We start from the raw sequence: 72089 nt of genomic DNA, 5'->3' as shown, positions 1-72089 counted from the left end.
GGTAATCAGAAGCCAGGTGTCCTTCCAGCACTATGCTTACACGTGCCCTTCCTCTGTTTCTCTGTCCTCTTTTCAGTCAGTCCCCACAAAGACATGCTCAGATGACTCCTAAGCTAGAGCTGCAACATCTCTGGAAAGTGAGAGAAACAGCAACAAAGAGAAGTGGAGCTGCAGATGAGGAAAGGACCTTTACCCTCATGCACACAACCCAGTCTATCAAATTTCAGCTGTTCCCTGAAGCTGCTACCAGAATGAGCACTGCGGGTAAGACAGTATGGAGAACACTCATGCACGATTCTTTTGGAGGAGCAGGTCTAAAATATGTACCAAAGGGCTTCGTGCTCTCAAGGCAAAGGTAATAGCCAGCTGGAGAATTTTAGAGTCAGATGGAGAATTTTAACAACAGAAATGTAGGTGCCTAGAGAGTTTAGACACCATCTGAGCAGAGATTTTAAGGATCTAAATTTTGTACCTAGAGTTAGATCCCCTTTGGAATCTAGTCTTAAATTCCTAGGGTGAAATAGAGGCCAACTGCTGCTGAAGTCTATGGGAATTTCACTATTGGCTTCAGCAACGCCGAGAGTGTTGGGACACTTATAAAGTATAAAGACAATGGGAACATTTATAAAGTATAAAGAATAATCTACTTGGCAAATGACATGCCATTTTCTCTAGCCCTGTGATCATAACCAATACATATGACATGAAATACAAATATTTAATATGGCAATTATAATTTCCAAAGAAAAAATTACAAAAGTATCCATTTTTTTCCTGCACTGAAAGTATGTGTTTTCTACCTTCTACATGTAAACCTACCTAAACTGCCTGTCAAGTATACTAAAAGTCCGGGGAATCAGTATCACAGTCAAATGCTGTAGATGGATGGTTTCATACTTTGTGGGAAAGATTTACTTTTCAAAGAAAAACTTTTAAAACTTCAGAGATATGGATGTATTCTCAGCTAACCAGATGCTGTATACTAACCATGTGCCAGTATTCTCTCAGTACTGGAAAAAAAATAGTTGAGACAACGTATTTGATGGATTTGTTTTGGGATTTTGTATGCATATGGAAATAATTTGTTTCTCTACTGCAAAGTATGTTTGATTGTTCAGTATCAACATGTAACTAGAAAAAGTAGCTACAGTGCTCCCAGTTGTGTAAAGCACAAGCTAAACAAAAACTGAAAAGCAGCTTCAGCATATCTCATGCTCATTAGCAGAATAAATGATGAAAAGATTAACTGATGACAGGTATGCAGATTTCTATAACTCAACAGTTCAATATAAAGAGTCTTGTTTAGTTCAGCTACATGGAAGGAAATTCTAAAAGACATGTGAGTCCACCTGCAAAAAAAGTGGGTTGGTGAGCATCAACAGGTTATAATAGAAAGTTCCGCTGAAGTGTTAACTATACCATGCAGTCCCTAAAGAAAGAAATATCTTGTTTGTGCGTTCTCACTACAGAAGAACACCAGTGTAAAAAGTTTGTTCCTTTCTGTTCTTGAAATTCCCAGATGTGAGCATCTCGGATGGAAATAGAGCCACATGTGGCACGTACCCTGTGCAGTCATGCATTGCAGGTGATACAGGATGCATTGAATTAATTATGTGCACACTGCAGAGATGCACATGCACATCCACTTAAATGTATTCCAGACTGGTTAGACTAGTTCATGTGCACATCAATTGTGCACGCAGGCTACTGCATGTTTGGCCATTCCAGAAAAATGGCCAAATTCTTTCTTCTTCACACAAACTTCATTTCCAAGCAGCTTGGATTTCCTTGGACATGTCATCTGATAGCCCTGATTTTTTTCTATTCATAATCGGATGATGATGAAAAGATTCTTATTTTACAGAATATATTCGTCATTCCAAAGCATGATTTTGTCATCCTGTTTTACCTTAATTGAGGTTGAAAGTTATAATTACTACATGATATGCTTGCTTTCTCTGACTGGTTACATGTAACTACTTTTCTGGTGTAAAGTTCAAATTCAAATTTACTTTACTTATTTTTATTGTTGCTGCAGCATAAGATCTGTTTTCCTGACAACTCTCTCAACAATAAACTTCAAAAGCAAATTACTTTAAGAATTCAGTAACCACCCAAAACTAATCACTGACTGGGTACCTTGTTCTTTTTCTTTATTCAAATGCATAATAATTATTTTTTTGCAATCAGAATATGCAATAATATTTCCTAAGGCTTGTTTTTTGTGAACCAAAGGACTTGTATATAGCTGCTTTATGCAACTTAAGATGTAATAATTTTGCAGATGTGAGGATATAGCCAAATTGAAAAGGAACCACTACATTTTGGGATACACTACAAACCCAAATGTTTAGGTTTGTACATAAGAAACAACTAGAAATGGGGCCAGACTGCCTCCTGGACTGGGGTCTGAATTAAAATCTCATCAAAAAACTTTGGTTGTACTTACCACAACAAATATTTTTAGGATTTAGGACTCGGATAGACTTAGTATTATTCCTACAGCTGTACTCCTGCCAGCAAAAAAAGTCAGGTTTAAATTTTCAAATATTTCACTTAAAAATAATGAAGATTCCAAGATCAGTATGCTTCCCAGCAGAACTTGGATAAAATCAGACACCTCCCTGTGCACCCACATATGCAAGTAAATGTTTCTGTATTTACAAGCTTTGAATCAGTATATAAAATATCCTACAAAAACTGGAGGTGGAAATGATCATCATAGAATGGCATCATGCTGGAAAAGCACAGCAACAATTTACACAGCTGGTAAATAAAACACCCGTCCCACCACCACCTTCGCTGTAGTCCTTTAATTTGGTACCCAAGCCTCTGGGGTGAGCACTGGGCTCATCCCAGGTGTGGCTGCTTCTGCTTCTCCCCTTCCCCTCCAGTTTCCCTGCCAGCCTGTGATGCAGCATTGGTGAGGAGGGGGATCAGATCCATATCCAGAGGGATGGGAGATGCTGCTCAGTTCACCTCCATTTGGTGGCTTTCCTGCTGACATGCCAGTGCTGGGTAAAGGGAGCTTCTCCTGCCTCAGCGCCTTCTGCAGCCTCAGAGAAAAACTTTACTGTACGATTTCCACAGAGCCTCTCCCATAAGACTACAGAGCCCCATGGCACTGAAACACAGTCCTAGCCCCACACAAACCTCATGTTCTCTGTTTATGACCGTTTTTCACTGCCTAACCAAGCAAGGCCAAAGCGTTCATGATGGTGACTCCTTTACCATGAACATACCCAAAGTGTTGTGCTGACCAACCGCTGGCAAGCCGGGAACCTGCCCCCGACAGCTTTTGCCCACAGAGTTTATTCAGTAACACTTTTATCCCTCAGTAATACCTTCTCTTCGAGAACTGTAAAGCGCTCTACAGCCACAACTAGATAGTGCTCCAAAACACCTCAAACAACATGTGTTAGGCCATTATCTGCTTTCCCAGTGGGGAAACTGACTCCAAAATGGACAAGGCCACATTTAGAAACATGGTGCCTAAACAGAAGCACTCCAGCCTTCATTTTCAGAAAAGCTGAGGCACCTACCAGCTCAGCTGAAGCAAACGCAGGCTGCCGTTCTGTTGGCTCCTGAGGACATCCAGCATTTCTCAAGGTGCTCAACAAAAGTGAATTTCTCAAAAATGAATGGGTACTTCTGGCTTTTCCAAGTCTGTGGCAGAGATTTGTATGTCTCTTAGTTAAAACAAGTCCTGAAAAGAGAGAAGAGTTCTACATCTCCCCCAAAATAAACTCTTAACAAACTACTGGCTTTAATAAATTTGGCACTCAAATCAGAGAAGACCCAAAACCATATCCGAGTCTTTTGCCATCCAGGGTCATAGTTCTCACCCTACAGAAAATGTGCTCCTGTGAGCCAAGCAGTTGGCATAAGAAAACTGACTGGCAGTCAAAGACATCTCAAAGCTGGTATTAAACAACTATGTAATTCAGAGAAGACATCAGTATTTTCATCAGACATTTTCCCAGGAGTCTGTTACTAAAAGGGAGACAGTGGGTGGGAAGAAAGCAGCAGAGTCTGGATGATGCCCTTCAAATTATAGTGTTCTCATGTAACATGTGGAGGATTATATGTCGTAGAGGGAAGACTTGTGATGGACTAAATGGACAAATATAACTCATTGCTTGGGACAAATGTTCTGGGAAGTAATTTTCTGATGACTTCGTTTCTTTTTTCTCAATGTTAAATCAGGGATTTGTATTAGAACACTTCTGCTTGGTTATGGAAGGCATCCATTGCCTCCCTCTCCTCTTTCCTCAAATCCAAGGGTGCCTGGGTGAGGAGTCCAGGGGCACAAATAATTGAAGGCAAGAAATGAATTTCAAAAACATACAAAGGTCTGCACTGAGGAAATCTGTATCTAGTGCAAGTAATTAATTATTCAGTCTTTTCTAATCAGTGTAAAGTAGGTTAGGACTGTCCCAACTAGCCTGAGACAGCAGCTAAATGAGAGACTGTACAGACAGATTGCCTTTCTGTTTCTACATTTTCCATCTGATAGTATGTTCAAAGCTATTTGGGGTGAAAAGGAAATTTTGTCATGCATTCTATGTACATATACACCCATCTCTGGTCACAATCATGTCTCACTAGCAACAGAGAAAATATGCTCTTAGTCTTGGAAGAAAAATATCTGCCTTTCCTTTCAGCAAATACATATCTGTTTGAAGTCCAGTAATTATTGTTACCCATTTTGACCACTTCTGAGAAGGGAAAATTAAAGAACTCCCATAAGATCCGAAGGATTACTTTGAAATTACCTTTTATTCAAATATTAAGCTAAATGTATTATTTTTATACAGACAGGTACCAACAGGAACAAGCTGCTTTGCCCACCCAGGATCCAAATGGACCGGATGAGGAGCAACTTCAAAACAGAAGTGATTTAGTTACATTTCTCAAGCTATGCTTTCTGCTTTAGTGGCTAGATACTTCATCACTCCAAATCAAGTATAAATCAGTGATGAGTCCAGCTCATTTGGAGGGTGGCTGATAGTTGTCTCTTTCCAGATCTGTCTATTTAAAAAAAAAAAAAAAAAGGAAAAAACCACCCTTATATTGAGCTTTACCTCTGAAAGAAGGTTTCACGTTAACCAGTAACACTTACAAGTATGCATTTGATATCCTAGGGTCACAGACAGCTCAGGCTGGAGGGAGTTGGGGAGGTCCCTGCTCCGTCCCTGCCGCAGCAGGCTCAGCGCTGAGGTTGGACCAGGCTGCTCAGGGCTGTGCCCCCTCGGGGCTGGGAACCCCCCAGGATGGAGCTGGCACAGCCTCCCCGGGCAGCCTGCCCCTCGGTCCAGCTGGCTCCCGGGGAGAAACTTTCTCCCTGTATCCACTTTGCACCTTTCTCATTTTAATTTATACGTTTATATATGTCCTTCTGTCATGTAGCACTGTGAGCAGCCTGGCTCTGTCTTCATAAAGTACAAACACGCTGTGCACTGTAGACCTCAAGGCACAATAAATTTACCTATGCTTATGTTGTCACTGGCAGGTTGGGTTAAATTACTTTTGGGGGTTACATCGTGAGCTGGCAGCTTCTTTAAACCATGGTGGTTTTTCTAGCCACAGTTCAAGCTGGCCATGTGTGTGCAGCTCTGAAAGTGCTTACTTTTGCATATGAGGGTTGTTCCCTTCATGTCAATGTGACTCTACACCGTGTGGGAAGTAAAACATATATGGAAATATTTGTATGGTCAGGCTGAGATAATGCAGAAGGATCTTGTGAGACTGAGGAAGCAATAAAACAGCAGAATAAATTCATGGATATACATGTAAAGTGATATGGGGAAAATAATCTTAACCTCATATATAAAATAATGGGCTTTGAGCTGACTGTTACCACTCAGGAGAAAGACCCTGGGATTATGTTCTATGAAAACAACTCCTTCCTAGCAATCAAAAAAGCAAACTGAAAGTTAGGAATTATTAGGAAAGGAGTAGAGAGCAAACATAGCTATGCAGCTGTATAAACTCATGGTGTGCCCGTGTCTTGAATACTGCCTTGCAGTTGTCATTTCAAAAAGCATATGGTAGAAGTGGCACAGGTTCAGAGAACGGTGACAGAGGTGGCTACGGGTATGGTATGGTTCCCATGAGGACAATGGCTGAGCAGAGTCAACTCTGCAGCCTGGAAAAGAGGTGGCTAGAGGGATGTTACGACCATGGTCCACCAGAATCATAAGTGGAGCAGGATCTGCAGTTCACCATCTCTTGTACTGAGGATCATCCAGGGAAGCTAATAGGAGCCAGTTTCGAAATCAGCAAAAGAAGGTGACTCGGTGCACAAGGAAGCAGATCTATGGAGCTCATTGTTCAGAGGTGACTTGGGGTAGGACTCAGAAGAAAGATCTGTTGGGAATAAAGAGAGAAACCACAACAGTCTCTGGAAATCTCCCAGCCTGAAACTAGTAGGAATCTGGGATTATACTCAGGAAAAATATCAAATACGCTCATCCTGTCCTTACTCTTTTGGGGGCATTTGTTTACAGTGACAGTTAGTAACAAGACATTGGGCTAGATCAGCCTTGCTCTGACAAAGTATGGCCTTTTCTGTGTTCTTTTCCAGGGTCATAGTGTGTTTGTACTGATGTTTTGATGCCATTATAAATTCAGTTTGTGACCATTATAAAGAAATAAACATTTACAAGAAAAATGAATGATAAAAGTTCTATAGCTTGAAAATCAGGACCAAGAAATTAAGAAAAATATTCTCATTGAAAGACTTTCTTTGTAAGCTAGTAAAGAAAGGTTTAACAAGAACCAGTGATGGCAGCTGAAGCCAGATTAGATGGACTCAATACAGGAGCAGTTAGGTAACATGCAATGGCCTGTGATACACAGAAGGTCAGGCTAGATGATCTAATGTCCCTTCTGGCCTAAATATCTCTGAGTATAGTACTCTGGCAGCCACACAAATGTTGAAAGCAAACTCCAACTCAGCATGTTTTCTGTCAGCCACACTATATCTAGATAGATTTTCATGCCAGGTTTTTTAAAACTTGTCCTGTTGATTTTATAACTGCACTTTATTCCTCTGCTTAAAGAAGATAGTACTGAAATTCTTGGACAACTTAGAGCTATGATAACCTGCAACCTTCAATTTGCATTTATTTGTGTAAATATTTGTTTTAGTTTCAATCAATGCAATATTTTCATTTTTGTCAGCTCCCTGGTATTTTTCTTGAGTGTAGCTGCTCCGAAAATACATTTTTTTCTCCCTCAGTGTAATTTTGATTTCCACATTTTTTCATTTTCACTAGAACTGTAAGACTAGTGAGTCACATATGGATTTCCTGATCAATCAAAGAATTACTCATTCCCCACAGAACGTTAAAAGCCTGGAAAGTTATTCTGGTGTAGTGTGCAGTGCCAGGATGGGGACCTAGGCTGGTTTAAAAAAGGGAAAAAGAAGAAACAATAATATGAATAAATTAAAAAAAAAATTTTGTAACCCAATCAGAAAAGAGAGGAATTATTTGATATTTCCCTGTCCTTTCCTGATTTAATACAGGTGATACCAGGAATTGCTATAAGGTTACTGGCTTCAGTCACTCTCCCGTACCCCCTTCCCACAGAACATCCAGAAATCTCTGCCTTCCTCTGTCCTTTGCGTGATATCTCTCTCTCTCTCTCTGAAACTAATGTTTAAAAATAATTTACATCACATGTAAAAAGACTTTCAAGTTTCCTTTGGAGTAGCCTATTAGTTCTAATCACCTCTGATTCATAATTTTGGGTGGCATTTACAGATTTCTACAAGTATATACAAAATCCATTGAAGATTCCATTAGTCCTGTCTAATAAAATCACATGCTTGAAATAAAACTGCTACTTTATCTAGCTCATAAACTCTCTGTTTGTCTACTTAGAAGACAAATTGTTAGTAGAAGTCAGTGAAACCAAAGGTTATATCTGAATCACTGGTACATCTTAAAAAGCTCATAATCTTATCATGAAGCATGTAAAAGGGCAAAGGTTAGCAGCAGTATCCTACTCTTTATACCATATGGATTTGTTTTCAGAGCAATTCTCTGAGACAAATTATTTATAAGCATTAGTCTGTGGTATCAGATTAATACATGCACTTATGAGTAGGTGGACATGATTGAACAATCGAACAGGATTTTTTCCCTACTAATTAGCAGGAATCTACCAAAGAACTAATGAATAATAATTTAGCAAAAACACGAATCTGTGTCCACCAATCAATTTATCATGCTGACTTAAAGAATACACTAATTTTTGCAATAGTGACACAATAAAATGCTTACTCTTCACCTCCTGTGGAAAAGAAAGTCTCAAAATCAATGCAATAGCACATGTGTGAAATGTGTTGAGAATGAGATAGCTGAGAGATTTAAAAATGTAGTTGCCATAAATGTAGTTATATCAAGTTATTCTTAGGTTTCAGGGAAGTGATGTTATTTCAGGTGGTAGTCAACAAATTCATAAGACATGAATAAAAACAGCTGTACATTTTGATAATGATAACCGAAAAACTTAAACTTCTAAAAACAACAGCCTTAAGTCAGACCCACAAATTGTAAAGACAGTATCCCAGAAACAAGTGCCTGAAAAGAACTGATGAATCAGCACATGGAGAGCTGAGCCTGAGCTTCGTACACAGTCTACAATAAAGGGCTAATGCAATCCTTGTATGCATGAAGAGGGAACCAGTCCCCCTGTGGTGGCAGACTATGGGATTATGGAAATGAATTTATCCCTTATACAGCACAGGCCCTATACATTTTAGAGCGATGCACGATGCGTGGGTGCACATTGTCGAAAAAATGGCAAAACAGTCGGGAGGGTAGAGGAAAGAACAACAAACCCAATTCAAAGACTGGAGAAAATGCTTTCATGTATACAGTTGGTGAGGGAGTAAGAAGTGAAGCTAGCACTATAATTTAGTGGAGGTATACATTTGGGAGAGGACAGACACAGATTTGGAGCCATAAGAAAATCACTGTTTAACATCTATAACAGGTATTAATTGGAAGGAGACCAACTTCTCCCTCAAATGAAAGACTGATTCCAGTGACCTGTATGGCTGTGCTCATATTACCTGACTGCCACAGAGTGCAAATGTAAATGGTTGCCTGTTCCATACAAAATTGTAAGAAGAAGGCTTTAGACATCCCAGTCCCAGAATACCCTCCAGTGTGTACAACATATGGTTTCAGTGTGGTAAGAACTAACTCTGAGCCACTGGAGTGGAAAAAATGATAACAGCAGATATAAGGCATGCATTGTGCAAAGCCTGATCCAGGAGGCATGGTCAGAAAATAAGCACCATGATAGGTGCTGCAACCAGGACAGGCATTCCTCAGCCTGGTTTCATCCCAGCTGTCTTTAGACACTTAATTCAGTTGCAAGACCAGTACATAGGAAGACTGCATCATCAGAAGAGCTTGCTTTTCCTCCAGTGACTGTGCAATCACTGCTGAAGACTGAGTGGCCCTTTATCTGAGCAGACCCTGACTCAGATCCCTCAGGTGGCAAAGAAACTTGAGTGATGCTAACAAAGGCAGTGACAGCTCTTATAACTACTAGAATTACAAGGCACCAGAGCAGGCACCTTGAATTTAAAGGTGAAAAGTATGAATTAGTTGGGCTGTAGGCACCTATGGGCATATGTGCACCATACATTTCAGCTCCGTGCAACAGTGACCCTGACTACTTCTGAGCAAAGCGCCTCTCATTCTCAGCTGGGTGCAGGGCACTGGCGAGGCACTAGCAAGGTGCCAGCAGCCCATCCATGATTTGGCACCGCTCTGAGCAGAGAGAGAGTAATCAGTGCTCCCACTTGGCGTGCATGATGAGCTGGAGCAGTCGCACAAACACAGCTGTCCTGCTGCTGATTACAGCTCCCAGTCTTCCTGGTCTGACTCAGGTACTTCCCGACACCACAGCAATACTCCAGCTGTGGGCCCACTACTCGTGGGTGATGGGACTGAGGAAGGCTCCTGTATGGAAATGCTTGTCATGCTCTTTGACACGTGCAGAAGATGAACAAGGAATAGTCACTAATTAAATTTTAGTATCCCGAGTGAAAGTACACTGGCTTCACAAAAACAGGGGAAGTGTATTCATATTTAAAGGTAAAATAGATAGCTAGCTTGGGTTGAAAAAACCAAGAAATTTCAGTATTTTTTAAATATTCAGAAAGTTGGGGTTTTTTGCTTAACAAGTGATATTAAGTCCAGTTATCTTCTTCAACCCAGCAAAAATCCACTGACTTTCACGGTAGCTTTGCCTATGAAGGAGCTGCAGGACCAGATCCATAAACATAAATTAAATTGCTGAGTCTGTTTCTTAGAGTTTGCAGTCATTAATTCCTTTAATTTTTCCTAGTTCAAGCCCAATAGGTAAATGACAGCAACACCTACCAATAACCATACTTAATAGTTGGTCATTGCTTTCATTAAAATTCCTTTTTTCTAAATTTTAGACTGCAGAAGGAACTTGGCATAAAATTCCTCAGCCTGGAAACAATTTTTATGTTTGCACATTTTCAAAGGGATCTCTTTGGCCTCTTTTAAGTCACAGAGGAAACATAAGAAACAGACAGCATTTAAGAAGGGACTTTTCTTCTTATTGTTGCCTTGATGCAACTCATGTGTGGATGGAAATCCTTTAAAGGGTGTATCAGTATATTCGTTAACAGACCTAAGATTCCCTCGTTTTTCACAGAGCACCTGCGTGTGTTTATAAGTGATGTACAGATATCAGTGAGGGGCCCAACCGGCAAAGTCTGAGTCTGGATTCGATCATCCTGAGAGCTCAGTGGTTTTGGATCGAGGGATTTAATCTGAGCCCATTTGTTGTAATGTATTTTAAAGGTGAAAGGGCTTTTCTTCTGCCAAGATGACAGTATAGGGCTGGAGGGATTTGCATTTCTCTTGCAGCTGTAGACATCACTAGCAAATATGGCCTCAATTCTGGAAGCGGCTTAGCTCGAATAGATCTCCACCGTGACATAGCGCTCCATTACAGCCAGTCTTCAGAGGCAGAGTAAGCCACGCCAGCTGCAGCATGAGGTCAGAGATGACCAGGAGAGTACACTGCAGTAACACCTCAGCATTGCCCTCCTGAATATCACTGCAGCACGAGCCTTCGGTATTAGTGCCCTCAGCATTGGGGGAAATGTTCGGCCTCCAGGCAGTTTTTCTGACATTTAAGGTTCTCGCTAGAGATTTGTGGTTTTTAAAAACTAGATTTTCAATAGGTGGGACAATAATCTGAGCCTCTGTGGTCATCAGCACCAAGAGCCTAGGCTGCGGGTCCTCCCCCACACCCAGAGCCTGTGCAGAAGGAGGGGTGGTCGCGGAGGAGATCAGAGGGGGACAAGGCAGGCTGTGCCAAGGGACAGGAGCACTCAATTAAAGTTTATCTTCAGGTGTCTTAACTGAGTACCTTATTAATCTCCTTAAAACTAATTTACCTACAGGCTAGTGCTGGAATTTCCAACTCCTGACATTCCCCTTCCCCAGGGATTGCTCCAGTGAATGAGCCCCCTGAATTTTTCATTGAATTCTCCCCTTCCTGGATACCTCTTTTCCTCAGCCTTTCCTTAGCAGAAGGCGGCTTTGATTAAGATCAGCACTTGACCTGAACCTTGCAAACTCGCTGCCTCTGAGTATCAGAAAGCTGGGTAAAGTGTGCTTGCACGTTGTGCTGATCAGCCAGGGAGGCTGACTGGGCAAAACCCACGTTCTCAGAAATATTTTCATACAAAAGCTTCAGAATGAAACTTGATGGTAAAGCCATCAACTTTCCATTATGAAGTAGCTGCAGTTCCACTATACAATTTCCTATTTACTGTTGGATTCCAAGTCTTCTTGTTTTACTATATTTTTCCCAAGAAAATTAGAAATTTATCACTTTTGAATGATGCTATAAAGTGAGCAGCTGTCCTGGAAAAAAAGTTGGGGTTTTTTTTTGTTATAGTTGATGAGGTAAGGGCTGATTCTCATGAAAGAAAAGCTTATTAGGGACTCATTACAATAAATAAGGTCTTTCAGTTCCAAAGATTATATTATCAGCAAAGTTATTGCATAGAAATCTATATCTACCTGTGTACAGACACATACACATTTACACACATGCATATACATGCACTTCAAAAACTGTACTTACTCATGTTTGCTTTTGAAAAATACATACTCTATGAAGGTAAATTCATATGTAACATTGATTGAAGTTTGCTTTCCTTGTATTTAAAATCCAGGAAGCATGTGATGCAACATCCTACAGTCTCTGTGCTACATCTGACTAGCTCACATTGAATACAAGCTCTGTTAAATCGAAAGGATTTCTGGTTTGTTTCAACTTGAAAGTGATTTAATATGAGGCCCAGAGAGAAAATCTGTCTCAGTAATCAAATTATAACAAGTAAGGATTAAAAGTATTAAGAAGTTTAAGCAATCTTTTAGCTGCCCTGTGTTCTTGAGGTCATTTGAAGCTGGCTGTGGGAATAAGTAAAATAAAATAACAAGAGGGAAAAAACAAAGTATTATAGAAGGGAATCAAAGAGCGTCCTTCAGGATTAGATTATGGTACAAGAAAGGGACTGTAACATTTTCCAGGATCCTTAATTCATTTTCCTTTGGGAAACATTTTAAAAAGCGTATTTTAATACCAATCTTTCTTTTCTTTCCTTCTAAACTGGATGTACTAACACTTAAAATTTTAATGTTTTTATCTTAAAAAAATGCAATAAATGCTGATAATGTCCACTAATTCACAAAATAAACAGCATTCCCCAAATATACAATTTTAGGGATTGGGCATATGGTATTAGTTGTTTATTATTTGTTGTATACACACATATATATAAAAACAAAAGAGCATATTCAGCCTAAATCAATAGTGGCAAATGCATTAATATCAAGTAACTTTATAGCAACTTATGCAAGTGCCTCAGTACAAAAGACAGTCATGTCTGCTTTCATAGGTCACTTTAACAACTTTTACAACGAGACAAACAGAACCAACTCACTACTAAGGTACTGGTGGCACCTCCAGCTTGATGCAGGAAAGCACTGAGGTGATGCTATAAGGAGATATACTTTTTTCTTTTCTCTAAACTTGTTTTTCTTTCAATGAGTAGCATCTTTCCCAACAGCTAAAATCACTTAATGTCCCTACAAACACCTGGTGTATCTTTTGAGGTGAGTCCCACTAACTTTTATTCCCTCAGCCTGCACCAGCAAAGCCAATTATGAAGTGGAAAAGGTGAGGACTTGCAACCACAATTAGTTTCCTCAAATTAATTTTGTTGGGAAAAAGTAGGAAACATTGAAAATTACTTTTACTTTATACTGATGTTCTGTTTCCAAGAAAATTTTTTAACCAACTCATCCTCATTTATCTATGTGGTAAGTCCTGACAAATGCATATGTATGGATAACTGTTGTACATGGCTGAGATTTACTTGAGAGCAACAGCTCAGGTCTAAACAATTCTGCTAAGAAAGCACCTTGTCCCCCATCACATCCACATACTGTCGTATGCTCTGTGGGAAACACAACCCACAAGGGACCAAGCAGACACCACCCCTCTGCTCAGAAGTTACAGCCTGGCTGCTGCCTAGTCATAGAATCATAGAATCATAGAATGGTTTGGGTTGGAAGGGACCTCAAAGATCATCTAGTTCCAGCCCCCCTGCCATGGGCAGGGACACCCTCCACTAGACCACATTGCCCAAAGCCCCATCCAACCTGGTCTTAAACACTTCCAGGGAGGGGGCAGCCACAACTTCTCTGGGCAACCTGTTCCAGTGCCTCACCACCCTCACAGTAAAGAATTTCTTTCTAACATCTAATCTAAATCGACCCTCCTTCAGCTTAAACCCATTACCCCTTGTCCTGTCACTACACTCCCTGATAAACAGTCCCTCTCCATCTTTCCTGTAGGCCCCTTCAGGTACTGGTAAGCTGCAATTAGATCTCCCCGGAGCCTTCTCTTCTCCAGGCTGAACAGCCCCAACTCTCTCAGCCTGTCCTCATAGGAGAGGTGCTCCAGCTCTCCGATTAGCTTCGTGGCCCTCCTCTGGACTCGCTCCAACAACTCCATGTCTCTCCTGTACTGGGGCCCCCAGAGCTGGACGCAGTACTCCAGGTGGGGTCTCACAAGAGCAGAGTAGAGGGGCAGGATCACCTCCCTCGACCTGCTGGTCACGCCTCTTTTGATGCAGCCCAGGACACGGTTGGCTTTCTGGGCTGCAAGCGCACACTGCGGGCTCATGTTGAGCTTCTCATCAATCAATTACCCCCCAAGTCCTTCTCCCCAGAGCTGCTTTCAATCCATTCCCTGCCCAGCCTATAGTCGTGCTTGGGATTGCGCTGACCCATGTGCAGGACCTTGCACTTGGCCTTGTTGAACTTCATGCGGTTCACACAGGCCCACCTCTCCAGCCTGTCAAGGCCCCTCTGGATGGCATCCCCTCCCTCCAGCGTGTCGACCACACCTGGTGTCATTGACAAACTTGCTGAGGGTGCACTCAATCCCATTGTCCGTGTTGCTGACAAAGATGTTAAACAGTGCCGGTCCCAGTACCGACCCCTGAGGAACACCACTCGTCACTGTTCTCCACTTGGACATTGAGCTGTTGATCACAACTCTTTGAATGCGACCATCCAGCCAATTCCTTATCCACCGAGTGGTCCATCCATCGAACCCATGTCTCCCCAAGGATGTCGTGTGGGACAGTGTCAAATGCCTTGCACAAGTCCAGGTAGATGACATCAGTTGTCCTTCCCTTATCCACCGACGCTGTAACCCCATCATAGAAGGCCACCAAGTTTGTCAGGCACAATTTGCCCCTATTGAAGCCGTGTTGGCTGTCACCAATCACCTCCTTGTTTTCCATGTGCCTGAGCGTAGTCTCCAGGAGGGTCTGCTCCATAATCTTGCCAGGCATGGAGGTGAGACTGACCGGCCTGTAGTTCCCTGGGTCTTCCTTTTTTCCCTTCTTAAAAATGGGGGTTATGTTCCCCCTCTTCCAGTCAGCGGGAGCTTCATCAGACTGCCAGTCACCATGCAGAGGGAGAGAAAAAGTAAGATCAGGGCACTGAGCATATTTATTTATATATAATTAAGGATTTTAATTAGGCTGTGATGAGGGAATTGTGGACATCTGATAATAATTAGGGTTTTTCTAGCAAAAGAAAACTTGTTTGCACAATTAAAAAAAAAAACCCAAAACCTAAATGAAGCAACATAAGCCAAAACACACAGTGCAAACAAGTTAGTGTCCAGGTTTGATTGCTAAGCCTTCAAAAAGCAGCTGCCAATATCCATTAGATGGTCTTTGCATCAGAAGTTCACTTCCCAGAGAAAACAGTGAGTTTGTACACTATTACGCATGTAGGTGTGTGGAGGATTTTTTTTAGAAAAAAGGGGGTGGGTGAAGCCTGTGTTGGGTTGAGTGACCCCCTCTGGATATGGCTAGAGTGTCAATGGTCTCCACAGAGTTAGCCACTTCACTGGTGGGCTGGCCAGGGAGTACGGAGAGCAAATCGTTTCCAAAGGTGGTAAGCTATGCTTTCTTGCTTTCCTTTTTTTTTTCCCCTGTAAACTGAGAATATAACTGACTTAGCTTCTGACACATAAATCCAGCGAGCCACTTTCTTCCACAGTGGCTTTAATTTCATTATCCATGTATTTTAAATCAAGCTGTTACTGTCTGGGCAACTTCATTAAGAAAGTCTCCAAGGCACGGGAGCTGAGGGACCTGGCACAGCTGTGACAGGCAAGCGCAGCTGGGTCCCGAGCCCCCCACACAGCTGCGGCAGAGGGTCCCACTCCCGTGGGCCAGAGAGCTGCAGTGCCAGCCGGACACGGTGAGGGACACGGGGAGAGCAGCTTCATGGCAAAACTTGAGGCAGGTGAGGGTGCTGGTCTCCAGGAATTTTATTCATGACCTAAAATTATGGTGTATATATAGCATTTATACATATATATACACACGCACACATTATATTTTTTTATATGTATACACATACATATGTGTACATATTATATTTTGGCCCAACTATGCTGTAACTTTGGTCATGTTTTTTGGACAAGATATTTGTGAAAGCAGTGACAATTTTTTCTTCAATACCTTTTGTCTTTTATACTCTTTCTGGTTTTGGGGACTCATAGTCCCAAAATCTGAAAATCATCCACCTGCACCAGACAGACCTTAATAAGTCATTTTTATTGAAACATTGGCCCGTATATTTCTCTGACTTGCAGAGATAAATGTGATTTACTTTTCTTCCAAAGATATGGTGTTGACTTTTTAAGTTTATTGTGCATGATTATGAAAATACTGTCACTTAATAAAAATGACATTTGTTTTTTACCTAAGCACTTTAGTTTTAGTAGCTGTGATGCTGATATGTTCCCGGTGTGGAAAACAAAGCTCAGCAGAGGCTGTTGTTAGTTTTTGAGTAAATACATACACAAAACTTTATGTGGATGTGTTCATCTAGAGCATTGAGAAGAGCTCACACCTACTTAGGTTGTATGTAACTGCCTGAATCTCACCTTGTTTTCTTATTGCTACCACCCTGGCTTTCCTTTCAGGAAGTCCTTGGTTGTGGAAGGACTTGGGTCCATGCCTGCTGGATTCAAGAAGCTGTCAGTGAAGGACACTTGATAAAGGTCTGATTGCAGTTCTTTATTTGGCAATGACTTCGGAGTAGTTTTTCATATGCTAAGGGAGCTGGCTCTTGAAAGCTCACTAGGAGATATGAAGCTCTCTCATTGGAGAGGGAATCTGCTAGGAAAAGCTTTTGATGAGATCTTTTAAAGGATGTAGAGGAGAGGAAACTATTTGACTTTTTAAACATACTTGGGGCATACCCTACAGATCTTCATTCAGGCGGTACCAGTGATTTCAGAGAAACTGCTTTGGAGAGCCAGGGGTTTGGTTTCCTCTAGTTACCCAGTGCACAGATAGCAAGGGAGAGAAACAAACTCTTATACTGTCTTCTTCTTGTCTGATTGCTAAGACTTTAGCTGTAGGATGAAAACAGACAGGACAGGATAGTAAAGACATCCAAGAAACCATGGGTAAATGGGTGCAGCGAGGGAAGTGCACCTCCTCAGAGGAATAATCTGCCTCTCGGTCAGAAGTAATATCTCAACAGTGACTTGGATCTAGTCAGCAGTAAAATAGATCCATAAAGCAGTAAGAAGGGTCCAGGTCATCCACGGATGAGAGGGTGTAGACACAGGGCATCTCCAGGAAGAGAACAGACAACAGATGGAGCAGTACTTCAACCATTGACCCGTAATAAGGACACAGCCATGACCAGAGCTACTGGTCACCAGCAATGATAAAGCCACTGAGCCCTAAACATGGGCTCTGGCTTAAGAGCTAAATAAGGAATCCATGTATGCTTTTAAAAACAGCAATATATTTGCCCACCATCAGGTTTCCTGACTGTTTTGTTTCAGGGCTAGTGGGCTAGTGCTTGTGAGGTCACATCTGCAAAACATTGCAAGTTAGCACAGAACTGGAATCCAAAGAAATTTAGTCTACTGAAAAGAGGATTTTCAAATGCTCTACAGTCTACCATCAGAAGAAAGAATACTCAAAAGATGTCTGCTAGAGACATTCAATTCCTTTTCTTTTTAATTCCAATAACTATCATGTCCTCTGCATCCCATCTCACCAGAGGAAGCTACAAACTGTGTACCCAGAGATTGTAACACACCTGTCACCACCTGCAATATGACTTCAACCGCAGATGTACGAAGTACTGCATTTTAAACTGAAGCATTTCTCTCAGTGGAGAAATCCTCTCCCAGCCTATGACTGTGACACACAAAGTTAAATTAAAATTAGGACAAAATCTGGGAGGATGATTTAAAATGAGAATCAAAAGGTTATAAAGCTAAATTCTTTTTCAGAGCCAGTGGTTGTCATAGTAACCACTTGTACAACTTTTTTTTCTTGGAAACCCAGAGTAAACACTTATTAAAGTGGGCCTCAGTGATACAGTAACTACATGAATTTATTACTATTTGCAGTCAGAGCTGGGTGAAGAAATCCAGGAGACACTATTTCAGAATTTGTTTTCCTTCTCAAATCAAAGGTCCAATGATACAAAGTCATTCAAGCAACCAAGGAGTGGGAGATGCATGTTTATTGTCTGTTTTGGCCCATCCCTGAGGCCATCCCAGGGGTCCTGCAGCTGCAGCCAAGCAACCAGCTTCATCTGGGTCAAACTCAAAGGCATGGATACTACACTTTAGGCTATCGTGTTGTGAAGAGTATGACATGATGTACAGCTGGCATGGCAAATTTTATTTAAAGAAACACAGTATTGAATTAGTCTCATTTTTCTGTAGTAATTAGGTTGTGTTTTTTGTTTGCAGCCAAGTGTACAAGTTAAGTGTCAACTGGAAAGAGCAACACATAATGCAAGCTGCCTGCTCTCCAGACTTTAGCTGTATGGGACAAACCAACATCCCATTACACAAGATAACATTGAAATTATACATAAAGTATTCCAAGGTGAATGGTTTGGGTATGTTAACCCATGCACTTGAACTGCTGTGGGCATCTACAATTCGAACTTTCAACATTTCAGGTGCTTTGGATCACCCTCCCCACCCCCAACAAAAAAAAAAAAAAAAAGAGTATGTACAGACTCAGGACCAATTTGTTCAATAAAGACACATGCAAATAGGAAATTCTTGATTTCATGTGAAAACACAGTCAAGTCATATGAAGTCCTAATTTACGTTTTAAAATTAAAAAGATGAAAAATCTTAACATCTTCTTTTAAAGTCTTTTTTTAAAAGATGAAAAAAATGAAAACTTTTTTAAATTTGGAAAATATGTCTGTAACATTCACCTTTTCTTTATTAATCAGCAGTACTTAATTATAACTTTGGATATAGACATTCTGCATCTACCTTAGACTGACATGGATAAAGGAATCAAAGGCAACTCTGATTAAACTGATTTGTAAAAGCAGGGGTCAAGTGTTGAAATCCTAGCCATATTTATTAGAAAAGTATTGCTAATGTAAACTATATATAAGTGACATCGGATCTACAAGAGACAGTATCCTCATTGCAAGTAACACAAAGTAGAACAGCTCTACCCTGAAAACATTGTAATGCATGCTAGGTCTAAGAGGTTTTGGACGTTTGACCTCATACCACTCTCCTCTTACTACTTATTTCTGTGATTTCTGCCTTTTCTTCAGCAAAATAGAGATGGACACAGCTTCACATCTAACTCGTAGCCAGAGCTACAAAGTTAGTGAAGGTAAGAAAAACTCCTATATGTTCAAGGTTTGCATTAGGAGAGTGAGATCTGAGCGCGTGTCCTCACAAAAACAGAGGAATGGTGTTGGAACCCCAGTCTTCCCACCACAAACTGATTTTTTTCTTCACTAGGCTGTGCATCAGACTTCTGCCTATGTGCCTTTATGTTCTCTCTTCAAAGCCTCTGTGCTGGGATGGTACTCAAAAAAAAAAAAAAATTGATGAAGACTGTCTCAGCTTCAGCATCCCCTAAAGGCTGGCTTGAGGGTTCTCCTGTGTCATAACAATTTGGGAATGCAGACTGTATTCCCTTAGGAGCTCAGTCAAGAGGCAACTGAATATTTTACAGTAGTGTAACCTAGTGGGAACTATTTTTGTGGGAGAGGGGAAAATGGAACATTGTGGACATAGTATCAACAATAACTTCATTTTCTGAAGACTGACTTTGGGAAGTGTTTTGTTTTCTCAACAACACCTACTAAACTAAGCCTCTCTGAGAGACATATAGAAAACACATTGGCTACATCTATACTACTAAATCAAATGAGCGTGGGACTGTTTTCTGTCACTGAGTCCAACTGGCATGGAGCAGCCTACATCCGTACTCCTAATTTCTCATCTTCCAAAACATGCTGGTGGCAGCCAAATTGCCTGTGATCTCTGAATGACCTTTGGCCTCTGGAAATCCTTACTGTACTCAGCAATTGTTTGGGATAGTGCTTGCTGGTTCAGGTCAAAACCATACTAGGAACCCTTCTAACAATTTAACATTTAATGACTGAGTTATCATGTCCAGCTACATTCCCAACACATTCTAATTTATTAATATAGATGCTGGCATTTTAAATCTTCTCCAAACAAGCACAGATGTGAGTTAGGAGTTAAGCAGACGGTCAGGACTGGGGTAGTTCTGGAAATATAGACAATTAAATTCAATTAAATTTTCAGTTTGCAAGACAGAAATTTGGATTTTGACATCCAGACCACCTAAGACTTCACCTAGGTATATGGTGCTAAAATGTCTTGATCTGACTCTATAATTTTAGTGTAGCAAATTGTGCTGGTTTTGGCTGGGGTAGAGTTAATGTTCTTCATAGTAGCTAGTACGGGGCTGTGTTTTGGATTTGTGCTGAAAACAGTGTTGATAACTCAGGGACATTTTGGTTACTGCTGAGCAGTGCTGACACAGAGCCAAGGCCTTTCCTGCTCCTCACCCCACCCCACCAGTGAGGGGCTGGGGGTGCACAAGGAGTTGGGAGGGGACACAGCCGGGACAGCTGACCCCACCTGACCAAAGGGATATCCCATACCGTATGGCGTCATGCTCAAATGTCATGTTTTCCGAATGACCAAAGGAAAGCTTCTAGGCTCACTTTGCTTTATACACAGCACAATTTCCCTCTCATGACACAAACAGCCATACAGATGTTTCTTAGCTGCATGAAACACAATATAAAATTTCTGCAGGAAACCAGAATTTGTTCTGGTTTTTCACTCTGCATAAATTTTTCTACACAGCTCTATTTAGGACAAAATTCTAGTTTAAAGTATCTATTTCCCATTTATTGCTGGCTTGTGATATTATCATCTATAACTCTTTGCACTATTCCTTTCACTATTTATTCAGCTTTTAAATGTCCAAAAAAAGAAACACTAAACTTGAGCCTGAATCATGATCTGCTAAAAAGGACTCCCAATAAAATTTGCTAGATTTCTGATGGACATGGGAATCTACTGTTGCAATACCCACTGAGGATTCAAAAGTGTAAAGCCTTAGGCGAGGTGGTGAATGTGTTATAAAAACAAAAGTAGCTGATGCATAAATATGTCATATTAATTTTTCAGTCTTGGGTTGAACAGCACAGGGAGTTCTTCTACGTACTGTGGGGAAGAATGATAATACCTAACACCTTCCTTTGGAGAACTACAGTGGAGAAAAGCTGGTCCCTTCTTACCGCAGCTCTTCTTAAGAGCATGCCTGGTTGCTTTGCTGATGGACACAGAAACTCTCCAGCTCAGTTCACTCACTCACTGACTTACTGGCCCTATGAAGTAGGTTGTGATGTTTACTATGCTGTGAGACTGTATAAACTCTGGGCTGCAAAATGCGTATTTTCCTGCATTTCTAAGGCTCGTGTATGCTCTAAAATGTGCTATACATACAAATAAAAGAGGCATGGGATTTTAAAGCAGATAAAAACATACTGGACTGGACAGGCCAAGTTCTTGTTGCGCAGAACCAGGGACCAAAAGACATCTTGGTGCCTGAAGCAGAAACAAACTAAGCCCAAGCATCTCCATCAACACACTGGAAAGTGACAGGGAAGGTGGGAAGGAGCTAAGTCACCCTGGATGGAGGGAATCAGTGAAAGAAAGGAAAAAGTTGAGATTAGCAGTCTCTCCTCTAAGTATATATCATAGTTACCTAAACCACAAGTGGAAGCTTCTATAGTTTGTTCCTCACCTTTTTCCGTTGCTGCAAACGGCAGTAGATTATGTACTTACTTAATTCAAAGGATAAACTTTACTGTTTCAGCATTCAGGGCAGAATAATAAAGAATAACTAGCATCTCTATTCCACTTAGAGAAAAGTCAGCATCCATACACTCTTTCGTACAGCTGAAGTAAAATCAACTTGTCAGGAGCTATGAGATAAACGAGACCTTAGAAAAGAATCCAGATCTTCAAATTAGAGCTAGTGAGGATTTTTTTTTTTTTTTGACAAGACAAATTTTATGTGCATACATTGAAACATGCTGCTTTAGTTAAATCTAAGTTTTCAGCAGAAACTTCACATTTGAACTAGTTTTTCAGTGGAAGAAAAAGATTCTCACCTGTTGAACAGTATTCCAAGTACGGATAAAGAAAGAGGTACACCTAACTTCAGAATAGCCAAAGCATTTGACAGTGTGCATGAAAGATCTAATTCATGTTCCTGATCAGAAGCAGGAAAAACTGAGTTTCTATCTCATGTGACTGTCTTAATTCCTGATCTAGTCTACCCTCTCTGTTCTCTTACTGTTCATGAACCGTTTCGAAAAGTTTCTGGATTTTTCTTGGGGTAGAAAAAGACCTTTTAATCTATATACTTTTTGCAAGATGGAAAACTCTTTTTCCTCCCCACCTCCACTTCTGATCTCTACTTTTGCACCTGCTACACTGAACATTGCTACAATTGTCTGGAAAGCAACTCTCGAGGCCACAGAGGCAAATCATTTCTGTGCCCAAGAGCTGATCAGTGCAGGAGAAAAAGTGCGTAATCAGGAAGATCGGTTACGACTCTTTGATTCTCCGCCAGCACGGGCCACAAAGGCAGCGTGCGTTAGAGCAGCCCTCAGGCTGGTCTAACCTACGGCAGATGACAATGGTCTTAAGGTGGCAAACTGCCAGCTGGAATTATATCTGGAGCATAGTAGCACTCCGGTCTCATCCCCTCCAGCGTCTTGGCATTATTCTTGTATAGGCTGGGACTGGTAAGATTCTGAGGCATGCCAATCTAACATCTACTAAAAACTCCTTTCTGCTGGGAAATTTTCATTTGGCCAGATACAACTGAATTCCTGAGGCACAGAGAGGCCAGCATATGGAACTGAATCCATCCCAGTGTCTTTTTGGTCTATCATCTTGTTAACTCATCAGTTAACAAGATCTTCTCAGCTTAAAAGAGCCCTGCTGCGGTGTCACATTGTGGTGATCCCACAACTTTATAGTACGCTTTGCACTAGAACTCAATGTCACTGACGCATCTCAAAGTGAGAGGTCACATCAAGAAGAGAATCAGCCAAGAAATCTGACAAAATGCAGCTTTCTTGGTGTTAATGGAGCCAAGATTCACAAAAAAGGCTGTTTCTGAAGACTAAGAGATAACAACACTGCTGGTGATAACCACCATCTCTTACACAATTGCTGCCATGGTTACAGAAAGGCCTGTGCAGAGAAAACGTAGCAGAAGAAAACAGGGTCTTAAATCAAGCTTTTATAAATATGTGTATGTGTGTGTGTGTGCAAGTTTATAAAATGACACTCCAAAAATCTTTTACCCAACTAATACCCCCCAAAAAAACTCGTTAAAATAATACATTTTCACAAACAAACAAACAAACAAAACCCAACCAACCAACCAAAAACCCCTTCTATTGCTAGCCAGTATAAATGGGCAGTTCAGGTACGAAGGCAGGAGGACTATAAACTAACAAAAATTAGCACACAGTTGCCAAGTCTTTTCCTTGAGAGGAGAAATACCTTTGATTACTGAGTTTATCTTCTATGCTTTCAGTAACAAGCATCAAAGCAACCACCTTGTCCAGGAGATGTAGCTGGAACAGCTCATCTGAACCCTATGGCTCTGCTTCCCTCACTGGCATGTTCTTCCTCAGGCAAACTGCTTATCACCCATGTGCTCCAGCATACTGCTGGAGACCACTTTTTTAATTTCCTAGACCAAAAACTTCATTTCAGAGTCCAGTTCTGGACTGTCAGTAGCACCTAATCACTCACCCATCACGAGAGTTTTAAAAGACCGCTTTGAAACTCATGGAAGTAAAGGTAAAATAATTCTTGTGATCTCTGTACATTTAGTTCAAAGGAATATTAGGCAACAATTTCTAGCTGGCTAAAATTAAGAAAATCCTAGACAGATGTCAGTTCAGGATAATTTTCCTGTGACCTGCAACTCAACACCTGCTTAATTTCCTTAAGCATAAACCTTTGCTTTCATGGTAAACATAACAAACACACAAACCACTTTACCCATCTTGCAGGTGGAGGACAAAAGGGTTGGTAACTGGAAATGGCAGCAAACGTAGCTTCTGCTGTATTTATATCCCTTCTCACTGCACTTCTCAAAAACACCTGCTCATTGATCAAGGTTCTCCAGCAAGTTAAAGGAGAAACATAAGATCTTTCACAGAAAGGTGGATGAATTTCTGTGTAAAGTCCCCTCTAGGACACAGTGGTTTTGATGGCAAAACAAGCTAGTATTACCCTCTGCAGTATTATCTGTCTGCAATATGCGACATAATGTTAGGTGTTGAATTTAAAAGCCTACTCTTCTTTGTCATGAACTTATCTGTGGTTCTTATCACTGTGGCATTTGCTCCCTAAAATTCTAGACAAGAGTTTACTTTCATGCAACTGAGTCAGAGACACAGATGTAAAAGAAAACAAACCATCAGGTTTTGGTGTCAAAATTAAGACATCCATGGCCAAATTTTTTAACATATTAAGCATGGTATAACATATGTTAAAAGCACAGGGATCAGAAATTTCAATGGCACATATGAGGACTCAACTTTTCTGCAAATCAGAGCTTATGCTCTCCAGTCAAACATAGAGAAAATGAGTCATGCATATGCAGTAACTACATGCAAAGGACTGGGGATAAATAACATTTCCACCATCTTATCCCTTTGTAGCAGATGAAAAAACAGAATCCAATTCTTTATTGCATCAGACAAAGACCTTAATAATGCAAATGTGCTTTTGGTTTTGGCAGCCCTTTCCAATTTCTGCAAAGATTGGGCCTTTTAGACAATCACTACTCAAGCCTGATTCATTTCCAGAGCAGTTCCACTCAATGCACTGAACTGGCAGCGATCTTGTGGAAACAGGACTACAGACTGAGGTAAATTAAGGTTATCGTGAGCCATATGGAAGAATAATGGATTAGAGTTCCACAGGAATATAATGGTATGCCTTTTTTTGTAATAGGTTGCCTTTACAATCTTAGTATGTTTTGGGGGGGGGTTGGTTTGGGATTGGTTTTGTTTTGCATTTGTTTCTCTTAAAGCTTGGGAAATCTGAAAAAAAAAACCAAAAAACCAAACCAAAAACCCAACCCTCATCTCCTCATAAAAGCTCATATGGGCTTTACAGCAGAGCTGGCATCTTTGGTTGCTTGGCAAAAATCTCTGCTACCTGAAGTAACTGGAAGTGGATGAAGTAACTGGGAAAAATAGCAGGCTGCTATATTCCGTGTGAATCAGCCTCTAGCCATGAATGAGATATTTGCTTTCAGCAAACATCCTTGAACTTTACTAAGTGCTAGACCTGCATGGAGAGCATTCACATCACCTAGCCTTGGGCAGCAGGTTGCTCACTGGTCAATGAAGGGAGATAGGCCCAGAGGTTTATTCAAAAATAGGAAAAGGCCTCGAGATCATCTAGCTTGTTCCTTGTCCTAAGACAAGAAAAGTCATTACTTATGCCTAGTAAGATAGATAATCTAACCTGTTCTTGTAAGCTGCTAATTCTGTGAAAACTTCACAACCTTCCAAGGCAACCTGTCAGTTCATTATTCTTAGCGTTAAAAGGTTTTCCTAATCCTTACCTGTATCATTGTCACTCCAATTCAAGTCTTTTTTTTAACCATCATTTTGGTCCTACCGACAGTGGATATAGGTGAAGGACTTTCAGAGAGTGATTCAGAGCAAGAGTCTAAGAACAGAGAGTTTAGAGAGATCTGCTTTGCAATATGGCCAGCTCAGATCAATGCCTAGCCAGAGAGATAGATCTAATCAGTTGGATTAGGCTGTTGGCAGTTGGACCAGATGATGGTTGTAGGTTCCTTCCAACTCAAACTAAACTATTCTATTCTATCCTATTCTAATTATTTTTAAACAGTATTTCCCTTTAGGATAGCACTGGTTGCTTGTCATGGCAAGAATGAGAATAAACTATTTTTTTCAACACTGAAATATATGAAACCCATGGCCTGAAAACTGAAAACTAAAGAGCACAGGGAAGTGGAAAAGGAAAGAAAAGCCAGTGGCACACAATGTTTTAATTAATAATAGATTGCTGGAACTGGGAAATCATGAGAAAAGTCAATATCCTTTACCTCATAATAAAAGTGGTTTTAAAACCTTTTAATATTATTAAACTAACAGTTTCAAATGCTTTAAAATTCTATTCCCCACTAGGCTGGAGATGTGAAAACTCACAGAGGAGTCTCTTTCAATAGCGGGCTGGCTGATGTGACAAAGAGCGTGACTCTCTTTTAATTCTTGAGTTGTTTTTAGTTGGTTTTTCTTTAATGGAAATCACAGGTAATGAGACGCATATAGCCTTGGGGGGAATTTACTCACTCCAGCAGGAGTACTTTCTTGTTTGACTGAAATATACTAACTGTGGCCAAAATGGTCTCAATACATACCGCAAAAGTTGAAAAAATTTAATGAATAATGGCATGCTGGGACCACCACCTCATAGGGTTTTGAGGAAAATCTTGGTGGTCTTCTCACTTTGGCACAGGAGATTCAGGGCCGTATCTTTGGAGAGGCTGCACGCTATTTAACACAAAGCCCAGGAAGGGAACAAAAGGTGGTGCCATCTAACTGTGGTAGCAGTGTAAAATCCAAGTCTCTGAAGGCCTTCCGTGCCAAATCAATAAAATGCTATTATACCTTTAATCTCATTGTCAAAAAATAATTAAAGTTTCTTTAGATACCCAAAGCACTTGCAGTAACCATAGTTTTCCTAACATTCATATCTCACCCTCATCATCAGTTCCCCCCACACTAAAAAAGTTAACAGTGTATTTATTTTGATGATGTTTTCTAAGGCCAAGTCTTCCTTCATTTAGCTTTTCTTGCGGGAAAAAAAATGAGATCATATCACTAGAGGCAGCTTTTGGTAAGTTTAAGCCTTGCTCTGATCTCATTTTTTACACAGTGGCTGTCCTGTATGATGTCTAGACTGTTAAGTGATGTTTAGACTGTTAAGCGGTCCAAATACTGCTAAAATTCATGAGGGCTGTCCACTTCTGTTATGAAGAGAGACAAAGACCTTTATATCTGTATTCCAAAAGTCCCTTTTTCTACTCATAAAGTAACATTAATTTTTCAGAGATCACCTTTTCCTTTGGTTACCATTAGGAAACAAAAAGCATTTTACTGGGCAAAGGAGAAAAACATGCATTCAAGTAACAGTTGATGAATACACTACTAAAAATAAGTCTTCTGTTTGTTTTCAGTTGAGGACAATTTCGTGGTGTAGAAATACTTCTTAAAGTTTTCTCTTCTCACCAGGGAACTGATTTATTGACAACCAATTAGTGCTTCCAGATAAATCTCTTGTGTTTACAGCAATATTTCAGCCTCATTTATTTTTTAACTGTTTAGTTTTATGTTCCCATAGACTTGTGGAAATTAGTTATTGAAAAAGCTATTTCTTCAGTTTTTCCATCTGCAGGTCAGCGCCAGATTCTTCCTTATTTCATGGCTTAGAGAGCTTTGTTCAGGCTCTTTTTAAATATCCCAAAGGATGGGTATTCTACCACTTTTCTTGGAAAAATTTCTACAGCTTAATAGACTTCGTTATTAGCAAAAAATCCCATAAATCAGCCTAATTTTCCTATGCTACATTTAAATCTGTTATTTTTCTTAGATACAGTGTCCTGGACCACTCTGCACAATCCCGCTTCCTTCCTTTCTTTTTAACATCTTTCAAAATTCTTGGCTTATTTTTCTGCCCTAAAAACTGTTGTTACCTGTTTCTTAGGAGCAAACCCTTTTCTTGGCAGGAGACAACCAGGTAATGCTGGGTATATCCTATTTACACAACTTTTAACAGCAGCTAGATTTTTTATAAAGTTAGATGACATCGTCCAATATTACACTGTGGTAACTGGGTATAGGCAGACCCAAAAAATCACATCTACAGAATGCTTACCTAGCAAAATGTGCTTTATGTGTGTTTACTTCTGCTAAGATGCCCATGTTTGTTCAACCAGACTGTAAAAACTCTGATAAAAAAGCTGAGAGGTGCTACTTTTTCCTACTCTTCCTCTTGCGACCTTTCTCTGTGAAAGCACGAAAGTGAACATCAGGAAGAGGACAGCTAAGCACAACTTTGTTTCTGTTCATGATGCGCATTTGCAATGTTTGAATAGCCGCTGTCTAAAACCATCAGCAGTGCTGCCACTGAGCAGCTGGAGAGGTGGTTATGGAACATCAGGCAGGACCATGAAGACGCTATTTTTCCTCTCATCAGCAAAGGTAACACGTGACCAGAAAAGCAGATGAAACTATTCTCTCACCCCTAGAGATGGATATTGCAAGGTACATGTAAGCTCAGAGGAAAACAACTTTTATAGCATCTCTACTTTTTTGTGTACCTTCCAAGGCCAGCACAGCCTAACTCACAATAACTTAGCTTTGTCCAGTTTCAGTAGAAAATATAATTCTGTGTGAAATTTATCAATTTGAAAGAGTAAACAACAAAGTTGTCAGAAACCCCTGAAAGACAGGTCAGAGAAAGAGGTATAGGAAACATAGTCTTCAGCGGGAGTATAACAACCAAATACGCTCACTAGCTAATGAGAACAAATACATTTGAAAAGATCTCTAGTGAACTGACAAAATTTTAATAGGGAGGGGAAAAAAAAGATGAAGTCACAAGTTTATATGGTATAAATAATTTCTAAGAGTATCAAATTTCTATATGGATTTCCTATTCCACAAATCTTAAAATGTTTAGCCATGTTTTCTGAGAAAGCACTATTTTTTTTAGCTTTTCCACAGGTCAAAATTACTTTTTTCTGTCGTCTTGAGCTTGGAAAAAACTCCAAGACAAATGATGATACCAGCTCTTTTTGTCTTGCAAATGCTCTTTGAGCAAATGAGATAAATATGCTGCCAATAAGCATAATTGGGGAAAGTCTTGCGATAAGACTCCATAGAACATTATTGCATATTCATATAACTGGGACTCTACCCAACATTTATCATGATGTTTTTCCTATAAATCTCAAAATCCTCAAGTGAGGATGATGACTGTATACATACAGCATTTGTATGGAAAAACTGAGCAAGAAAGTACTATAATAATCTGGAAACAATTCCTCAATGTGCTGTTCCTTCCAATAACACCACTTGTCTACAGTACACTGTGGCAAAGATTGCAGATTATGACTCTATTAAACATTTGGCTTACTGTATAGTTTTAAAACAAGTAGTTCTCCGGGATTATAAAATAGTAGTACAAACTGGAGGTAATAGCGGACATAAAGTTTCCCTTGGTTAATCAAGTACTTGGCTACATGCTTTTTTGCTGGGATAGCAAACATTCATAGTTTATGAATTTATCCAAGGGTAGCTGCAGAGTTTGCAATGCATTTCTGCTGAGGAGATTAAATAGTCAGGCAGTTTAAGTGTTTAGATTCAGATCTTCCACAATACATGGGTGTCTGCATTCCTACTTACACACTTAACCTACATTTTGGCATTTTTGATGTTCTTCAGCTACTTAACTGCCACTTAATCCAGGGAGGATCTGAATTTCTGCTGGTCTGTATATGTGAAGATGAGCCACAGCTGGTGAGCAGCTTGAAGCCCCTGCCACGCTCCAAGTGCAACAGGAACTTGATCCCGGGCCGCCCAGTCCCAGCTGAGAGCCCTAACTGTTTGAGTAGGGGCCATTGAGGAGCAGATCTTTCTCAGTCTCTCCTGACAAATTTGTTCCATTTGTAGAAACAAATTGAATTCTGGTTCCACACTACTAATATACAAAGACAGTTTTCCTCATTTTTCACAGACAAGAAAATTACCTTTCTGCATGTCCAGCTACAAGAGAGGATAAAAATTCCCTGGAGCAAGATTCCCACCTCTATGATCTCCAACCTTCTCCTGGCAACTCAGGAAACTCCATGCTTGTTTCCTGATCACTTCCTTGGGTGCCTAACTGTACCACAACAATGATTAAAATGCCTGGACATCTAACCTGGGACTAAAACTTCCACAACATTCAATGTATTTAAGAGGTGGGTGGTGTTTCACTAAGCACTGTGTCACCTAGGTATCTTAAAGACTTGTTATAAACTTCTAAACCCATTAAATTCAAAGACAAAATCCTTTCAATATCTTTGAAAGCTCCAGTATCTGTGAAAGAGAGATGAGCAGCATGCCACTTAAATATTTAGTTTTAAAAGTAGTCTCTGAAAATGCATTCAAGAAAGACCAGTGGAGACCCGATGTGACTCACTGTGCAGATCACAACACTGCTTGGCATTTACCATCAGACACACATTCGCAAATTCCTTTGGTAAAAGTGGTGACAGTGACTGCACCTTTCACCATTTTCTGCTTTTGGCAGTGTCCTTTTGTCAAATCCCTTATTGTCAAGGGCAAACTGCGATCCTGTTGAATTTACTGACTGAACTCTTACAGCTCCAGAGCAGCGGACAAGAACTTCACTGGCTCAGGGTCAGTAGCATTGAATAAGCCACACGCAACGTCAAGCTTTCCTCTCCCTCGAAATCCAGGCCATAAAGCAATAGCCATAGGCTCTAAACATTTTTTTGTTTGTTTGTTTCTTACAGCTGTAAGCAACTTGCAGAGCACCTAAACTGGCTGGAAACACAAACAAGGGACCATTGCTGCTTTGAGACTAAAAAGTAGACTTCCCCAACATCCCAAAGGGATGTTTCTAGTAGTATTTGAGCAAGCTCTTGCACATGAATAGAAATGAGGACAATGGGTATATCACTGGCTGCTTTTTGCTCCCTCATCTTTTATGGAAACAATAGACCAGATTTTGTGTCTGAACATATTTTCATACAGTTTATCTTGGTTTATCCATCCAAGTTAAAAGAAAAAAAGGAATCAAATTTTAGGTTTGTGCTGGAGTCATGTGTTGACACGCCATGTCCACCTCATTTCTGTGGGGGGCAGTTGAGACCTATTCTTCTCTTGAAATCTATAGCTTGTAAGCATTTAAATGAATGATTAGCCAGAATTCTCAAGCAAAATAATTATTCGCCTTCCAAAACAGAGTTTGGTATCTTCGTAAATGGGTGCTTATAGCATTGCACTGTGAATAGTAATTTGGATATCTGAAGAGATGTCAATAATGCTATTACACAAAAGTTCACTATATACCTTTCATTCCTCTATTATTGCCATTTCATCTAATTTTACTCTGTTTCATTCTTCAGAATTTCTAAGTCACTCATGTTCAGTTCCTTCTTTAGTATTAGCAAAGAGAGTGTTACCAAATAGTTCTTTCTATCTGTGGTTATTGTTCAACTCTATTTACTCTCCTAGAAGTAGGTTCTAAACACTTGCACATAATTCTGCCAGCTCAGAAGGTTCTCATACAGAAATAACACATAAGTTCGACTTTCAGCAGAGTGTGCCCTCTTTTTAAACAATGGAAATTAACAGACAAAAAATATTTTAAGTGTGAAGACAAAAGATAAATTACTTTACACATTGCTTTAGGAATCAAACCCTTGAAAGGAAACTATAAGAATATCACGAAGATAATTTAGAAGAAAGTATAAATTAATATTTGATATGGACCACCTACTTGTTAGTCAGACAAATCATCTCCTCTGTCTTTCTTTTTTTTCCTTCTTTACAAGGTGAACTCTTTCTACAGGAAAGATAACTCAGTTTCAGTCCTGCTCCTATACTACCTTAAAACCAAAGTAGAAGAGTGGAGCCCTGCCTTCAGAGACTGCAGAGAAACAGACGTTCGTACTATTTTTTTGTAAGCAATCTGTACTTCTTTCCTTGGTCTCACCAAGACGATCATGAGTTATAACGCTATGACATGGGTTTAGCTCATTTGCACAGAGTATACATGTTCACCCCATGCTTCTCCACAGCTGGAGAACTGGATAGGATAGAAAGTCATAAACCTCAGTACTGAAACGGACTTAGCCTCTTGCAAAAAGCTGACAACTCTTAGCACTGCTCAGATCAGACAATTCAGACAGGATTTTCTTTATCTGTCCTTACGTGTGGGTGTGTATGGTGAGCAGTATATCACTACAAAGGCTAGAGACTTTTCAGCTACTACACAGTGATGCACGGTGCAACACTCAAACTATCTGTCCAAAAGATAACTCATGCACCAATATAAACAATATAAAATTAGCACAGGACTTCACTATGATTAATTTACTGTGCTTTTGCCACTATATATTCATAAGTTTCAGCAGCAGCGCTAGCTGAAGTAGCTCTTCTCCAGTTTCTTTCCTAACCCAACAAGTTCTTCTGATCCTTGCACTGCATAGAATACAGCAGATCAGATATCTGATCAGATTCAAAATAAATTTAAAAGAGGGAACTTCCCAAACAGGCATGAAACCTACGGTTTAGCAGAGCTCACACCTCTCCATGGCATTGCATTATCCCACCAGGATACTACCAGGCTTTCTCATTTGTCAGATGGCAGGGGGTGTTTTGGCCTCTGATGTAATCAAACTAGTAGATATGGCTACAAGAAACCATACTGGTTTTTGGGGATTTGGGTTTTTTTTTTTGGTTGTGGGTTTTTTGGGGGGTTTTTTTGACATGCCTACACCCTGAAGATTAGTAACTCAATTGAAGTGACCAGGTGCTTTGCAATTTTCAGTGGAACACTAAACAGAGAAATCTTGACTATTCAAATGATGCACAAAGCGATTTTTTAAAAGTGGTGTGTCTTTTGGGGTTTTCTGTTTGGTTTTTTTTTCTTTTTTCTCTTTTTTCCCTAGAAGTCCATGGAAGTCGTCATGTAGAAGAATTTCCCACATTTTATTCTTCATTGAAAAATAATTCATCAGCTAATCTTTACTGCACAGAAAACTGAATCCTATTTGGACCGGTTTGTTTTATGTTGTAGAAGGAAAAGGCTATCATTTTACTTTTCTAAAGAAAGCTATAACTAGATGAGTAAAATGTGTGGAGGAAAAAGCAGCTTAAATACTAGCATGCTGATGAAATGATATCATCAGGATGAAATGATTATGTGGTCTCCTTGAATAGGTGCGCACCCAGCCACCACGACTCTTGCCATTTCCTCAAATTGACCCAAAAGGCTCAGATTGTTATGTCTGTGCTAATCTGCATGATCCTCCCTTGCATGCTGACTTTGCAAGGACAGCTGTATTTCTGCAATCAGTTGAAATGCTTCTTTTGAAAATGTGGTTATTCAATACATGGTTTTTAATGAGGTATTAGTATAAGGGCTGTACTGTGTAGTCCCCCTAAGGATAAACTTACTCCAGATGAAAAGGATCATCTGGTTTAAAATGGTTAAAGTTGAATTTTTTTCTGATTTACTTTCAGCTAAGTATAACAGGAGATAAGATACTTACCCTTTTTAAAACAGGGCCTAATCCTGCAGTCTGCGCAGTCTGCACAGTCTGATTGAAAGAGTTACATTTAGCTGAAAAATACATATTTGGGAACTGTACCCAGAAATTCCAGAAAGGTGGGCTGAAAATTAGAACCGAAATGTTTGGAGATCTCTCACCCAATCAAGCCCCTACAAATCTTGGTGTTGACTCATACCATATCTATCAGCCCCACTAAAGTCTGGAATATGTGACTGAAAATATCAAGGTAAAGAATCTCCTCATAAGATTTCTGTTCAACAACACCAAAGTAACCTCATCATAATGGTATTACAACGTGCCTGTTTTTGTCATGAAGCAGAACTGATAATTTCAATCAAATGAAAAATAATGTTCAAGGGGAAAATAACCCTCTTATCCAACTTACTATTCTTATAATGAATGAAAAAAATGGTAAAAAATTGAAGCAGAGTTGCTTCTCATCACCTACTCTCTTCTCCACACTTTCTCCTCCCTCCCCTGAACTTATATAAAACCTATGGCATTAACTAACGCCAGCTTTCTCTTTTTGTGTTTTTTTGGTCCTAAACTCCCTTAGGAAAGACTCAGGACTGTGCTACTTTCTTCGACTGTATGTTTCTTTCCCTTGTATTAATAGTGCTGCCTCTGGAACCAAACGATAATTTTCATCCCTCTTTACTGGTTTCCATATCATCAATTCCTGAAATACATTTTCAAACTTTTACTATTTCCTTGACCATTCTCCCACTACAAAATATCTGAATACTTCTGCAAAGAGCAGATTTATATACCATAAAGAATGCAGTGTACAAGTGGCCCAATTATTTTCTTATGCCTCTTTGGCAGAAAGAGTTTGCATTGTATTTGAAAGGTAATGACTAGGGCATAAGCCAAAGCTTTCCCTTCTCTCTGGAAAACAAAACAAAACAAAACAAAACAAAACCAAAAACCAACAACAAACCCAAAACAAAACAAAAAAAAAACCCAAAAAACACCAAAACATGCACAGTGCATTGAAAAGGTACAGCTTGACCTTCTTCCTTCAGGAAAACGGCATTTGATTCGATTATGGAAGCTTTTCAGAGGTGGGAAGGTTAAAAGAATTGTTTCAGTCTGCTTTTATATGACCAGAGTTCCTGCTTCATATGTTTAAATAATTCTAAAAGGATAAAAATAATTATCTGAAAAAAACCTATAATGATAGTTATTTCCCAATATTTTATAATCTATTGCTTCTGTATGCCCCCCGAAAAGTAATGCCGATGTAACTTCTTTAGAAAAGGACACTACAGCATTTCTATTTGCTTCCAGCCATGCTTTTAATGCAGCCGCTCTTGCTATATCTAATATGTTTAGTTACAGTAGCCATGAAAACCTCAAAATGGGTATAAGGTTTTGCAGCTTCAGCATATTACAAGTTTAGCAGTCTCTGGGAATGATGAGCCATTTACTTAATCTTTATGATAGTACACAAAGTGCCAGAGTCTAACATCAGAAAATTCTTTTGTTGGGTCAAACATTGCTATTTTTATTAATGTTTTTAAACCCAAAGAAATTGAATAGCATATCACAATTTTGGTACAGCTTTAAGAATGGTAGATGATGGAATATTTTGCTTCACTGAAATACCTATGATTAAAAACTATGTTTCCTAATGGGTCTTTTGCCTGAGTAAGCCAGATCAGATTCAGAATTAATATTTATTTCTTTCTTGTACTTCCCAGCACCCCACAGAAGTCAAGACAACACACAAGCTTAAGTAAAGCACAAAAAGAAAGCTTTTCACAGGGGATTATCAGCTAAACTAATCTCTTCTAACTTGATATTGATCTCAATATCCAGCTCTGATGAAAAGCTTTCAGGAATTCTAGCAGAGCCCTAAAATTGAGACTTTTAGTAACACAAGATCCAGAGCTCAGCCCCAGCACTAAGAACATCCAGCAACCAATCCTTTGCCTATCTCAAAGAGAGAGAGAGAGAGAAAAAAAGAACCTTCATGTACTGAGATTTACTGAAAATGTATGGGGTTTAAGTTTAATTTCATTAAAACACTTTTGCAAGACATTTTGCTTTGCAATTATCTCCTTCCTCTATCTTTATAGAGAAAAAAGTAATGAAGTGAAAAGAATACAACAAGGAAATCCAATTATCTTGTGGCTCTGTAGCATTCGCTTTAAAAACAAGAATATTCACTCAACTCCAAATGGACTGTTAGCTAAAATATGAAAAACTCTGGATCAACAAACCTACCAGTCCACCTGGGATGAAATGGAAATCAAATGAGAGAAATTCAGGTTGACACAAAAATCTTCCTTTTGCTTTGGAACAATCTAACCCAATAAAACTGATGTTTGGAAGTATAGGATTATATGGCCTTTTAAAAGAGAGATTTAAATGTACCAAAACAATTTAGAGCAGGAAAATATTTTAATAAAGACAGAATCCATGAAAGTTTTGAAACTGGCTTCGTGCTACAAGCTACAGTGTAAATGTGAGATCAATCAAAATAGCAGAAAGGTAAATTGCATCACATTTACAGTAAGATGAAAGAAATTCATAACATAGCTTGGTCCATTGTAATTAATGCTTTGCTATGTCTAGACCATCCTTCCACCATTTCTTTTCTATATGCCATGCATATTTTACTTAAACAAATGTAGTCTAGACCCATCTTTAAAATGCTGTGTTTGGGAAAATCCCACTTAACACATCCAACAGCTGACTTAGGCACTTCTCTGTTTTAGGAGCTAAGGCTCGAAAGCACTGGCCTTTTAACCCAGTCTCTCAAAACATGTAGGACAAGCTCCTCATATTTCTTCTCACAACAGACAATGTTGTCAGTACTCGTGGTATCTAGAAAGTGGAAAAAATATGACTAAATTCTTTTTAACATAAACATTTAGATAACCAGGCGTTAATATGAAATATTTAACAGCAAGATCCTCCAAATGAATCAGAAAATACAATGCTGGATAACCTAACCAATCTGAAATTTAACATATGATTGAAACCTAGTGCGTTCACTCTAACAATCTGGTAAAAATGGGTCTGAGAGGAAATAAAGAGACTACGCTTTAGTCAGTTCATCTTTACAGAATCATAGGACTCCTCCAGATACTCTGGATATATAATGAAACAGAACCAGGACAGCAAGGAACTATATTTAATAGAGGGGACCTAAAATAAAATTCACCTGTACGTAACTGAAGACAAGGCAGCTTCCAGCACCTCTTACTGAAACCAAATTAGTTTTTCTTTTCTTGGCTTCAGAAGAGCAACTGTGCTTCCTCATAGCTAGCACAAGTCATATTCCTCAGAGGAAGGATGAGAAATAGGTTCCAACGGGACTCATCTAGACTGTATATTGCTTTAATTATGATTCAATTCAAAAGCATAGCCAAGTAACATATCTTGGCAAATTGAAGACGTTTTACTTACTGCAAAGGACTGTAAAACCTTCTGGCACTCAAAAAATTCACTCGTATCAGAAGATGAAAGGTTGGAAGTGCGGGAGTTGGGGTACAGTCAGTCATCCTTTCCACTGAGTTTGCAATGATTCTGACTTGGACACATTCCATATTTCCTTAATAACATTAAATAATAACATGGAAGAGCACTCTTCTCCTCATAAAAGGCCAGTCATCACAGTTAAAAATTTAGAAAAACCAAACCAATCTGGCCAAGACTTTTTGGAGAGGGAGCAGATATAATCTCTGCTGCTTCAGCTGAAAAGATAAGGAAGGAAAGGGGAACCACAAAGATTGTCCAGCCTAACGTTTCTGGGGTAAATAAAGGAAGTTTTGAACCTGTTCTACCATATTCTGGATGTCAGTTGAACTCGAACCACCACTCAGCAGTTGAGAATAGCTACAGCAACAGCAGCTCATACCTCAGCCTGTGCTAGGACCGTTGATGTGGGAAAGATGAGATGGCACAGATCAAGTTGTCCCCCCATGACCAGAACTTAACTCTTTTTATTGATGGAGTGACATACTAAGACCTGATTGAGCTAGAGAAACCGATCAAACATCTCTCACTTTGCTGTGTATAGCAGAGAGCCTTTGGGACTTAAGAACTGCATTTGAACTCCACTCTCGCTCTTTCAGCTCAGATGTTTACAGTTCTCAGCTATGAGAATGAAAACACAGGACTGGGACCTGAGGATGTATCTTGCCAGGACTGACATTTAGTGGGCTGGCTAGACATGTACGTCTTCTTATGCATACATGTAGAAGAGTACCCATACGCATATGTGTGTGTGTGTGTGTGTGTGTGTGTGAAAATTTCACTTTCTTTCCCATATAGATTACAATATTTATAGATTTTAAAATAATGTTCTGGAAGAACTCTTCAGCACTGTCTCTTGGTAGAAATAGTTCTCTAAATATTTTGCTCTTGAAAACGTAGAGTTAAAGATTGTCACACTGAAACCAAATTGGTTGAAAAGGTTATGCACTAAACCCTTATCAAATCATGGAAGTATGCTGCTGCAAAATTGGCTATATCAAATCCTAGGAAATTCCAAAGAAGTTTTTTCCCCTTGACATTAACTTAAGTAGCTTATTTTACATGGCTTTATGGTATGCTCTCATAAAATACAGCGAACATTTTAAAAATGCATTAATTTTGCTTTACATAAGAGAATCGTGTGATCTTGGACAAAATAATTGGTATAAAAATATTTAATAACACTTAAGTTTCTGATGATTTATGCTTTTTGAAGAATCCAGCAAAATAAGGAGAGGACCCAAGTGTATGTTTGTAGACTATGTCATTTTCAATTTATTAACAAGCAGGAAGCAAGAGAAAAAGGATTATATGTTCTCCTTCCCCCAGCTTCTTTCGGAAGGCAAACTCCCAAAATGGTTGGAAAACTTCCAGAAGAGGAGTCGAGTTTTGTGTCTCTCTGAATTTGGGATGAAGCAACTGGCAGGGCTCTGTGCCAAGAAGGTGTTGGCTGCCACCATGGCTGTACCCACTGTGGGCTTGGAAGAACAGGAAAGTGGTTCTGTTTATTTTTAGTTGTTTTCTTACTCCTTCTTCTTTTGAAGAAATTCTTATAAAAACGTTTATCTTGTCATCATGTGTAAATTATGTAGTATATTTTCAGTATTAGAGGGTTATGTCCACCCCACTGTGGGTTATATATCAAGATTCCTGCAGCTGTTCTGAAAAGTATTTTACTCTGAAGATACTCCAAAGTTCTGGTTGACTTGAGTTTGGAATAAGGATTTTGCCATTATATGCTTTATGAGAGGGAGACTGGTAAATGTCTGGACTTTGGAACTGACTTTGTGATATTTGGACCGCACATACACATCATGTGGTGAATTAGCATGTGGTGTTCTTATGCAAACAATAAAAACAAAACAAAGAAAGAATTAAAAGTGAATTTAAGAAAATGAGTTTCAGCATATGACTAAAACAATCCCATAATAGCAACAACTTTGTGGTAAAGGTACGTACTTGCCAAAAATATCTGCTAGTGTGGAAGCCTAGTATTCAAACCCCTCAATTTAGCAGCAGTACAGATGCTGTTACTTAGTTAACATGGAGTATCACAGAAAAATTAAGTGCAGTCTGGAGACTGCGCTTCAGAGCAAGATGCAGTAGTCAAACCTATGGGGGCAAAATCTTGCTCCTATTTTCAGCAGTATAGATCACTTTGTATGACTGGATTTACACCAGTCTAAATGGGGAAAAATTGGCCCAGAATGTACCTACGGGGTGTGTGGGGGGGGAAGTTAATCCTAAAAGGTAAAAATGATGGACCTAAAAAGTTCTTTATCTCAGCTAATTGAAAATTTCCCTTCAGCAACCACAATGCCCAATCGGCCGAGCCCCTAAGAAAATCTAATGTTTAAAGGCAGTGACAACTGCTCTTATTCCTGGAGACAACATACATAATTCTACATTCTTTAATAGAGATCTCTCAAATGTTAATGACCTGTTATTTACCTCAGTTGAACTAAGATTTGGATCCTACTGCAGAACAGATAACAGAGAAACAGAGAAAGTAGCTTGCCTGTCTGAATTATAACTGAAGGCATCGTATCGTAAAGAAGTTATTGTCTGCAAACTTTTAGTAGTTGGCTTCCTTTCAGATCAAAGGGCTTCAGTTCTTAGAACCACTTATATTGGAGATTGCATCTGTTCTTCCCGGACTTTTCCTAAGGGGAAGGGTTTTCCCCAATGCACTTGGTCAAATCTTTCATCTACTGCTTATGTTCTGTACAAATATGGTATTTCACTCCAACAAAACAAAAACTGAACTTCAGTAAGGCTGTATTATTTATTACACTTATATAATTCTGCAGCTAGAACCAGTCAACTACTGTGAAATATTTTCCACAAGTGTTAATTCAGACTTTTGAAAAGAGAGAGAGAGATATATATATATTTCAGCTTGATTTTTCCCAAGTTAATGAAATGAAGTTTATCATCAGGAATATGGATTTAAGCAATTTAAGCACACTTCACAAAGTGTTTACTGAAAGGCATGTTTACATCTGTCTTCTGCAGGCTTCCAGCTAAGAATTATTACATATGTTCAATCAGGACAAAGAAACATAACATGCAAACTAACTGGCTGATTACAGACTGCTGCCTTTCAAATGGCAATCAGCGAAAACAGACGGCTGATCAGTGAGCTAAAAACCAAGACTCACTAAGAATATTCAACAAACAATTCTGAATGGTGAATACACTTGAAGAAATTGAATTATTCATCAACAATTCGTGGCAAAGAAGGAAAATTTTGTGAATTATCTGCTCAAAAATGTTTTAAGAGTATTGCAAGCTGCAACAAAACATTTAAATAAGATTCATTTGCTGTTGAAAAGAAATATAATTAGAACAGTTAATGATAAGAATTTCAGAGTTACTACAAAATTTGATCAATCAGCACAAGACAGTCTTATAGGGTAACAAAATCTAATTTTTTTATCCGAGAAACCAAAAAAGACACTTGAAACTGAAAAGTATGGAAACAGGATCAAAATTATTTTTTTAGTTCCTTAGGATGCCTTCCTCTGTTATTTTACTATTCTACTTAAGGGATATATTGTAATGTATATGAGCCAACAATTCTAGCACATGTTTGAATAATAGATTACCGTGACCTAATAATGATAATTTAAACAATTTTTGGCGAGTCTCCATAGATCGTGTTGGATTCTTTTTTTCTCTTAATGATAAGGAATACTTTCAAACAAGCATTCACACACAAAATTGCAACAAGGTTTTCAAACCCAAAGACTTAAAACCCATGTTGTTTGCAAGATTTAACACGACTAATAAAACTTTGGGTTGACTCATTTACACAAGCTCTTTATTTCTGGAAAACTGTATTTACAGTGTTAGGTCAATTTTTCAAATCTATCCCCAAGCATTGTGCTAGAAAAAAAAGATTATACATAAACCCCCATGTATTAAGGTAACACAAATGCTCTAATTTACAGCAAGTCTATCACAGCAGCAGTTATAGTGTCGTGCATGATGGATGGGTAGAATTCCATCTCATTTGCCTAGTGCTGGAGCTTGAATACTCACAATTAGTTTCACTACTGGCTTAATAGAAACTCAAGCAAGACTGGAGAAAGACTACGTTAAACTAGTGTAAAGGTACAGTTTCAAACCAGTTTAGAAAGTATGAAACAAAAAAAAAGCTTCCCTCTTTATCAATTACCTCCTACAATGTTTTAGTTATTAGATCTCTGCAGTTAACAAGGTAGGGAGAACCTTGCTTCTTACTGTAAATAAAATACTAGGAACAACTTCCCCCACAGTTTAATTTTCCATAAGAAGCAGAACTTGCTTGTGTCTTTTATCAACTCCATCTTAGCCTTGAAATTTGGGGTGTGGGTATGTATAGGAATTAAAAAACTCCACTGAAAACAGAACAAATTTGACACTGCAATTCAGAAACATCCCCATGCCGACTGTTCCACTTACGTGCTGAACAACTCTCAGAGAAAATGTTTTTATGTGTTTCTTTATATCCTCAAGAATGTCCTCCTCCAACAGTTCACATGTCTCTGGTGTAGATTAGTTATGGACCTTTCATGCTGATGAGGTAATCCCCTTAATGTACTATACACCATAGGATATCCTCCTCCTCTGTTTCATGTTCTGACATTGCTAAAGGTCAGGAAAGTGTTTCATGTGGGGCTAGACCCTATTTAAATGGGAAATTAAAAGAACAGATCAAAATTTGTTTTTCCTCTCCATTTCCAGCGATAGTACAAGAAGCCTAGGTAAAAAAGGATTGAGAGTGCATCTTGTATTAAAAGTCATAGTTTTGCTCAAAATTTGATATTAACCTCTAAAGATTTATTTCCACTATAGTGATTGGTAACATAGTGGTACTGATATAGTAAGATGAGATCCATACTGTAACTGCTAAGAAGTTTACTCACAGAAAATGTAGACTTCACATCAAACAGTAACAACATAAAAATAATTTATGTTGAATGCAAAAATTACTGCTCTAAACACATGACTTTTATTAAAAGTATACTTCCTCTGTAACAGAGGCATGTAAAAATTAAATTAACTCAGAAATAAAGATATTTTGTTACACAAATTATGTCTCAAACATGGTCCACATTTCTTTTCAAGAGGAATGCAGACAAGAGTTAAACTTACTAAGCTCTAAAAATATTATACACAAGCTTTTTAACAAACACTATAATTTTACATGGAATTTGCAAGAGAAAACTTGAAAAAAGTTGGTATTTCAAAAGCGTTTCTTTACAATTAGGAGTACTTCGCTTGTTTGTGCAGTAACTTTATGTTAGTTTTTTTAACAAACTGATATGCGTACAATTTTTAAAGTCCCATTTGTGGTACATCTTTAAACATTCAGCCTCTAATTTTTAGAAGTTCTCAACATGTATTCCTCAGAGAAAAAAATACAAAGAAAATGAAAAAAAAGTTTTTCAATCAATAATTAACACACTAAAGAAGAAATTAAATTGTCTTTGTTCATGTTTACATTAGATCTGATGCTTTCTTTTTTTTTGCTAATAAGAAAAAAAAGGGTTTGGGGGGCTTGGGGGGGACGGGGGTGGTGGTGTCAGGACATGACACGAAACATTTCCACAATTTTTTAGCAAAAGCAACAGCATTGCTAACAAAGGTTCATCTTGTGAATTCTCTCCCCAAAGGACCATCTAAGTTTGATAAGGAACACAGAGCATTTGCGTCACCTACGCTTTTCGCTATTTAAAGCCTGGTACCTGTTGGTATTATTGTTTAGGTTCCAGTGTAAATGTTCTGCAACACTGCAACCATCCTCTCCTCTCCCTCTCTTCTCTTTAGCATTGAAGTTAGGGGTTGGAAAAAGAGGAACAGAAAATACTGGGAAGAAACTCTGCTTAGTCTTCAAAATTAAGAATATTAGGAAAGTTATGGAAACTGGAAGACTTCTCTGGGAGATGAGTCATAATTGGATTTTCATGCTTGAATAAAGGAATATGATATCAAATATTTAGCAAAAAAAAAAATCTATTGGCCCCTGTAGTTAGCAAAAAAAACCCCAAACCCAACACTAAACAAACCCAACGCACCCTGAACACAAATTTAAAATAATCTAACAAAAATCCTCTCCATTCTCAACCGGAGAGTAGCCTGCTATTTTAAATTGATGGGTTCTTCAGAAAATAAGACATAGCCCCAGGTAGTCTAAGCTCCATCTGGAGTTTTATACATTAGAAAATATCTACAGTATCTGAACTGTAAAATAAAAAAAAATAAAATCTAAATTTCTTTAAAGTTGTATACATAAAATCCACTACATGTAGAAAAGGTCTTTTATCCATCAGAACAAATGTTTTAAACCACAATTAGGAGAGACAAAATAATACCTTCTTGGTAAATCACCACATTTCTAACACATCATTTTAGAGATACATGGCCTGCTTCACCAGGAACTTCACAAAAACAGCCATTAGAAGAGTTTTCCTTACAAGAAAGGCGTATCCTGCTTATCCCATACTCTTCCCTTGTGAGTGAAAGTGGGCAAGCAAGAAGTAGGAAAAAGCCATGTTAGCAGAAATATCCAAGGTACAATTCAGGTCAATACATGAACATTTGTTTTGGAGAAGTTCGGTGTAATTAAGCATCTATTCTACCCAAGTAAAGATGATTTGGAAAGGTGTTTTCTTTTTATTTCCAGGAAAACCCTGCAAAAGATGCTAGGTTCATGAAAATAATATGCCAAAGTAAAACTGCTGTGCTTGCACTCATCCTGTGTTTTTAATATTGCCTATTCTTCCAACTCTTGGCTATAGCTGCACTGCCAGCTAGCTGTTTAGCAAGTAAGTTCAACATAAAGCATGGTAGCATGAACAATAACATTAACAATAAAATTTGTGTTTGTAGGTACAAAATTACAGTACAATTAACACCTTCTTGAGCCAGTAAGTTATTCCATACCTTGTTGAGACTTAACTTCAAAAATGGCAGTCAACAAAAAGTCTCATTAAACCCTCAGTCCTACTTACACAATCTCAATGTTTGTGTTTATGCTACATATATACAGAAATATTAAAGTGAACAGGGTAAAGTAAGCAATGATATTTCAGAAATCTTGTGTAAGGGATACTGGCTGCTATGTTTGGTTTCTCCCTGAAGACCAATGTTTTTGGGGAACATTTAATATTTGAATTTTACTCACAATTTAGTATAAACTAAAGCAAATTTATTAAAATATTCTATATTAATGTCCATAAAAGCACAGCAAAACCTACAGGAAAGGTTAGGAAAAGCTAGAAAATTCTCCAAGGCAGACCTGCTATAGAATCATGTGGAGAGACACCAAGGCCCTTCCAGTACTGATGTCCACAGAAATTCCCCCAGGATGTTATGGATATAGCAGTGTCTCTCGCAAGAGCTAGATATTTGCCCAAAGCAGATGCTTACTTCACACACCCGTGGCTAGCAGGAGAGCACATGCCACAGAGCCACAATAGGTGAGACCAGGGGAAGTGTCATATTCTGCCTTGACTGGGAGACTGAAGCTTTCTTCTGCACAGCTATCTTCTGAGACAGTGGAGTGAAACTAATTTCAGATCATTTGTCTACAAGACATTGTATAAATCTGAAATAATACCAGTGATGGGGCTAGACTGTGTTTTTTTCCTATTTGGAACTGTTCTGAGCCAACTATTTTTTCTCTCCTTCCCATTTTATAAACTTCAGTCAAATAGATGTAAAGAAAGCTTCACCTAGCTGTTGATGGCTCCTTTGAAGCTTTTTCCTTAAATTCTCTTAACTCAGTATACATTTCAAAGCCAACAGACTGCTGAAGGATTCTTGTACTAACTACAGTGCCTATTTATCAAGTTAACCATCTTTGGTAGTTTTCCCATCTTTCCACTAAAAAACAAACCCCACTCCCCCAAAAAAACCCCGCAAACCAACCCAAAAAAGCCCATGAGTAGTGGTGAAGAGAGATTCTCATTCTTAATTCTGCAGCTACTTATAGATAAATACACACTTATTAATCTATGACAAACATTTATAGGTGAACAACCTTTTGGTCATTTAAACATTTAAATGAAAAATGCATTATTGCCCAAATTCACATAAAGAATACTAATATGCCTTCAAAGAAAACTGACAGTTAATCCATTCTCTTGGCAGTAGTGGATTTTTAAATGTTGTTGCTGCCCTAAAACAAAACTTCACTATGCTCTCCAGTCTTATCCAGACAAGGAAAGGGAAACAATAAGGAAAACAAAATCAAGAAGAATTACCAAAAAGCAGGTAAGTTAATTTACCTGTACTGTGACGTATTTTGCAAAATTTTAGTAAACATGGAAAAGTTTCCTGTAAAACTCTAAGACCAAGCAAGATGAACTTTTGTCCACTTCTGATTTTTCAAGGTTTACTCACATGAATTTGTGGAAAAAACTTCCAGAATAGGCAACAGGAAAAGTACCGTCAAAATTAATTACCATGTGGAACTCTGATGACAATTTAGGAAGATATTCCATATCCCAGAAAACCTTAGGTAAGCTGAAGTTAAGGTTGAACAGACACAGCACTAACTTCACTGGAAAAAGTTTTAGGAGAGCATTGTTTCTTAGACTATAAGAAAACTACTACCTTACCCCAAACACAACCCTTTAAATTTGGAAAGCGCGGGAACCCACAATAGAAACTTTGTGAAAAACAAATTGTGAAACTACAGAAACACAGTTAAGGTTGGCCAATCATTTACTATGCCGCATGCTTACCTCTCCCTTTTCCTTACTGCTCCCCCCTCTTTTCTTTAAATTAGGATCTGTCTTTAATTCATTTTTAATTGCTAACCAACCTTCAGAAATCAGTAATATTTAAACAGCTAAGCAATTTCGGAAACAGCATTGTACAGTTTTCTCTGAAGCGTGAAAACAAACTAAAGAATAAAAAATTTAAACATGTTTAAATGTAACCCACCAGTGTGTTAACTTTAACTTTTACCCTGTGATTACCATCCAACAGCTAGAACTAGAGGCTTGCTCGTACTAAGATTTCGACTATGCAGAAGAATTTTAAAAACTGGCTTACGTGTTACTTAAATGTTTTCCTTTGTCTGGTTTATTTATAAAACTTGCGCAAATCTCATTAAAACTGATTTTGGTTCTAATCTGTGTGTGTACTTACCTGCTGAAGTTAAACAAATGAAAAAAATTCACCAGGCTGTCAATTTTACTGGTTAGCACAAATACAATTAGACCAATTTAAACCTGATAAGGGATTAGTATCTCCAGCTAATCCAACCCTATCTTTATTACATTTATTTGGAAGTGTTTGCCCTTTATAATTTTTGATTCAGGATCTGTTCAAGTGCCAAAATATATATCTTTCTGCGCTTTCTACACACTTAGGAAACAAAATAGGAGTCTCTGTTTCTGTAGAGCCTGACCTAGTGCTAGGAGGTTAAGAGCCAGCCACTCCTGTAGGAAGTGCTTTTGGTTTTATTTAACTGCTGCAATCACATTATTACCCAGTAGTAAGGCTGTGTCTACATTTCTTTTGTAAACCAGAAGTAATTTTAGGGCTGTTTAGGCGTTTTTCTACGCTCTACCAAGTTCTCCACACACTGAAATCATTCCCCCAGGAAAGTAAGAAACTTGATCTTACAGGTATCACATGACCCGAAAAGATCTTTCAGCAGTTTGGTCAGGATAACATTAATAACCCAGCCTACAGGAGAGTATTATGTAGCAAAGCCCGTGTGAAATTGATGAATGTGGACTGCAAAGAAACTGACATACCCCCAACATTGTTCACCAAACAGTAAATGAATGAATTCCAACTGACTACATCTGCAGAACCAGGAGCTGTCAGGTGGGAAGATTCTTCACCAACTTCCTCAAAAAGCAATTCTGTATTTAGTACAACAAGAATGCTGTTGGCATCTTCTCGCTCTAGAACCAAAACTACTCAAACATGTAAGAAATTTGTTCTATTATGTTCTTCTATCATATCCAAGTAGGCTACCACAACAGCTACAAGTACAGTACCATCAAAACATATCAAGGAATCTATAGTAGAAACATATATATAGGATAGTGAACTGAAAAACGACTATACACAGCGCTTTGAAACAGTCTGAAGAACTTAAATTTGACATATAGTTTACAGCTCTGGAATAAGAAATTTTGTTTTACTGTAATCAGCACTTTTATTTGAAATATAAGTCACACCTCCTAAATATATACTTACAATCATAGGTCACCTCAAACCTCTATGTATTTAGGAGTTACAATGCCCTATCATTAGTCGTTCGAAGCTGATAAAAGACTAATGGAATGCTGAGTAAGCAATTCCACCAACACGAGCTGTATGTTTTATAGTTAAGGTTGCTATATGAGCAACGTCCTGTAGAAAAACCTCCCACATAAAACTGCCCATAGAACATACCAGTTTCTAAAAACGAGGCTATGTTGTACAAATAACTATAGACCTATAACTAAAAAAAAACCCTCAAACCTATCTGATGCTGCAACATTGAGCTTCAAAGAAAGAAAAATCTTCAAGATCCATCAAAGCCTCGCATATCTAACTTTTACCCTCTCAGCCTGGATCACCAAAACACTCTTTTTTGATGTAAATGGGAATTATTTTAAAACATTAATTGCCCTACACACATCAGCAGTGCAGGCTTGGTAGTCTTCAAAAAAATATCTGGAGGTGTCAACTTTTTAGTAGGAATAAACACAGTATTTTCTCTAATGGGAAGTTACTGCAGGGAAAAAAAAGACAGTTTTTGCTCTATCCCCACCTTATGGCTAGAAAAAGAATTTTCCTGTTACAGCATACATATTTCTGATTTTTTTTCCTTTACTGTATCACTATAGCCAGAGAATATTTAATGTTTGCTTTAAGCAACTTAAGATTCTTTTTTAGCAACCATGCACTCCTCCACATACAAGCACAACAAAAGTCTAAGGCATAAATGTCCTCTCTAGCACCTGTGTTGATTTTCTGGATCAAAAAAGCAGACTTAATGATCCAACATAATTTTAGATTCAAATAGAACAGTGATTATTTCAGCCCTGATCCACAAAAGTATACAAGTTCATATAGTCCTGTTGACTCCATTAGGAGTTAAACAGCTAGATCTCTCCACAAATGTAACCTTCGCTAATATACCATTCTTAAGATTCACACTTTTAAAATAGTTTTAAGCCTAATAATCAGATTATTTAGGCCACTCACAAAATATTAAACTTAAGTGCCCTACAAATTAAAATAAAAGTATGCATGAATTGAGTTTTAAAGTTTTCACAACTATCTTGTCTCTATGCTTATCTTGCAAGCAAAATGATGTGGCCATGAGAGCTAGAATAGTGCACACACTTCACGAGAAGACTTATTCGAAGTTGGCAAATCCTCTTTTGTCAGTCACGCTATACATGAGATGAAAAAAATAGCAGCACCACCACCCCATCAGGGAAAACACTCTCTTCCCTCATAGTCACCTGCTTATCAATAGACATTTTTCTTCTTCTTTTGTGTTTTAATCACTTGTGATACCACTCACTGGCCCAGGGATTAACATTAGCTACACAGAAAGCTGAAAACCAAGACAAGGGCCACTACAAGTACTTTTGCCAAATTCTTCTGTTTCTTCATATTGACTTTTCCCTTTTTCATTGATGGTCATAATGAAAGAGCAGGGTAGGATGTGTAATAGATGAACAATGGGAAAGCTGCAAAGACAAGAGAATGGAAAAACTGGATAATGTCTTAGTGTGCCTTTAATTTTTTGGGGGGTCTATCCTGCTTTCCTGAGGAAATGAAGAGTCATAATTGTATTGTCTGAGCACCTCTCCTTCCCAAAATCTCTTGAATCTTACCTTTAAAACCAGAGGAAATTCAACAGTGAGTCAATAGCCTCAATGGTTTCTGAACACTAAATTTCTCAAGGTTTCATCAAAACAGCTGAGTAGAAGAGCACCTTATTAATGCATCAGCATGACTCTTCCCCCAGTAATCCTTTTTTCCTACTAACAGCAGAGGATCATCGCAGGAATTAAAACAAGAGAACCCAACTTTATTAGGCCTTCTACCACAGATCTAGTTTAAAAAGACATTTTCTAGAACAACGTGCTTTGATGTTTTGTCATTAGAGATTCACTATCAGAAAATAGATTATTAGTATATTCTAGAAAGTTTATTAATTGGAAGTGTTCATGGGTATTTAGACAACACTGCTGTAAGGAGTTTTGACTTTAATAACCCAGTAAGGAGTATTGGGTAGAGAAGAGACCCTACGTATATACATGGAGGAGTACAGAAGAGCTGTCAAACAGGATTAACCTTATGGTGAACATTCAAGAAGAAGATACTAGCAAAACACAATAGCATTGCATATTTCTGAATGCTTAAACACACTGCATCAACCATGTTAATTTAAGTAAGCATTTATTTAAAGTTTAAGAGAAACCTGAAGACTTGCCAAGCTATTCAGGTCTTCTGAATACCTGCCTGCTTTAGCCGTTATGAAATATTCACAAAGTACTGGCAATCTAGTGACAGGACACATTCTGACTCAAACTTCTTAGGGCTTATTAAAAAAGTCCCTCTCCTATATATATAAAAAAAAAAAAAAGGCACCTTTTTAACCATGAATACAGGCCAAGAACATTGTATAAAATATTGTAAAAGTACACTGATGGCTTGTTTTAACCTTTCCTTGCCCTCCCTCCCCAATGGTAGGTGATCATCCACCTACTAAATGAGAATGAGAACGTTCCACTAAGCTCAAAGTGGATCTTGCTCCTAGGCAAACAAAAAAAAAAAAGTTTAAGCAGATATCAAAACAAGTTCCAAAAGAAGGTAAAGCACTCAAACAACTGTACAATGAGAAGAGATATGTGGTTATACAAGACTATAAGAAAATATTTCAGGGAAAAATTAAGAGAAAACATTACTAACAAAGAACAATCTAGTGTTGCAATAAAATTGTTATATCGCAGACAGTAATTACAAAGAAAAATATAAATACCTAGTCAGATCTCTCTTATTGCTGAGAATGTGGATTTCTTTGTAGATTCCAAGGGAGTAAGTGAAGAAAATGCAGAATAAGGAATCTAGTCAACGTTACAAGAAGCAGACTGAACTAAGCCCTATGAGTTAAGTTCAGCAGAAGAGTCATCCTTCCTTTCTGCATACTGTAAAAAGATGACTTTTCACAGGTTGTAAAGGATTTTAAAAAGCACATACACATGATGTGAAATTTGAAGTTCTGGCATTGCTCCAGTTTCCCTAGACTACAAAAATATTTATAAGTTGCAATTCTTTTTTGCTGAGTGCCTAGAATATACTCAGTAACATGTTAAACAAAATTAGAGTACTGAATACATAATGTTTTTAAAAATTCTTTAAGAATAGCTCATGGTGCATATGAAGGATCAGTTACCACATATTCCACAAAACTGTATTATCAGCTCAAACTGTGAGATTCAACTATATCTTTATTAAAAGATTTATTAAGCAAAGTATTCAGCAATCATTTAAAAATATCAGATTAGGAATGGAATATGATTTTAAATTAAATAGATATTTTCATAAAATGTACATTTCCAGACTTCTGACAAGCTAGAATGACACTCAAAAGGTGGGAGGAGGTAGCTTGGCACTCACGCCAACTTATCTTCACTATTTGTACAGGATCTAACTTCAAAAACATCAGCTGTGCCAGATCTTTTCTTTTCCATAATGTGCATCTGTCCACACCAACTGAATTAGAGACCACCGACTTGTCTCATATACCATATCAAACAATAGGCCAGCTTAACAGTTCAGAGCATGATTTAGAAATACAAAATATGTATTCTTTCCCCAGAACACACAAGTTTTAGCCTACTTTTCAAAGTAATTTAAAAAATATTAAGACATTTATAAATAAATTGAAGCCAAGAAATTTAATACACTAGTTTCTACAGCGATTGTTTTGAAAGCCAAGATTTTGTTTAGCTAGTAAATCTGCTTTGAACTGTATAATCTATAATGGATTTAGTGAAACCTGCATTGTTATTACTGTTCTCCTTTAAAAGTTTCATACTCCTAATAATAAATGACACATCATACATCAAGAGTGACTATGGTATAGGCATTCCTCCATTATTATGGAAGAAATAAGGTACATCTAAGTCTTAAATGACAAGTGACACACATTTTAAAGTTATGCATGAAGGGTATGAAAAAAATAATTTAAGAATCTTACAATGTATTTTTAAAGAAACGGCAAGATACTCAGAATCAGGAGATAGACATCAATAAAACTAAATACTTCCACAAGTGCAAAAGCTGGCTCACAGGATCTCACGTTAGTAAGAACACACAGAAAAACATGCTTTGAAATTCCAGTGGTCTGTTTTCTAGCCTCTGCTTTTCTTTAAAATAACCTGCAAAAAGAAAAAAGTATATTTATCACTGCTTTTATCACTACAATCCAGGCAGCAGTAAGAGATCCAAAATGCTATGCTACTCAGACCAAAGGTTCACCTAGCCAAACAATCTGTTTCCAAGAATAGTCACCAAGGGTAAAAGTCTAATGAAAAGGTTAGAAATAAAGCAAAAGCATACAGAAAACTGCCATACCAGAAAGTATTTTTTTTTAAAATAGGAACATTAATAACCAAGAATTCTGTAAAATTAAAGGCTTATTTAAAAAATGAATGCTGAGAAATGGCAATAGCACTCTCAAGCCCTCAGATTTCTTGAAACTCTTACCCCATTAGACCTAGACAAAAAGAAAAAAAAATAATTTGCAATTATACAGCTACTATGCTCAATTTTTGTTTGTAATGCCTTATTTCTTTCTATATCAAGAGTGCCCAGACCCTTGGAAGGACATTTTTTGGTTTGGAGTTTAAGTTGAAAAATGAACTTCAAAGCCCAAGTGGGACCATTTAAGTGTTAACATTATTAAAACACAGGCAGTTTTTCCTTTCTTCTCATCTTAAAAAAAAATAAATGGAGCACAAAAATGTTCAAATAACGTTAAGATTGCAGTTAAAAAGAAATTACAAATGTGTAAGATTCCAACTGTAACATTCACTTGGCTACCCTACACATCCTGTATGTATTTCTGTTACTATAGCAATAGAAAGTATCAAACTAAACATTTCACCAGAGGAAAAAAAAAACAAAACTGAAGATAAACAGAAGCCACAGGACCCAAATATCAGATAGTACTGAGTTGTGTTCTTCCAAGTTGCCCAGCAGTAATAGGTGGTTGAGCAGATAACTCAACAAATTAAAGAGACTGAGTTCCTTCATGAAACCTAGGTAAAGCAGACATATCCTAGCGAGTGAGATGAGCTACATACAGAATACAAAAGGATTTCAGTCATACTATGGCAGTTCTCTTAATTCTTTCTAGAGAGAGAAAGCTGTATAACACCTTCCTCTTTCCCTTCTTTTGCATGTACACAAAACTTACCATGCTCTGTAATGAAGAGGATTCCTCCTTCAGACATTCATAAGCAATTTTGGTTATGATGAACTACCCTGATAGCAATCCACAGCTTAATCCTCCCTTAGTTCTTCCCTTGCTGAACACAACATCACACCCAGTATCTGTTTGTTCAAGTAGTTTCCACACAATGGTGTAAGAATCCACTGCAAACATTTTCAGACTAAGCGGATAAAGACTGAAGGTGTAAGATATCTGAACCTCTTTGAACTATTTCTCACTTGTTCCATAAAGCTTCATTTGTATTACTGAAGTTAAGACAGCATGTTTCCTTGATATAGTATCATCTGAAATAAAGATCCTCCAACTTTGGAATTTGCTCCTGTTCCCAGAGCTTTCAGCCCATGGATGGTTGCTGGTACACTACTGTGTAGACTTACCCATATATTGAAACTATGAATTTAAACATGGAATAATCAAGAAAAATAGGGCTATATTTAATAGGGCAAGGACAGTTAATTTGATGTCTTGGTAACAGTGAATTATGCTAATGATAAAGAACATTACATTTCTGCACGTTTTGGATTATAAATAAAAACATATCAACAATAACAGAAAAATTTTGTATATGCTGTCATAATACATTTTACATTAAACAAAAAAGAAAAATATTTAAAATGCTTTATTACCTTTGCTGCAGCTATAGTGTGCTCAGGTTTAATTATTTTACTTTTGTTCTCAAAAGCATTTGTCCTGGCTGCTTCTGCTAGCCGATGGAGAAACAGTAAGAAGTTCAAATGCACCTTTAAAGAAGGAAAAAAAAAAAATCAAGGAGGACTCAAACTGTTTAAACAGAGTTTGTTTTTTTTAAAGCTTCATTGTTTGAGACACAGGATTCACATATTAGGCTGCTTCCAAATTCCTGAAAGGTGTTCTCAGGAAAACAAAGTACCACTCAGTTCAAGTCTTAATAAATTCCCAAGAAATTCCTTACTGCAAGACTCTTGTAAATATAGTTTTAATTTAGTATACTTAAATCGTAAAGGTGCTCTAGAAACGATCATACAAACAACTGATATAAGAGAAATCAAATCTGATTTTTATTAGCAGTTTTTTATGATTTTTATTAGCAGTTTTTAATAATAAAATGTAAACATAAATATCAGAGAATAAGGAGGAGTCTTTTTGCTTGCTAGTAAATATAGTTAGCTTTCAGTGACTACAATGGCCAGACTTTTAAAGAACAGCAAATTCATCCCTGCCTTATCACCAAATGGACCACAGACAAGTTCAAGGACTTCTGCCCCTTTCCAGTGAAAAGGAGCATTGACATTAATTTCTCCAGAACAAGAAACTCTCCAATGTCAGGAGGTTCCATCCATTTTTTCCCAGCTCATCACTGACTTAACCTTTTTAAATGAAAAGAATCGATAGGGCAGTATTCCGTTCAATACAGAACGCTGCTCTGCTAGTACAGAAGCAGCAAAAATTTCAGCAGACAAGGAACTGCTCCAACTTGGGCTAAACACTACCAGCCAAAAGGACCCCTGTGTAATAAGGGACCTATAATACAAACCTCTGGCATTATACAGACATTATGTGAACTATTTTAATAGTCCAACCTGAAAATTGGTAATTGTACCTTTTGTAAATTAAACTTTCAAACAATATTAACTTTGCTATGTAAAGTGTACAAAAATACTTCTTAAATCAAGAGCTCAGAAAAATATTACTGAAATATATGAAAATTTTATTTATATGAATTAGGTGATATACTTATTCTGCCATACCTGATCTGCAAAGCCTAGAAATACTTTGGCAGTGGATTTGCAGCACAAAGAATCTGTTAGAGGACATGCATTTCAGTGTTCACATGACAAGAAATTTAGGGTTTTTTTTTAATCTCCTGAACTAAATGAAGCCAGTGTGCAACAGATAAATTTACATAATCATTTGGAAGCATCTGCTACACAAAAAGCAGATGTTCTTGCAGATTTATTTAGCAAAATATCAAAGCCATTTTTAAACTAGTCTTTAGTTATTCACACAGAAATAATCTCCGACAGAATCAAGCAGTGGCACTAAAATAGTGTTTAACTTTAGAACTCTCATTATTAGGCTTATCAACATGGATGTTAGATTTCTGGAAACAGCCTGGAGGAGAAGAGGGAGGTGGAACAAAAGCTTCCACGTTTACAAGTCCTCCTGCTGGGATACCTAAAGGTAAAAGTGTTAATTTTAAAACTGCCTTTAAAAACTGCATCTTGTCTCAGAATCACTGTACCTTTATTTTCCTATTTTCAAAGTGAATTGCTACATGTGGAGAAGCTTCCCCTGAACCCTATAGATTTAAACATAGTCACATAACTAAAATCAGAACATTGCACAATAGAGCACACATGTTAATAAATATTCCAGATTATTCAAGGCAACAGAGAAAGGGTAACGAAAGGCAGAATGACTGAATATCATGAATGGGACAGTTACTGACAAGTACCTAAGTGGTACCACATTTGTTTAACGATACTGCTTTACTACGTATTAGATTATTGTCCCTCCACATAAAATTTAAAAACAGTTTTGAACTACTCGTGAAAACCACCTTACACAACAGAATGCTTATTTCCTATAAAAGAGAGGTTGTAAATTTTTAAGAATGTATGTAAAAACTCACAACACTGCTTGCAACTTCCACACACCTGTTCAGCAGAACTAATGAATACTGGGGAGAAGCTCCATAATTTTGTTTTGCTGCCATAACTTCAGAACAATTCTTTAGACTGATAATTTGCCTTCAATAGCCTTATTCGTCATTCTATGCTGATAACTAAGAAAAAGGGGTCATTCAATGCAGTACTTTAAGCTTCTTCTGCAATGTAAATACAAACTTGCTCTTCTAGCATAAAACAAGCAGCTGAGTTTCTGCTTTTCTTCTGTAATTTCAAACTAGAACAGTTTGCAGCTTTTTCTTCTCAGACCATTGAGGGGGGAATATCTGAACTTTGGTACCAAAATCTTTACCACTTATTTTCAAAAAGGTAAATAATTGAGTACTAAAAGCATTGGAAAAACCTTAAACACTATTCCTATCTCTTCACCTACAGACATTATCACACTCCTTCAAAAAGCAGCTTCTTGAGAAAGTTTGATGAAATTTGTTAGCTACACTATACATAGAGAAAGATGTTAGCACTTAGGAAATAGGTTCTGAGAAAGCTTCAGATTTCAAAAAGAGACTTGACTGAAAGAATCTGAAAAGTGAAGAAGAAACTCCATTCAGGTATTTAACAAAATTGTCTGAATTCTTACATCTTCAAAAATTATTAGTTAACAAACACATAAGACAACATTGGTTTATCAAGGAAAAATAATCACTGGAAGTCAGGAGAAGGAAAACAATCTGATTATGTCATAAGCCAGGTAGGCAGACCTTCTCACTGGACTGGCCAAGTACCACAGTAGATTCAAACATAAAGCCCGGATCATTCAGGAAGCTAGCCCAGAAACTGAACTAGCCAATTCTCATATTTCCCTGCAGAAGACACAAGCACTCTTCTCAAAATGTATATGGTTTTGTCTTGTTAAGACAGCTACTATATAAATTTCTAAAGTATGCAATCTAATCACTCTTACAAGGTTTGTAGGAAATAAGAGACACTAAAAAACATACTATCAAAAGTTTTTACTTGGTTAACTACAGGACTAAACTCCCCTACCCCCCCTTTTTTTTTTTTTAAATAAAGCAAAACTCCAGATGCGTTGATTATTTATTCATAGAAATAAAGAGCTAAAGAGCTGTCAGTCACATGCCTAGATGAAGACCATCATGGACAATCACCACCCCTGGTCATTCCTGTTCAAAGATAAAACAAAAAAGGCAAGCCTCCTTACATTAAAGGCCATTTAATTTGACATCACCAGAAGAGAGAATCTAAGCTTCCACCACATTATTAAAATTCGTTCTCATCTCATCCTTTGTGTTGTAATGAGTATTTGCATAGCCATATTTTAAGCTAGATCAGATTGTTGTTGTTCATTAGTTTCAGTCAATTCAATTCAATGGTTGTCTTTGCAGCCTACAGAATATTAGTGCCAGGACAAGGAGGAGATGAGAACCAATGGCCAATATTTGGAGGGATGTCCCACTTCCCCTTTTCAGACAGCTGCACTACTGCCAAATTAACATGACCATGGAAACACAGACCAACTGTTACTAACAACTACAAAACATTTTATTGGTGTTTGCATAAGTTTGATTAGTTGACTACTGCATTCCAGAGTAAGCTTTGAATGGGTCTGATGATGAGTAGCAAGGGGCCAGTCCATCAAATATTCCAAGGATAGCAAAAGCAGTAGGAAGAGATCATATTTTTATTAGACCAATTAGAAAAAATACATATTGCTTACATTCAAATGTAAATCCTCTCATGCAACTACTACATTCCTTGATATTAATCTCATTATATATTTCTTTAATTTTGCATATTTATATTTAGCTTCATGTATCCAGACACCAACCTTCAAGATGCTGCAAAACACAACTTTTATACACATGAAACACAGACTTACAATTCAAGTCAGGGACCATGCTAGTATACAGTATACATTAATGCTCTGAGAATCACACACACATTTGAAAACAAGGGGGCATGACAGTCAAGGAAGCTAAGCCTATTATGTCACTTCAAAGAATTTTTTTTTAATGCACAGATTTATTTGTTTTTTCAGTATGGCAGCTACCACAAGCTCTCTTGAGGTCAGGTTTCCTTGCTGTAGTAGAGTAATTTCTTGGTGAGACAAACCCTTCCTGTACCACAAATCCCTTAATGCAGGTCATAAGGAATCCAGCTTTGTTGGCCTCAGTTTTCTGAAACTTGTTCAATATGGGTCTGTTATCCCTATAGCTTTATGGCAGGATCCCAACACCTTACTCTCCTCATTAGATTACTAACAAGACTTATCAATCCTTAGTTTTGGACAGAGATTACTTAGATGGCCTTCTACAAAAATATGATTGTTCAAGATGCCTTAACAGCTTAACAACTGGTTAATCACAATTCAGCTGATTGGTGTCTGTATACCAAAACTGCTCTACGTAAACAACAAACATCTGCATGTTACACCACATAATCCAAATTCCTATTTCTTAGTCCATCTACATCAAACTCTGAACGGCAGTGTGTACATGTAGTGACACAATGCATCAGCCTGCCCCTGAATCCCCAAACTCACTGTCCAAAATCTACAATACAGTAGCCACCAGTAAAGCAGAAAGCTGCAATTACTACTTGTTAGTATTTTATTAGACTAACCAATCGTTTACCTCCCCACAAACTTTGCCTCCCCTCTGCCTGTAGGTCACTGCAGAAACACCATTAGTAGTAACTTGACATCTCATTACACCCAGCAACTCCGAAGTGCTCCTGTGCACACAATCCATCGGTCCGTGTCTTTCAAGCGATAAAACATTTAAAGACAAAGTGTCCCCATTTAGGGACACCTGCCCCTAGGTAACCAGAATAGCTGCAGCTGCCTGCCATGGCCAAAAGCACAACTGCTCCCGGCCCTGCGCTACGAGCCCAGGCTCCACGGGGGAGTACTCATGGAGCTGGACGATTCGGCCCTTGAGCTCACCGTGCTGCCCGAGCTGCTGGGGACGGCAGCCGGCTGCCTGGAGCAGGCCCTGACCCCGCCGGTGCCCAGAGAAGGCAGGCTGGAGGCTGCCGGGGCCAGCGCTGATGGGCGGAGCGGCCCGCACCCAACTCCAGGCCACGCACTCGGCGCCCGCCCCTCTCCTTCCTCACCAGCAGGTCGGTGTTAGCCGCCAGGCGTAACTGAGGCTTGTGCTTCTTTATTATTTTCCGCAAAGTGCCGCGGGGCGCAGTGCGCTTCATCCTCTTCCTCCTCCTCCTCCTCCTCCTCCTCCCGCTGAAGCCGCTGCCGCCGAGAACGGGCCCAACGGCTCCCGCTCAACCGCCCTCCGACGTTCGAATCCGCCGCCCTGGCGCAGGCGCGCGCCGGCCGTGACGCACTTCCCAACGGCCGGGCGCCCTCCGCGTCCCTCCCCGCTCCCGCCGGCGCGGCCCCTCCCGCCAGAATGGCAGTGGCGCTAAAGCGTTTCTCTGGAAACCGCATGAAATCGTAGTAATTCAGGGAGAGCCGCACGGCGCCTCTGCCCTGAGCGGCCGAGCCGCCGCGGAGAAAGCTGAGAGGGAAAAGAGGCGCCATCCCACCTGCGCTTGCGGATCTGCGCTTCCGTGCCCTTAACCGGGCACCGCCAGCCGCGGTCCCTGCCCGCGGCTCTCCGAGCCCCTCGGGCGCGCTGGGGCTGGGGCTGGGCCTGGCCCTCGCCGCTGGCCGCCGCCGGCAGGCGGAGGCTGTCAGTCCCAACTGCAGCTATTGCCGGCTGAGAAGTGACAGTCCCGTCGCGGAGGTTGCGTACCGTACGTGGGGCGAGCATTGCTCCCCGAGCTGATGCTAGATTTATAACGGGGCCCCAGACGGACACTGCGACTGTCGTTCCCCTCGCAAGCACCTGTATGTCAAACTGCTTCTCTCGGGAGCTAACGGAAACTCTGTTTTAGCTCTGGCTTTAACAAGTTACCCAAACCTCCACCCAGGCCTTTTTTAATCAACAAGAAAGGAAATGGACGTGGCAGTTCCCTGACCGCCTCTACCTGGCCACGGCCACGTGCTGAGGTGTCCCAAACCAGAGGGAACGTGGCACCGGTCAGAGGCGCTGGTGTGACGCTGCCTAAACAAGCCTCAGGCCGACACCAGTGGATTTTAAGTTGGCAGTCGTCTCCCAAGTGTGATAGAATTTATTTGCTGCAGAATTCAAGGGGGTTGTACAACATGCTTGTTCTCTCCTTCATTGCCTTGTGTGACCCTGCTGGGAGATGTGACACCCAATGGCCTAGGTGGACTGCAGGACTACGAGCCTAATTAACACAATAAACCTACACAAATGAGCCTAGAGTGACAGTTGTGTTCTGCACATAAATCCAGATAAAATACTGCATTAGTAAAAGTATGGCATTGATTTAATTGTATGCAGAAACACACACTCGTTACGACATTGGCCACCACTTTGAAGTGTCATCCTTTCTCTAGCATCTGTCCCTACAGTTCTGTTTTGGCTGACGGATGCTGCTGACTGAAATACAGGTTTCCCCACAGAGGGGCCCCTGTAGCTTGGCATTCTCAGTGTATTTGGACTGTGTGTACTTAGTTGGAGAAGGGGTCAGGATTTCATACTGAGGTATGGAGTTTTTGAGCATATTTATTAGCTTTTTGTTTTCTTTGGCCTATGGGATGTTTGCAAATTTAAATGCTAAATCAATAAGATAAATATATTGTCTTTATTTTAATATATTCAAAATTATCAGCACCCAGATATGAATGCGTTTTACTGAAGTATGTTCTTAAATCTGTATGATTTGGTATTTTAGTTAATTTTGCGATATGCACAAAATGTAGTCCAAATAGAAGTATGATATCTGACAGCAGGAGAGAATTTAAGATTTGCCAGTTCTTCATACTCTGTCAGAAATTTGAAAATCATGCTTTGTTCTTTCAGCTTTGACTGTCACTTGCCATTAATCGTCAACAGCAATGCAGATCTTAAAATTGGGGTCTTAACATTTTTTTTCTGTGAATGGATAAGCACACAAAAACATAAGGGTTTTTTTTTCTGCAGTTTAATAATAATGACAGTTAATGGCTCAGCAGCACTGCTAGAAGTAAACATTTGTTTTTTCAGTTAACTAAAGGGCTATGACTCAGGAGCTACACAGGGTCGTATACTGTAATGCTCATAATATACACATAGAAACTTGCATTGGGATCAACAATAATTCAGCACGTCAACAGATTCAAATCTACAGCTGGGTTAAATCAGTAGCTCCACTGGACCTTACTTGAGCTGAGAATTGGGCCTTGCAGTCTCAAACTGTCTGTGGGAAACTGGTATGGGCAAGCATTTTACAAACTGTAGGAGTTGCAAAAGTACTTCCACTATAGGTCTAAAACTATTAAAATTCATCACATAAATTTGAAACTATGCAGTAATATGCATAAAAGGACAGTTACTCAAGACTAGTAACTATAGTCATCTGCTTACTATATAGACAATGACCGAATAATAAAATCTACTATTAAGGCTAATACTATTACACTTTTGTTGGTTCTGATAGTTTGGTATTGCAAGTGGACTATTCTTTGTTTTTAGCCACAGAAAATAATCGTTTAAAGTGCTGTCTCAAATCTACTTATTTACTAGATTTCCTTTTTTATTATGTTTTCAAAAATTTATGACCTTAGTTACTGCAAGCAATTGACAACAGAGGTCCAATGTAAAAATGTTAAATTATAGGTTTTCATTTACTGAACAAACATGAACTTCAATAGCTAAAATTTCTCCTTGAATATATACTTTAATCTCTCTGTCAGTAAATACTTTTGTAAACATAATTTTTGAATAGTATAATTTTAATACAGGAATACTGTAGAACAAGAAAAAATATATTGCTGTACATTATGCATTGCAATGGACAAAATTATTTTATAAATTAACTAAATTACTAAATTTCATAAAAATCACAACTGTTTAAATGATTTAATTTGTATTAACACATGGATTAATGATTACATTACAGTGAATCATAGAAAACTGCAAACTCACATTATATTTCTGATTTTGAACGACTGTTTTCCTTTTCTGTCTGACAGAATCCATAATGTTCTGATATAATGCTATTATGAAATATCATTTAAATAGCTAAAAGAATCATGCAAATATGTTGTAAATGATTTCTTGAAAAGTTGGGATTTTTAGTATTGCCATGCACATGCAGCTTTATAAAAAAGGCAGTTCTGTGCCTTATAGACAGATTTTCATGTTTTGCCTGTTCAAAAGCTGCAGGAGTTTTTTATCCATTTTCTACAAGCAGTTTGTTTATTTTCAAATAATATTTCAAGAATTTTATGTTTTTCACTTTTTAACTATTGTGGGGTTTAAGCATACATTAGTTCATTTTGTGAACTGGATGTGTTTCATGGCTTCATCTGCAGCACAGCATCTTCCCAGTTTTCCAGCAATACTGATCTGTGGTTTGGAACTAGATACATCATCTGATACCGATGATAAGAGCTAAGAAAATTCAGCAATTAAAATGCCGCCATCCAGGTCTGACTTCTTCAAGAAAATAAACAACCTTTGCAGTGTTTTTGAATAAAGGCAATTTCAGTGACATTATTTTGTTACTTTTGCTTCCAGATTATGTGGGTTTCTTGAAAACAGTTCCATACATTTCAGTGACTAAAAAGAGGCCAAGCTTGGGGCCATCACTGCTGAACTGCAAACCAGTAAACATTTTGTTCTCTGTTTTTATAAAGAAAGAGATTAATTTAAAGACTAATTTTATGCACTCCTCTAATACACTGTAAGTTGGAACAGGGTAATATTTGGAAATTAAATTGAAAAGCAGTGTTTCCTTTCTGACCTGAAACTTTTACAAGCCCATCTTAACTTGTTAAATTGGCTCTCCCAGCCTGTCCTTCGTAACTATTATTTTAGTTATTTTGTTTCTGGACTTTGACATTATCTTCAGTTGGACTTTTCATCAGTTCTTCATCAATTCACCATTTTAGAGTCAACCTTCTCAAAGAACGCTGAAGAATTCCATTTTAAATGTGTGATATCTTGAAATTAATAATCACATTTTATAGATTCTTGCTAAGCCAAAGGTCCCTCGGTTTCTTCTCTAGTCAGGTAGAGACTGTTAAATACTTTCTGGTGCTAATCCAGTTTCAGTGGCTGATGAAAGACACTGAAACTTATCCTGGATATGAATGTCAAAGCCTAAAATCTTTTGATGTTTTCTTCAGTGATGAAAAGATATCTCTAAAACAGAACATAACAGTTCAGAAAGAGTAAACTCTTCTATAATGTAGTTGATAGGCTTGATCATAGTGGTTGGGGTGCACAGACTGACTCTCCTGTTACATCTGTATATTCTTTCTGTTGTATATAGGATAATTCAGGTGTAGTTGAAAACTTTTGTAGAGAAACAGGAAAAGAGAGAATACAAAGGAGCAAATTGTATGTTTTCCTCTTCTCTGTGGAACTTAAGCAAATCTCTTGCGTGGAAAAAAAAAAGTGGAAATGGCAATTTTAATAAGAAACTTTTCTGTCTGTCGCTATCAGTATAATGGCAATAATTTAATTGCAATAGTAAATACTAGAAGCTCAAAGATGTGTTTGTCATTCCCCTTTTATTTTCATGAAGAAAATAAAGAATTCTCTAGGATCAACTATTTTAAAAATCACTTTTATTTAGCCCTATTTCTATCTGTTTTCAGGCCCAGTGCTAAACAGTGAAAAATTAGAAAGGCAAAACACCATAAATTGTATTTGAAATTTGGAGTATGTGCTGAGTTTAGGGTTTACAATTTAAGCTTCAGTTTTGTTTTTCAGGACGTTCTCTATATCAGCTCTCTGTATCTCAGGCTGTGAAGAGCCTGCCTAAAGTCAATTGACTTCCACAGACCAGACACTGCCTGTTGTAACTGTTGGGATTGCATTCATAAAATGTAAAGGCATAGAAATCACAGCTCAGCAGTCACACTTACCTTCAGAAATAGTCCTCATGCACTTGACATGCCATCGACTAAAAGTGTATCAGTTTCACTGCTCTTGAAGTAATTTAATGCAGCATCATGTTGATAGATATGTCAAATGCTTTATTTAATTGTGTAGGAGAAAATTGTTTGGTTTAGGTGTTTTCAATTAAATCTATAAATATGAATAAATAACGCCAAAAACAATTACTTCAGATACCCACTTTGTCAGCATTGATGTAATTTTTTTCATTACTTTTTTAGGTTTTTACATTATTTGCATTTTGCTCCCATATCTACTGCACCCATTTAATGCCAGTCATATTTCCTCCCCCAAATTCCGGAAGGAACAGTGTTATCCTTTGCAGATGTCATGCTTTCCACGACTACAAACCAGAAGGATCTTCCGGCACCTTTAGTCTGATCAGCTAATCCAGACCTGCCAAAAAGACCACCTTCTCTGAGAAAATTTCACAAACCTAAACAATATTCTGAAAAATACCTGTTGTCTACTGTCCAAAAAATATGTTTTATGCAAATGTATTATAAACAGAGAAGAAAGGAGAGTGCAAAACTTAATGACATTCCCTGGGATCTTACTTTACTGAAAACTTCAATGACCATCAGTAGAGAGCTCAAACAAAGATTAGTAGACGGATACATATTACTCAACTGCCAACTTTTTAATTGTATTTATCAGGGAGGGTAAATCAGAGGTGTTGACCAGAAGAAGGCCTGAGCCTAATGTTTTTTCTTCACTTTGTTTTTCACATGAAGGGTAGCAACACCTTTTAGCCCCACTGAAAGAGACATTAGCTTTCACCTCTCATGAGGACTATGTTTTTTCCCCATTGACATTTTTTTCAGTCAGAAGGAAACCCCTAGAATTCTGATATGCAACAGTATTTTTCCTACGTCTTTGTTGATTTCCTTCAGGTTATGTTAGCTCTCAAATGCAAAGCAATGTGCTACAGAATGGCCTGCTTTGCTATGCATCTTTCCACCAGTTTTCTGGCCATGCCTGCAGAAGAAAATGGGTGATCCCCATTTGAGATACCAACCCCTGCAGCAAAAAATTAGCCTCTGGCTGGTGTTTCTGATTGTCAGTAGTCCTCGGCTCTCCTAAAGTAGCAGAGGAAGTGGTCATGAGGCCACTGTAAATGGAAAATGCCCACTTCTTGCCTGGTACTGCCTGCATGCCCTGTGAATGTACTAAAACAGAGAGATGTACATGCATATTTGTTAATATTAAAGCCAATTAGACAAATGATCATATGTATATCACAGGCCAAAAATAGTTAATTAGGTTTTTTAATTAATAAACAGTAGGTGATAACCAGTGGGATGCCTGCCTGCCAGCTGATTTTCCCCAATGCCCCTGATGAATTACAGAATTCAAAGACCACCAATAAAGTGGCAGACAGGTTAGGTTTCAGATGAGGTCAGTTGATTGCTGATTACTTAAATCTCACTTCATGTGACAGGAGCCAAGCTGTAACGTTATTGTTATATGTGAACGTGGTAGAAAAAAGAAGTGGAGCAAGAATTTATGTGTTGACTTTCAGGTGCATGGAATACACCTATGACACAATAGGAGTGGTCTTCAGTGCACAAAGTCAGCATGTATTCTGCAGTCAAGAAGACAGGAAAGAGAAAAATTAAGTAATTGTTATTTATTTATTTTACCATCATAGCCAATAAGGGAGTTAAAAAAGAACATTTCAGATAAAATATGAATAATTCAGAATAGGCTGTAATTAGAATATTTTTTCCATGCAGATTTTCAGAAGTTAAGAGGGTTAACTGCCAAAAGGAGTATACAGTCACCTGAGAATGAAGTAGTACAATTTAAGCCAAAGGGTTTACCACAAATGGTTCCGCAGTGATCCACCTTCTTTAAGAAGCAGACATAAAATCATTGGTCTTCAAAATTATGTTAAGAAATTAATGATCTAATACAAGATATCAAGAGTGGGATGCATAGTGTTCAACTATCTGTTTTTCTGGGGAAAAAAGTGATTGATAGTTTAATGTCAGTTCTGTATTAGTAAAGAATAAACACTCTGGAGAACGACAGAATTACTCTTTAGTTTCCATCATTACGGAAACGCTTGCATTCCTTCTGAGTGCACAGAAATCGTCCTGAATATGACTCTATGTCATGCTCTTTTCAAATTTGCAGACCCCTTTTTAAACTATAATAAGCAAAATATAAAACCCTCTGAAACTATTCCAGATTGTATTGAGAATCAGTAGCTTTCTGAAGATACTTAAATGAAAAAGATAAATTTTTGAAAATTGCTGCTGCTGTAGCATAGACAAAGGAAAAATACTTCATCGGAGAATATGGTGAAGTATAGGCATTACTAAATCCTTTTCCTTTCGGCTAGTTAACTTCAGTTTTTATTCTTAGGAATGTAGGTTTGGGGTTTTCTTTAGTATCTTGCTGTATAGTGTGTAGAAAGGGGCTTCAAACATTAATTATCCAGTGAGCTAAAAATTATTTTATTAGCTTAGAATCATTTTGCCTTCTGGGGACAATAACATTAGCAGTCTCAAATGCGATGAAATGGAAGTGGTAGTTTACAGAGTGAAATATACTGTATATACTTCTTTGAATGTAAAACAACACCAGTAAGTATTGCTTAAATAAATGTACCTTTGACCACAGTTTTGTAAATAAACAACTGCTGATACAATCTTTTTCTTTTCCTACAGAACAAACACACTTTCTTCAAACAGTGCTTGACACAAAGAAAAATAGTGAGGGCGTAATGCTTCAGGTTAATAAAACTAAAAGATAGCAGCTGTAGCTGCAGCTTTGCACAGAGGCAAGATGCTGCTCTCTGCTGTAAGAAACTGCATTGGAGTCTTAACGTAAGAATAACCATATTATCTGAGGAGAAGAGAAGCCACGTTGAGTTTTCTTGATCTACCCTGAAATGCTGTGCAAGCCTGTTGTTACAACAGAAATGTACGTGGAAGCACAGTAGCTAGTCAAACGGGTTTAATCAATGGAGGTGCCATGCTGTTTTGCTAGACACAATGAGGCTACCTACCTGAGCTTACGTAGTGTAACTTAACTACCACAAAGCTAAGAAAAGGTCTATTTTAAGCTGAAAGTCACACTCTTGCATCAGCACAAATACAATTATATATATACAAACTAACCCTCTAAAAACAAAGAGTAAATCATAACACAAATGCAAGATTTTTTTTGAAAGATCATACTGTAAAATTAGCTGGCACCCTTGGAAAGCAGAAGTCAGATCTAAGGACTCTCACCTTTATCCCAGGTATTCCGGATAGGCATTTTGTATTTAGACTGCCTAGCCTGAATATTAGTAAAGGTTAAGCTTGTTTTTTCAGTGTACAGTGATGCTCTTCATAGTAAATAAGGTTGCTGTGATGGTTTTTTAGTACCTTCACCTGGGTATGGGCTGTGGCTCCTTGATATCATCAGTGATGCACCAGCTTCCAGACGTACTATGGATCGGTTCCCTTGGAGCAGATCAATGGCCTCAAACTGCTGCTAGTTACCATCATGACTGATGGCTCTTTGCTCCTGTACAAACCAACTACTCAATGCTGCCATTAACGCAGAGGGAAACACAAAATTGCTGTTCAGAGGAAGCTCTTTGCCTAAAAAGGTAGCAGGTGTGTGCTTTTTCAGATTTTTGTTTTTAATGGTAGTACATTGATATTGAATGCTGTCCTACCTTGTAGAGTGAATAAAAATATACTTACGCTTGACATCAGGATTTTTTTGTCCAGCATGTCTGTCAAACTCATCTAAAGATATTTAGATGTTTTGAAAGATATGTTTGCATCTCTCTAGCATTCTTCCCACTTTTATCTGATGATGTAGTGGTATCACTAGGTCTGTGTCTCTACTCTGATGTGCAAAGTGTCCTGGAAGAGAGCCATCAGGAGAAAGACAAAAAAAAATAAGCGTTCACAAGAATATGGAAAGCTGGGCTTAGACACAATTTTTTTTTGGGGGGGGGGGGTCTGCTGTAAATGGTATTCAGTTCAAGGCCCATACTCATGGGCTCAGCTGTTTTGCAGTAAACGAAACAGCTATAAACCTAGCTTAACCCTCCAATTAAGCTGAATTTATGACATCTTTACAATACCAGTGCAGAACAAAGCAGCTGGAGACAACGAATAATTCTGATCCTAACAGTCCCTTTTTAGACTTTATTTGACATTCTTTAGTCAGGCAAAAGTTTGCCAGTTTGTCTAAGATTAAATTTAGAGGCCTCTGAAGATTAAACAAAATTATACCATAGAACACATGTTCATAAATGCATAGACTTTGAATGTTTCTTTGTAACATTATATTTTGAGCAGATTAATCCAATTTGGGTGCCTAGTGAACTCAGAACTCTCACTGATTTCAGTAATTACCAAGATTGCACTTTAATTAGTTTTGCCTATAACATTTTTTTTTACAAAGAAGTAAATTGATTTTTATTTCCAAAATAAATTTAACAATTGCCTTCTGCGGCAATTCTTACACTTGTGAATTCTATGTATGGATGACAAATCTTTATTTGCCCTTAGCTACAAGAGTCCTGAAATACGGTCCTGAAATAGCTATGTTTGTATAAAGAAGCCACAGACATCAGTACCTTAGCATACAGTTCACAGTCTTACTGCTTTTCGTCGTGATTCCCATCACAGAGGATGATTGGAAATAGTTATCAATTTATTTTTTTGTAGGCATCTGTTCTTTATTTGTGAGCCAGCTGCCTTTAGTAGACCCAAACAGCAGAAACTGGTTGTGCATTCAGAGTAAGACTCTCCTTTTTGATCTCGTAGGCTAGATCTGTACTAATGAGTATAATGTTAGGCCTAGTTTGGGGTCTGAGAGCAAGAGGCATGCTACACCTCAGGTACCTATGGCTACGTTCTCTTCTCCCTAAATATAGGGTGATCTAGTCAATCCCCACTGCGGGGGGGCAAACCCTGCCTCTCCTCATCCTCTGGGCTGTGTCCAGGAGCTGGCTCAGGCCAGAGCCGTGCCTGCTACTCTCATGCTATAAACAGAGTAGTTACTACTATTGCTTGCCAGACTTTGTGCCTGTCCCTTCTCCGGTTCAGCGCACTCTACCTGTGGCCATGGAGTTATGCAGGAATGACTGCGGAACGTTTGTCAGTGGGGGTGACAGTTAGAGTCCTAAACAAGAAGTTGCATGTCAAAATTAGAAAAGCTCAACAGTCAGAGTCAGCAAGGAGGCTGATCCATGACAGGATTGTTTCTGGGTTTTATTTTGTGCTCCAACTAGCCAGGACACCAGGGTCCAGAACATGGATCTCCTCTGTGCTTGGAGACTGCCCTCACCACTCCTACAGAATCAACTGCTTGTGTTTTTTTCTTTCTAGTCCTGAATCATGGTCTGTTTGCTACGGCAACAGTATTTCAACAGGCAGAATGGGAAGTAGATGCCTCTGCGTGTCCACAGCCCGCTGGCTGAGGCATGCTTCTGGGAGGGGGGGAATGCAGTTGTCAGCCCCAAAATTTAAGGAGGAGATGGACTATGAGGATCCTTCTCCCGGGACTATTGTACTCACTACAAAGGTATCATACGGAAGAATAAGTCGAAAGTACCAGTTGGCAATCAGGGATGCAGAGTCTGCCCCACAGGCACTGCCCTGCAGTTCAGCCATTGTAAACAATTATTTTTGTTCGTTTGTTGTTTTGCCATGATTTCGTTTGACAGTATTAAGTAAATAATTTTCAGTTTTTAAGCAGAGCTCAGAATTATATTGTCTGACAGTCAAAGAGTTGCTTGATGTCAGGGGGCAGCAAACACAAGATAAGAAATTTATGAAATCTTCCATGAAACAGTTTCATTTCAAAATTTAACTTTACCTTAGTCAAACAGGAAACAATAGTGCAATAGCACAGCAACGAAATTAAACCTGCAAGTAAATGGCTACAGGTCTGAGCATAAATTTGTGGGAGAATGTGTTGTATGTATTTGTATTGCTGTACATACGAAAGATCTGAATTCCTCTAGCAGCAGTGTCAGGATCCAGAGCTTTGGTTTAGATTGTGTTCCTCAGGGGATGCTGTTCCATATGTATATAAAACTGAATTTAGCAATTAAATGGGAACTTCTGCATCCTAGGCCCATGATTACTTTCTCATAACAAAGTAGAAGATTGTGTTTGGAAGATCTCTTTGGGACAATTTGATTCCAGATTTCTAGTTCTAGCATTTCTCTGATAGCTTGAGGTCTGCAATGTATGACCATGCTGTTTTATACATAGAAAAAAGTCTGACTGAGCCTATCAGGGATATGAATTGCTATATGCATAACTAAGTGATTTATGCAGTTTTATACAGCATTACCTGTATTCTGGCATATCATAAATCAGTGGAACCAAGTACATGCATTAATATCACAAATACTGTTTTTCCAGTATCAGCTCTGATTTATCTATTATCTGATTAGGTCAACAAATCTACACATAGACGCATGAAGAGAAAAGCCTCTCCTTAGGATGCTTCTTGAAAGACATTGCTTCAAGCAGATAGAAGATACAGATCCTTTTCCAAATCTATATGAAATTGTTGTACTTTAATACATTTTTCAATACATGAATAGCATCGTGTCATCTCAAATGTTCCTCCAATCTTTAAAGTTTAGTAAGTGTCTGAAAATTATTAGCAAAGTTCTCACTCTGTATCTATGCAAAACACAATGAGGATACTGAGGACATTTTGCTGATGGCCAACATTTCCACTCCCTAATCAACTCTTCCTCCCATCAGGAAATACATTAATAGATTTTATTGGGTAGTTTCTAATCACTTGCAGTAGTTTTTTCATATATGTGAATTTTCCTCTTAGATGCAAACAATGAAAGCTACAAATATAACTTAAGACATAAAATGCCCATAACATCTAATTTGGTGTCTCAGAGACTTGGACTTTTTTAGTTTCTATAAAGTGACATGCTCAGAAGTTAGTGAGATATAAGTTTAATACACATTTGTGTCTTGCATTTCTTGTTAATAAAGTTCATGTTTAAAATACAACCAATCTTTCTTGTTATTCAATTTAAAGAAAAGCTACAGTCTGCAAAAGAATCAGAATTGTTTCTGAATTTTGTAGGATTATTTTCAACCTCAGCATCTAATGTCTTTGTAAACCAGTATCTTCACTATGTAATATGTTAAATAAATACAGCTTGTCTTTTACAAGTTGTCTTCTCCCATTGACTGCCAAATGAAGTGCAACAAAAATGTTAAAAAAGGAGTCCTCAATAGCTGCATGACTAGTTGTCCACTTACTCCAGAGATCAGTAAAATGGCAAGGAAAACATGGACTGAGCACTAGCACTCATTCACATGTCAAAGCCAAAACAGAAAACATAATTCATAGTGGAGTTCAAGGACGAGAGTGCCGGAAAGGCATTATTGTAAATAAGAGCTACAAAACTGTACCACTCTCCGCCTTCTCTGGTGCTTTCATGTACAGCTCAACTACATTTCTGTAAAACAGCATGCCCGAATGCAACTCAGGAATGTGTATGTCTTCTCCTGTGAACAGATGCAGAGCCAAACTCCAACCCCTGTTTCAGTGCGTGGACATACTGCACAGCTGGAAGAGCAATTGCAGCTATTAAGAAAAAGCACATGTTTCTCCTACTGGGTTGCCTAAGAGCTTGATCTCTAGTGTGAAGGTGTGTTTTAAACATGATTTGGACCACATTAAATTTTGCAAACTAAAGATAACATAAATTTAATAGTGGAGTTTAAGCTCTCTGAAGTCTTAGCTGAATTACATACATTAGCAGTCAAAAATAGGTGATTAATGCAAAATCAAATTGTGTGAGGTTCTGTAAACTTAAGTCTCTGCCTGACGCTTGGGTGCCCACATACTCAGAAAAAGCAGTGTGGGGAGCCAAACAATGTAATAATCCTCTATTACCTGCCTAAAAATGTGGCAGGAGCGCACGCTACACTGTCAAAATCTCTATCTAGAGACGGTCTGAGGTGCGTAGAGTTGATCACAGGCAGGAGGCAAAACGGAGAAAGGAGAAGGACAGAAGGAGAAGTTCCTCCACCCTCAAGGCAACGATAGCACCTTACCTTGCCTCATATTCCCCCTAGCTGCGAGTTCAGCTGAAAAAATGCTGGAGTGTGTAACAGGGACAACACTGCACAGGCAGGAGCCTGTGTATCTTTGCAGCCTCCGAGGCCTGAGCTCCATGGGCTTGGCGTTCCTTGCACTTGGCTTTTTCAGGGCTGCCTTGAGGTGCGTGAGGCACTGCTTGAGCAGGCGTGGGAGCATATGCAGATTTTAGGGAAATGGGATTTCAAAAGGAGACATAAAATCTACTTATTTTCTAAAATTGAGGGGGATTAATTCTGGTGTAAGTTTATATTAAAAAAAAAAAAAACCAACAAAAACCCCAAAACAACCAACAACTGAATGGTTCTTAATTCCTTCTGAAATAAGCAAAATTGAAGCTGCTTTTTTCCCTTCACGCCCACATTGATGGCTGTAGCACTTATCAGACCTTTACAACCAAGTATCTAGACATCACAAAACTACAGCAAAGTTGATACAGAAATCATGATCCTCACTTTGCAGACAAGGTAACTGACTCGAAGACATTAAGGCCAAGCTGTTACCCTCAATCTGAACACCTGCAGACATACTGAATAACAAACAGGTGATGTAAGAGTTATCAGGACTGAAAACATCAAAGTACTACTTAAGGTCTGTGGAGATAGGTGCCCAAGTCTGAAAACACTGTTTAAGTTCATGTTTAGTTTCCAAACTTTTAAACCATGCATAGTAATATTTATTTATCTGAATGAGTTTACAGATGCTTTAAATTTGTTTAGTTTTTAGAAGTTTTTTCCATGAGACAAAGTAACCTTTTTCAGTAGGTTCTCTTTTTGCTGCTTCTAGAAGAGGAGTTACTTCTGGGCTAACAAATTTCCATTTAATAATGCATGAATTTTCCTCTTATGAAGCTAGATAGATTTTCCATCACTTGTATTCAGTATTTCTGAAACCAGGTGTTAATTTTCAGGGGGATAGGAGGTTTCCAAGCAGCTGCCAGGACTAATATAGCAGCCAGCAGTAAACGCTGAATAAGCTTAGGTACAAAATCTATACCATCTGGTTTCAGGAGTCCCTAGCCA

At 38.5% G+C, this 72089-nt stretch overlaps 1 protein-coding gene across 1 annotated transcript; it reads right to left on the bottom strand.

Annotated features, from left to right (window-relative positions):
- Window positions 1-50334: 50334 nt before the first annotated feature.
- On the bottom strand, window positions 50335-58304 carry CENPW (centromere protein W). The gene is made up of 3 exons (XM_054822356.1): window positions 58103-58304; window positions 52988-53101; window positions 50335-51285 (listed from the first exon to the last, which is right to left on the bottom strand). The coding sequence occupies exons 1-3, from the start codon at window positions 58190-58192 to the stop codon at window positions 51259-51261; spliced, it is 231 nt and encodes a 76-aa protein (XP_054678331.1). The 5' UTR covers window positions 58193-58304; the 3' UTR covers window positions 50335-51258.
- Window positions 58305-72089: the final 13785 nt, after the last annotated feature.

This window comes from Grus americana, chromosome 3 (assembly GCF_028858705.1).
Source record: "Grus americana isolate bGruAme1 chromosome 3, bGruAme1.mat, whole genome shotgun sequence".
Lineage (NCBI taxonomy): Eukaryota > Metazoa > Chordata > Aves > Gruiformes > Gruidae > Grus > Grus americana.
The sequence above is the reverse complement of the archived record's forward strand: the minus strand, read 5'-3'. Positions and strand labels throughout refer to the sequence as shown.

Coding starts and splice junctions, on each gene's coding strand:
- CENPW (XM_054822356.1), bottom strand. CDS start 58,192: ATGAAGCGCACTGCGCCCCGCGGCACTTTGCGGAAAATAATAAAGAAG. Junction 53,102..58,102: donor CGGCTAACACCGACCTGCTG/GTGAGGAAGGAG, acceptor CCTTCTTTAAAG/GTGCATTTGAACTTCTTACT. Junction 51,286..52,987: donor ACACTATAGCTGCAGCAAAG/GTAATAAAGCAT, acceptor TTCTTTTTGCAG/GTTATTTTAAAGAAAAGCAG.